At 42.8% G+C, this 72,089-nt stretch overlaps 1 long non-coding RNA gene across 2 annotated transcripts; it reads left to right on the forward strand.

Annotated features, from left to right (window-relative positions):
- The first annotated feature begins 14,099 nt into the window (after positions 1 to 14,099).
- On the forward strand, positions 14,100 to 57,500 carry LOC127569424 (uncharacterized). Of its 2 annotated transcripts, XR_007956199.1 has the most exons (4): positions 14,100 to 14,243; positions 47,993 to 48,060; positions 54,146 to 54,213; positions 56,787 to 57,500. It is a non-coding gene; the product is annotated as an uncharacterized LOC127569424 (long non-coding RNA). The 2 variants fall into 2 exon arrangements; XR_007956198.1 differs by lacking the exon at positions 54,146 to 54,213.
- The last annotated feature ends 14,589 nt before the right edge of the window (positions 57,501 to 72,089 follow it).

A 72,089-nucleotide genomic window follows, 5' to 3' on the forward strand; every position in this document is an offset into this window, starting at 1 on the left:
CCTTCCCCCTCCCCTGCCCCCACCTAGTTCCATCTGTCTAATGTTCCCTTACTTACCTGTTTCCACCTATCAACCACCACCCTCTATCTCTAAACTCTCCCTTTGCCCTCCCCCTTCCCCACTTCACTCCATCTGTCCATCTTTCACCCCCTTCTCTTCTGGTTCCACCTATCACCTACCAGCCCCTGTATTAACCCCTCCCTCTCACTGTCTTCCCTCTACACTCTCGGTCTTGATACAGGGTCTCGACCAGTTCCTTTCCAAACTCTGATCCATTGCCAGGATGGGAACGGTTTGTTTTTTGCTCCAGGTTCCAGCAGCTGCAGTCTCTTGCGCTGTAGGTTAAGCTAGTGATGGTTTCTGGGTAAGTCTGCACCAGCCGAGATGCTGGACTGGGTACTCCTATGCGCTGCTCGCATCAGCAGCCTCTTCTGCTTCTCTTTCTTACGGTCAATCAGTGAAGAGCAAATTGCTGGATATTTCCAACAGTTGACACCATCTGCAGGGTTAGAGCGTAAGACATAGGAGCAGAATTAGGCCATTCGGCCCATTGAGTCTGCTCTGTCAGTAGGTCGTGGCTGATTTATTTTTCCCTCTCGCCCCCATCTCCTGCTTTCTCCCAGTAACCTTTGATGCCCTCACTAATCAAGAACCTATCAACCTCTGCTTTAAATATACCCAATGACTTGGCCTCCACAGCCGTCTGTAGCAATGAATTCCATAGATTCACCACTCCCTAACTAAACCACCCACCTACTCACCAGCTTTTATTGATGCACTGTAGAAAGCATTCTATCTGGATGCATCATGACTTGGTATGGCAACTGGTCTACCCAGGACTGCAAGAAACTGCAGAGAGTTGTGGACACAGCCTAGTGCGTCATGGAAACCAGCCTCCCCTCCACGGACTCTGTCTATACCTCTCGCTGTCTTGGTGAAGCAGCCAGCATAATCAAAGACCCCACCCACTCAGGACATTCTCTCTTCTCCCCTCTCCCATCAGGCAGAAGACACAGGAGCCCGAGGGCACGAACCACCAGACTCAAGGACAGCTTCTATCCCATGGTGATAAGACTATTGAATGGTTCTCTTATACGATGAGATGGACTCTTGACCTCACGATCTACCTTGTTGTGACCTTGCACTTTATTGTCTACCCGCAGTGCACTTCCCTGTAGTTGTGACACTTTACTCTGTACTCTGTTATTGTTTTTACCTGTACTACCTCAATGCACTCTATACTAACTCAATGTATCTGCACTGTGTAATGAATTGATCTGTACGAACGGTATGCAAGACAAGTTTTTCACTGTACCTCAGTACAAGTGACAATAATAAACCAATACCAATACCAATAAAGATATTCCTCCTCATCTCTGTTCTAAAGGGACGTCCTTCTATTCTGAGGCTGTGCCCCTTGGTTCTAGACTCTCCCACAACTAGAAACATCCTCTCCATGTCCACTCTATCCAGGTAGACTTCAATGAGATTCCTCCCCTCATCCTTCTACTCTCCTATGAATACAGGCCCAGAGCCATCAAGCGCTCCCCATTCCCAGGATCATTCTTGTAAACCTCCTCTGGACCCTCTCCAATTCCATCACATCCTTCCTTAGATATGGGGCCAAAACTGCTCACAATACTCCAAATGTGGTCTGACCAATGCCTTATAAAGCCTCAGCATTACATCCTTGCTTTTACTTTCTAGTCCTCTCGAAATGAATGCTCACATTGCATTTGCCTTCCTTACTACTGACTCAACCTGCAAGTTAACCTTTAGGGAATCCTGCACCAGGACTCCCAAGTTCCTTTGCACCTCCAGTTTCTGAATTTGCTTCCTGTTTAGAAAATAGTGTACGCCTTTATTCCTTCCACCAAAGTGCATGACCATATACTTTCCTAAACTGTATTCCGTCGGCCACTTCTTTGCCCATTCTCCCAACCTGTCCAAGTCCTTCTGCAGACTCCCTGCTTCCTCAACACTACCTGCCCCTCCACCTATCTTTGTATCATCCACAAACTTGACCACAAAGCCCTCAATTCCATCATCCAGATCATTAACATGTAACTTGAAAAGTAATGGACCCAACACCAGCCCCTGCAGAATACCACTAGTCACTGGTAGCCAACCAGAAAAGGCCCCCTTTATTCCCACTCTTTGCCTTCTACCAGTCAGCCAATCTTCTATCCATGCTAGTACCTTCCCTGTAATGCCATGGGCTCCGATCTTGTTTAGCAGCCTCATGTGTGGCACCTCATCAAAGGTCTTCTGAAAATCCAAGTAAACAACATCCACTGACTCTCCTTTGTCTATCCTGCCTGTTACTTCCTCGAAGAATTCCAACAGATTTGTCAGGCACGATTTCCCCTTAAGGAAACCATGCTGACTTCGGCCTATTTTATCACATGCTTCCAAGTACCCTGAAACCCCATCCTTAATAATGGACTCCTACATCTTACCAACTACTAAAGTCAGACTAACTGGCCTATAATTACCTGTCTTTTGCCTCCCTCCCTTCTTAAAGAGTGGACTGACATTTTCAATTTTCCTGTGCTCCGGAACCATTCCCGACTCTAGTGATTCTTGAAAGATCACTACTAATGCCTCCACAATCTCTTCAGCTCCCTCTTTCAGATCCCAGGGTGTAGTCCATCTGGTCCAGGTGACTTATCTGCCTTCAGACCTTTCAGCTTCCCAAGCACCTTCTCCTTCGTAATAGTGACTACATTCACTTCTTCCTACTGACTCTCTCGAATTTCTGCAATATTGCTGGTGTCCTCCACAGTGAAGACTGATGCAAAATACTTATTCAGTTCATCTGCCATTTCTTTGTTCCCTATTACTACCTCCCCAGTGTCATTTTCCAGCGGCTCACGATTTTCTTCTTGTCTCTCTTTTACTCTTTATATATCTGAAAAAAAACTTCTGGTATCCTCTTTATTTTATGGCCTCTCTTTGCTTTTATGATGTCTTTGACTTCCCTTGTCAACCACGGTTGCCTCATCCTCCCTTTAGAATGCTTCTTCATTGGGATGAACTGATCCTGCATCTTCTGAATTACTCCCAGAAACTCCTGCCATTGCTGCTCTATTGTCATCCCTGCTAGAGTCCCCCTCCAATCCACTTTGCCAGCTCCTCTCTTCATGCCTCTGTAGTTACCTTTACTCACTGTAATACCGATACGTCCAATTTTAGCTTCTCCCTCTCAAACTGCAGGGGGAGTTCTATCATATTATGATCACTGCCTCCTAAGGGTTCCTTTACCGTAAGCTCCCTAATCAAATCTGGTTCATTGCACAACACCAAAATCCAGAATTGCCTTTTCCCTAGTGGGGCTCGACCACAAGCTGCTCTAAAAAAGCCACCTTGTGGGCACTCTACAAATTCCTTCTCTTGGAATCCAGTACCATCCTGATTTTCCAATCTACCTGCATATTGAAATCCCTCATGACTACTGTAACATTACCCTTTTTACATGCCTTTTCTATCTCCTATTGTAATTTGTACCCCACATCCTGGCTACTGTTCAGGAGGCCTGTATACAATTCCCATCAGGCTCTCTTTACCCTTGCAGTTTCTTAACTCTAACCCACAAGAATTCTACATCTTCTGATCCTATGTCACTTCTTGCTAAGGAGTTGATGTCATTTTTTACTAACAGAGCCACACCACCCTCTGCCTGTCTTTTCGATAGGATGTGTATTTGGATGTTTAGTTCCCAGCTGTGATCTTCTTTCAACCACAGTTCTGTGATGCCCACATACCTGCCAATCCTGAATCCTGTTGAATCCTGAAGGACAGGCCACTTTCTATGTCCCTAGCTTTGCACACCAACACCCGAGCACAGATACAATGGCAGCCATACAAGTTGAAAACACCACCGATGTTAAGAGATAAGAGTGCATTACTTGCCTCAGTTCAAGATAGTATACACCAACCGGACTTTGGTCTGCATGCTGCTTAGCAAAGAGAGAGGCTGCTGACAGAGAAAGAGCTCAGAGCCTGAATGCAGTAGCAGAGCCTGGAGATCAATTGGAGCAAAAGGAACAGGATGAAGAGGTCAGTCAGTGGGGAATATCCTTGTTCAACATCCACAGGAAGCAGACATTGTCCACACGGTATATACAGTAATGGGTTTCCTAATACAGAAATGATTTTCAAAGAAGATGCCTAGAAAATATTCCTAATGCAAACAGTGACACTCTCCATATTATAGTTCTTAATGCTAACATAGTGCACCAATAATCTGATGAAACATAAAATCCCCTCATGCACAGAGTAATGCAGGATATGCATTGAAAATAATAGACAATTTCTGCTTCAATTACTTGCTTAAAGAATTTGAGGGTTGCAGAAAATAAATTTTTTGTTGAGGACCTCCACTCTCCAAATATAAACAATAGTGTGTATTGGTATTGGTGTATTATTGTCACTTGTACTGTGGTACAGTGAAAAACTTGTCCTGCATACCATTCGTACAGATCAATTCATTAGTGCATTGAGGTAGTCCATCTTATCGTATAAGGGTACCGTTCAATAATCTTATAACAGTGGGATAGAAAACTGTCCTTGAGCCTGGTGGTATGTGCCCTCAGGCTCCTGTATCCTCCGCCTGGTGGAGAGGAGACAAGAAAGAATGACCCGGGTGGTGGGGTCTGTGGTTATGCTGGCTGCTTCACCAAGGGCAGTGAGAGGTATAGACAGAGTCCGTGTAAGGGAGGCTGGTTTCTACAATGTGCTGGGCTGTGTCCACAACTCTCTGCAGTTTCTTGCAGACCTGGGCAAAGCAGTTGCCATACCAAGCCATGATGCACCCAGATAGGATGCTTTCTATGGTGCATCGATAAAGTTGGTGAGTATCAAAGGGGGAGATGCCAAATTTCTTTAACCTCCTGAGGAAGGTAGAGACACTGTGAGCTTTCTTGGCTGTGGGTGTTATGTGGTTGGACCAGGATGTTGGTGTGGGTTATCTTGTCAGGATGATGCTTCATTGTGTTGGGATTTCTACTCCTGGAGAAGACTATAATAATCACTTCCTGCTGGGGTGAATTTGGCAGGTTTCCTCCCCAATCCCCAGCACAGGAGACACAAGAGACTGCAGATGCTGAAGCCTGGAGCAAAAAAGATACTGATGGAATAACTTGGTGGCTCAAACAGCATCAGTGGAGGCAGAGGGATGGTTGGCATTTCAGGTCATGACCTGAAATGTTGACCATCTCTTTGCCTCCACAGATGCTGCTTGACCCACTGAGTTCCTCAGCAGTTTGCTCCAGCAGGTAGACCCTTTTCCCTGATTGATTAAGACTGCATGTCCCTTTGAGTAATGTGGAAGCTGCTTCCCTCTCCCCTGCAACCCCTCTCTACTTCATGGCAGTCGAAATGCCTCTTGCTGGTACATGGCTGCTATGGGTGATGTGCCTCTGGAAGCTATGCCTGTCTCCAAATTATGTGCTACAAAGTGCTTGAAGATGCATAAGATTGTGTGAGGTACTGTGAAGAATCATGCAGCTTCCATTTCAGTTTTTGTATCTAAACCACCCAAATGCTATCTCAAACTGGACTTTATTCAATTTTACATTGAGTTTTTAGCATACCAGAAAGTGGTGCAATCAAAATGTTTTAAACTCAGTTTTGAAGTGTCTAGCTTCTTAAAATATTTTTGTCATTCAATTCTGTCTTAAAATCACAACAGTAATACAAAAAATATCCATCTCTAAGCATTCAAGTAACATTGCTCTGCCTGTTGACTTGTTTTCAGTGTTTTACCTCCATACGTTTATCAACCAAAGCGAAACAGTTGCATCCGTTTGGGTCTGTTTAAGAGCTTGCTTCCTGAGCAAGTCATTTTGCTAATTTAGCATTTTCCAACTCTGAACTTGTGATCTGGAGCAGATAAAGGAAAGCACAACACTTATTCTGACTATTAAAATCTCTGTTCATATGCCAGCATAAAGGGCCCATTGCAATTGTTTTCTGCCACTTATTTTTTTTTTGTCCAAGTCTAACCCTCTCCCAAGTTTTCCAGCTGAAGACACATTTTTATGGCACTGCTTACAGCTCGTCAAACTGGCCAAATATCTATTTGGATTATTTATGACTTTTACATCTCCCACACCAGTTGCCAGAGTAGGATTCATGGACCTGAATTCATCTCACATTTTACCTTTCTTCAGTGACAAACTTGCAAATTAAATGAAAATCATAACCAAAGCTATCTTCTATATCTGATTACCCAACCTAAAGAATCTTAAATTATTTTTCCCTATGGGACAATTACCTTTGCTAACTGCAGTCAACAAAAAAATAGATATTTACTTGCTTGTATCCTTTTGCATAGCACAATGGAACCTATTTTCTTGGTGCATATGTTAATATTTTTAACATAGAACAGTACAGCATAGAAACAGGCCCTTGACCCACAATATCTGTGCCATCATGATGCCAAATTAAACTATACCCATCTACCTGCACACGATCCATATCCCTTCACACTTACCTCTCCTGTGCAAAGCCTCCCCTTGTATCTCCTGTAGAGTCAGAGAGAGATGCATGCATACAGCATGGAAACAGACCCTTCAGCCCACTGAGTCTGTGCCGACCATCAACCACCCATTTACGCTAATCTTACATCATCCCATTTTACCCTCCCCACATTCTCATCAGCTCCCCCAGATTCTACCACTAACCTACGCATTAGGGGCAATTGACACAGTGGCCAATTAACCTGCATGTCTGTGGCACCTGGGAGGAAACTGAGGCACCCGGAGGAAACCCATGCAGTCACAGGGAGGATGTGCACATTCCACACAGACAGAACCCTCTCCCACGTATCTCCTCCCTTGTGCTCCCTTCCCTACCATGCACTTCCCCTACAATGAACCTCACCTTCTCCCACATCTCCTTATCCTGTATACTGACCCTGCCTTTTTCCCATGCACCTTTCCTCCCTTACACCTCCTTCTGCTGTGTATTTCCCCTTCCCATGTACATCCCTCTGATGCACCTTCTGACCCCCACTCAATGTCCACCATCCCCCATGTACCTCCAATGCCTCCCTCCCTTGTGTACCTCTGCCCCTTGATCACCACCTCCTCCAGGGCACTTTTCCACCCTGTTCCTCTTCCCCTCCAGTTCACCCCCCCCTTCCTGTTCACCACCCCTTCCTGTGTAACTGGCCCTTCTGTTAATGTGCTTCTCCTCTGCATCTTCCTCTCCCACATGCAAGGGCTATGCTGCTGGTGGTGCTGTTACTGGGCTGTAATCCAAAAACCCAAGTTCAAATCCCATCACGGCAGCTGCAGAGTTCAAATCTAATTAAGGGATCTGGAATTCTTTAAATAAAAGCAAGTCATTGGTTATGATGATCAACAAAACCACTAGATTGTTGTAAAAGGTTAACAGGTCCACGGATGCCTTTCAGCAGAGGAAATCCATACTTGTCTGGTCTGGGTACATGTGACTTAAGACACACTAATGTGGCAGATTCCTTTCAAAGAGGCTTTCTGAAATGGCCAGACATCAACTGAGTTCCAGGGCAATTAAAGATGAACAAAACCCAAAGGTCAGCACAACATCGTGGCTGAAGGGCCTGTATTATGCTGTACTGTTCTCTGTCTAATACACAGGTCTTTCTACGTCCCCCTCCTCCAACACATATTTAACCCGCTCCACTCCTGCCCACATTGTGTCCCCACTTATCACCCTCCAGCCTCCGTCTCCACCTTCATCGCCCCTCCTGGTTCCATCTGCCTTTTTTTTGCTTGTCTGCTTTCGTCTATCACCCTCTGCCTGCTGTATTCTCACTCCATCCCTCCCCCTCCACAACCAGGCTCCATTGGTCCATCATCCTCACTCACCAGTCCTCGGTCCACCTATCACCTGCTGGCCTCTGTCTCACCCCTCCCCCTCTCCTTTTTATACTGGCCATTTTTCCCTCTTCACTCTGAGTCCTGACGCAGGGGTCTTGACCCAAAATGATGACAACTTCTTTCCCCGCACAGATGTTGCTCGAGCAGATTGTTTGTTGCTGCAGTTCAAAATTACCTCACTAGTGTCCACTTTATGTAGTAAGTGCCCTGTCACTAGCACTAATGGAAGCCTGGAGTTTGAATTGCATGATAGTGTGACAGTTGGTGCTGTTGCCTCACACCTCCAGGAACCCAGGTTCGATCCTTACGTCAGCGTTGACCTTGGGGTTTCAATGTTGTCTTTGTGATGGTGTGGGGTTTTCCAATGGATGCTCTGGTTTCCTTCCACATCCTAAAGATGTGTTGGCAGGTAAATTACTTTAAATTGTTCATTGCGTATGAAAGAAAATTTAAAAAAGCAAAGCTGCTGGAAATCTGAAATAACAACAGAAAATGCTGGAAATACTCAACAGGTCAGGCAGCATCTGTGGAAAGAGGAACGGTTAATGTTTCACGCTCATTCTGATGAGGATTCCCAGAGCTGAAATGTTAACTGTTTCTCTTTCCACAGATGCTGCTTGACCTGCTGAGTACTTCCAGCATATTCTATTTTTCTATCACTTAGTATCAGTTGATGACAAAACAAATTGAAGACAGTGATGAACATATGTGAGAGAGAATATGTCACAGGAAGATAAGAAGAAAAGGAGGAGGGGAATGGAATTAATGAGACTGCTTCCTTGGGAGCCATCATGGACGTCATGGGCTGAATGGCCGCCTTCTGTGTTGTTAAAAGATTGGCATGTAATTTTAACTGGTACATCCCTCCCACCACTGGAAGCATCTCCATGAGGTGCTGCCTCAAGAAGGCAATGTCTATCATCAAAGATCCCCACCATCCGGGTCATGCCATCTTCTCGTAGCTACCAGCAGGCGGGATGTTCAGAAGACTGAAGTCCCACCCCACCAGGTTCAAAACCAGCTACTTCCCTTCAACCATTCGGTTCTTGAACCAACCTGCATAACCCTAATCGCTACCTCAGTATAGCAACACTGTGACCACTTTGCACTACAATGGACTTTGCTTTTTTTGTTCCAATTGTGTCCTTTCTTGTATAATTTATGTTCAATTTATACAAAGTTATGTTTTTCTTGTGAATGTTATGTCTAATGCTATGTGCCTGTAATGCTGTTGCAAGTAAGTTTTTCATTGCACCTGTGCACTCATGTACTTGTGTGTATGACAATAACTCAACCTTGACTTGTGGATATTCCTGTAATCTTCAATTTCAGTCAAGAACTTGTATTGTGATAATCTAAGCATAATTATTTTTAACTACTGATTCCTCCCTTCCAGCCAGAGCTCCACCCTTCTGTTGGGTAAAACACTTCCTATGAGTTGGGTTAAATTGGAATGTCCCTGGTATGGAATGAGTGAGCCCTAAGGAAATACACATTAATTATTAGTCCAGATGTCTGAATGAATTATTCTCAGAACATGATTGTTAACCGTCTCTATTACAGAAATTCACTGCTAGTTCCTTCTCTCCAGGATAAGATTTTTTTTGCAGATGAGCAATGTAATGAGGTTAGTGCTAACGTGTCATTCATACACTCAAACACAAAACAAAACTGCTTTTGATCAGTATTAGCTCTAAGAAACATCATGGCTTAAATTTTTCAGCGATACAAAGGAGAGCTGCTTGCATCAGTCCCAAAAGAAAACTGCCCATAATGACTCAGCTGGCTTTGCAGTGTGCATTTTTCTTTTCTTATGGTGACTAGCCATGTAATGCTAATTATTGCCAACCAACCTGTCTGACAACAGCGATGTTACAATTAGAATCTCAATTGGACCAAAGCAAAATAGTTTACGTTTTTTTATGTAGAGTAGCAGAGTTATACAGCATGGAAGCAGGCCCTTCAGCCCAATTCATCCATGCTGACCAAATTGCCTACCTGAGCTAATCCCATTTGCCTGCATTTGGGCCTATATACTTCCAAACCTTTCCTATCCCTGTACCTGTCCAAATGTCTTTCGAACATTGTAATTGTACCTGCCTCAACCACTTCCTCTGGCAGCTCATTCCATATACCTGCTATCCTCTGGGTGAAAAATTTTCCCCTCACTTCCCCCTTAAATCTTTCCCCTCTCACCTTAATTCTATGCCCTCTAGTTTTAGACTTGCCTACACTGGGACAAAGACTGTGACCATTCGCCTTATCTGCACTGCTCATGATTTTATAAACCTCTATAAGGTCACTCCTCAGTCTCCTACACTTCAGGAGAAAAAAGCCCCAGCCTATCCAGTCTCTCATAACTCAAGTCCTCCAGTCCCAGTAACATCCTTGTGAATCTTTCCTGCACCTGTTCCAGTTTGATGACATACTTCCTAAAACTAGGTGACCAGAACTGCACACATTCTGCATTCTGTTTGCTTCTCACTACGTCAATGTAATGATGTATGGCATGACCTGTCTGGATGGCAGGCAAAACAAAACCTTTTCACTGTATCCTGATACATGTGACAATGATATACCAATACCACAATACTCCAAGTGTGGCCTCACCAATGTCTTTTACATTTGTAACATGACAGCCCAACTCTTGTGCTCAATCCCCGGACCGATGAAGGCAAGTGTGTCAAATGCCTTCTTCACCACCCTGTCTAACTGTGTCACTATTTGGACATAGAACAGTACAGCATAGGAACAGGCCCTTCGGCCCACAATGTTGTACCAAGCTAATTAAACTAGTAATTAAATGCCTAACTAAACTACTCCCTTCTTCCTACACATGGTCCATATCACTCCATTCTCTGCATATTCATGTATCTATCTCAGAGCCTCTTAAACACCTTATCATCTTTGCCTCCACTAGCACCTATGGCAGCGCATTCCAGGCACCCACCATTTTCTGTGTGAAAAGAACTTGGCCCATACATCCCCTTTGAATTTGCAACCTCTCATCTTAAATGCATGGCTTCTGGTTATAGAATTATTCTGCAAAAATGGTTGGAAAACTTTTGAACATATCTGCTTGGAAACGCATTCCGAGTCAGTAGTACTAGAAACTCTATGTAGCTGAGTCAGGGCATTGCACTCCGTGTCTAAATTCATCCCATTGACGTCAATGGAATATATGTTAGAAGCAGAGTACATGCACCAGTGTGACTATGTATTTCCTCCTACTGACCAGGGGTGAATTTGAAGGCAAATAAATCAGTGGTTTGGTAATGCAGCATTGGGAGGATCATAGTATCATTGGTAACAAGTTCAAGATTTCACTACGAAACTACACGTGCCAACACTAGTTGCTGCCAATTTCACAGAGAAATGACAGTGAAGGCTAATATTTTCACTGTCATTCTGCCACAAATTCTGGACCCATGAAAGCAAACACAAAAACTGAGGCCATATTTTTACTTCTGGAGAACTTCCAATATTCTCACAGGAGTCTTAATGTTTTTCCTGTGAACTCAGAAACCACATCCTGTGCTTTAATTCACTTAAACATGGAAATCCCATGATGTGAGTTTCACCATTTTTGTTGTCAGTCTGCTGCCATTCAAAAGATCATGGATGACTTTTTTAAACTCCATGCCACTTTCCTGCACCAATCTCATATCCTTTGATCCCCTATCATCCATAAAAGGATATGTATCACAGGATCCCTGTTGAGAATATACCCAGCAACTGAGTATAGAATGGGTTGTAAGCACGAACTACCAGGCTCAAGGACAGCTTCTGTCCTGTAGTTATAGGACGATTGTATGATTACATGGACTCTTGACCTCACAATCTACCTCGTCAAGGCCTTGCACCTTATTGTCTGCCTGCACTGCACTTTCTCAGAATCAGAATCAGGATCAGGTTTATTATCACTGTCTTATATGATGTGAAGTTTGTTGTTTTGCAGCAGCAGTACAGTGCAAAGCCATAAAATTACTATAAATTACAAAATAAATAAATAGTGCAAATAAGAGGAATAATGAGTTAGTGTTTATGGTTTCATGGATCATTCAGACATCTAATGGCAGAGGGGAAGAAGCTGTTTCTGAATTATTGAGTGTGGGTCTTCAGGCTCCCTTACCTCCTCCCTGACAGTATAACCAGAAGAGGGCATGTCCCGGATGGCGAGGGTCCTTGGTGATGGACGCCACCTTCTTGAGGCACCACCTCTTGAAGATGTCCTCGATGGTGAGGAGGGTTGTGCCCGTGATGGAGCTGGCTGAGTCTACAACCCTCTGCAGCCTCTTGAAATCCTATGCACTGGAGCCTCCATACCAGGCTGTGATGCAACCAGTCAGAATGCTCTCCACTGTACATCTATAGAAATTTGAAAGGGTCTTTGGTGACATACCAAATCTCCTCAAACTCATAATGAAGTAGAGTCACTGGCTTGTCTTCCTCATGATCGCATCAATGTGTTGGGCCCAGGATAAATCCTTGGAGATACTGACACCCAGGAACTTGAAGCCGCTCACCATTTCCACTGCTGACCCCTCAATGAGGACTGGTGTGTGTTCTCCTGACTTCCCCTTCCTAAAGCCCACAATCAATTCCTTGGTCTTGGTGATGTCGAGTGCGAAGTTGTTGTTGCGACACCACTCAACCAGCTGATCTATCTCACTCCTGTTGCCATCTGAGATTTTACCAACAACAGTTGTGTCATCTGTGAATTTATAAATGACATTTGAGCTGTGCTTAGCCACACAGTCATGAGTGTAGAGTGAGTAGAGCAGTGGGCTAAACATGCATCCTTGAGGTGCGCCTGTGTTGATTGTCCCCAAGGAGGAGATGTTATCATTGATCCGTACTGTCTGTGGTCTCCTGATGAGGAAGTTGAGGATCCAGTTGCAGAAAGGCCCAGATTTAGGAGCTTGGTGATTAAAACTGAAGGGATGATTGTATTGAACGCTGAGCCGTAATTGATAAACAGCAGCCTGATGTGTGTTTTTGCTGTTGTCTAGTTGCTCCAGACTCTGTAATTGTGACACTTTATTGTGCATTCTGTTATTGCTTTTCCGTTGTACTACCTCATTGTACTGATGTGATGAAATGATCTGTATGGATGGCATGCAAAACAAAGTTTTTCCACTGTGTCTCAGTACATGTGACATTAATAAACCAATTTACCTAAAACTCTAAGGATTCCCAACCCCCAGTTGAAAACATTTCTTTACTTCCATTTTCTGAATGGCAGACCGCTAATTTTGAAACTGAGCCCTGGTTCTAGACACTCCAGCCAGGAGAAACATCAGTTCCACATCCATCCCCTTAAGAAAAACACAAAAGTGACAAAAGTAAACACACCAAAATGAATGATGAACATTGCACACCAGCTGGAGACAATGCAGCTCCATGTACTTAGTAGTTGCTCCAAATCTCTGTGGGATTTGATTGGACTTCCCATGCCCATCTGCATTCTTACCTTGCTTTTAATGGTGGGAATTTGGGCTTAAAAGTGTGACAAACTATTATTCTCATTGAGTATTAGCAGATGTTGAAAGAAATCGTGCATAATACTCCGCTGTTTTCCAGATGATAATAGAAGTGGAAGGGTTTCCCTAGTCCTCTTGCATTTTTGCCAGATTTAAATCCTTATCCAAATCCAACTCCATGTGCTCCTCCAGGTTAAAATTGTGTGTTAAGTCTTGTTTTTCCCACTGTAAACATTGCAGTGATGAGTAAAACCACCATTTTTTTGTTTCCACTTTGGATTTCTGCAATTTTTTTTGCCTATTACACCTAATATAACAGCGTTTAACATTTCAGGCCTCATCCCAGCAAGACAAAATCCACTAAACCCATTAGTCTCTACAGCAGTAAGTTGGTAGAATTGAACTTTTGACTTCACAGTTGATGTGGTTTCCTCTTTTATTTGCTCTTTTGTTGTGTTTCCTACACCAGAGGCTTCTCCAGAAGAATCTTTTGGTTGTATCACATCCAGACCATTAATCTATCTTTCTTCTCCTGGTGCCATTGACGTGCTGAGCATTTCCTACACTTTGTCTTCATTATAAACTGGGGTTGGTGCCAGAGAAGAACTATCATGAGTCAAACATTAACCATTCCACATCCCTTACACAAACATTACACCATAACCTCTGTTTGAAAAGCAAGATTAGGAGAGTAAGGACTAACAACAACAAATTCTATTTGTTAAAGGGACATTACTTACAAGGGAATGAGATGGTCAAGTCTTTTCATGATTCCTGAAACCATAGAATCACATAGTACAGACACCATTCGAGTTCAAAAACATGATGATGCTGGAGGAACTCAGCAGGCCAGGCAGCATCCGTGGAGAAAAGCAGACAGTCAACGTTTCAGGTCAGGACCCTTCTTCAGGACTGAAAATAGGAAAAGGGGAAGCCCAACAGATAGGGGGGAAAAGCAGAGCAGTGATAGGTGGACAAAAGAGGGGAGGCAGGGTGGGCACGAGGTGGTGATAGGTAGATGAAAGTAAGAGAATGATAGGCAGGTGTGGGGGAGGGGAGAGCAGAACCACTGGGGGATGGGTCAAAGGTAAGGAGAGAAAGGAAAAAAACGGTAGAAAAAAGAGGCTAGGAAAAGGAAGAAGTGAAGAAGCATGGTGGGGGGGGGGGTGGGGAGGACTTTGTGGGGAAAGGGGGTGTGGATTACTTAAAGTGGGAAAATTCCCACTTTGGGTTGTTGTACAGGTCCAATGACATTAGTTCTATTCCTTTGCTCCTTCCCAACAGTTTACAATTGTATTGTTTCCGAGCATCTATACAATTCTCTTGGAATTGTTACTGAAAGTTTATCCACATTTATTTCGGACAGGGCATTCCAAATCTTACGAAGTCACTGTAGAAAGTACTAGTCTTTAAAACTTTATAAAACTTTATTTACAGCATGGTAACAGGCTCTTCTGGCCCAACGAGTCCGTGCCGCCCAATTAAACTCATGTTAACCTACCCATACGTCTTTGCTAATGACAACAATTTCTCTCTAGTTATTCCAATCAAAACACTTCTTAATTTCAGACACCGGTACCAAATTTCCCCTCAAAGCATCTCCAGGCTGAAGAGAACAATCCAGTTAACTAAAATCCCATTTGAAGGAAATTCCCAGCTTGAGGTCAAGGGAGCTTATTATTTCAGAGTATTTTGTAAACATTAATGTGGAAAACAATATAAAATTCCAAAATTCTCTCCTTTCCAAAGAAAATAAGAAAGGAAGCAGTGACCAGAAATTCATTTCTCTCAATGTGAATTAATGACCAAAAAGTAATGTTAGAATGCTCAATTTGTTCACCCAGTTTGCTGAAATAAATATCAGTATTAATAAAAGAAAACATTAATCTCCTGAAATTCTTGGCAACATTCATATGGTAGAACAAGGAAATGTTTATGTAAATCTTTTCATGACCTCTGAACATCCCAAAGCACTTTAGAGCCAATTAAATATTTTGAAGTGCATCATAAGATAGTGCTACGGGGTTAAAATATTGGCACTAGGAATCCACACACCTGGCCAAGAACATTCCAAATAAAAAGTTCAAGCCTCTCAGAACTGATAAAAGGTCATTACTGTATGGACATTGTGATTCCTTTAAAATATGTCATCGCTCTAAAGTGATTTGGGATGGTCAGAGGTCTACATAAACGTTTCCTTGTACTACAGTATGAATGTTACCAAGGGTTTTAGGTGATTAATGTTTTCTTTTACTATAAATGATATTTCATTATGGCTATGCAATGCTGAAATTACAGTCATTCTTGTTTGAGTTTCATTATTGGTTTGATATTAGAGTCACAGAGTCATAGAACAATACATGGAAATTGGGTCAGTATGGAAACAGGTCCTTCAGCCCAATTTATCTATGCAGACCAAAATGCCCATTTGAGCTAGTCCCATTTGCCTGTGTTTGGCCCATATCCTTTCCCATCCATGTACCTGCCCCAGTGTTTTTTAAATGTTGTTATTGTACCTGCCTCAACCACTTCCTCTGGCAGCTCGTCCCATCTATGCGCCACCCTCTTTGTGAAAAAGGTGCCTCTGAAGTCCCTTTTAAATCTTTCCCTTCTCACCTTAAACCTATGTCCTGTCGTTCTTGATTCCCTTTCCCTGGGGAAAAAACTGTGTATTCATCCTGTCTATGTCCCCATGATTATATACACCTCTAAGCAGTCAGCCCTCAGTTCCCTACGCTCTAATGAATAAAGTCTTAGCCTGCCCATCTTCTCCTTATAACTCAGGCCCTCGAGTCCTGGCAACATTCTTGTAAATCTTCTTTGTGTAATAAAACAAAGCCATCTCAAATTAGTGTTAGCAGGAACCTTAATACTGGAGATAATTCCAAACATTTCTCCTGGAATGCTCATAGATAGCTATATTGACATTTATGTACATGTGGTGCAGCCTGATTCTCATTGTCTCTAGCTCCCCACTTTAATCTTTGCCACTCTGTCCTGTGTTTAAGAACATAGAACATAGAACAGTGCAGCACAGGAAGAGGCTCTTCAGCCCACAATGTCTGTGGCAAACATGATGCTAAATCAAACTGAATCTTTTTGGCTTGCACATGATCCGTATCCCTCCATTCCCTGCATATTCATGTGTCTGTCTAAAAGCCTCTGAAACACCACTATCATATCTGCTCCCACCAAAAGCCCTGGCACACCGTTCCAGGTACCTATCATTCTCTGTGTACAAAAACCTTGCCCTGTACATCTCCTTTAAACTTTCCCCCTCTCACCTTAAATGCACGTCCTATAATATTTGATATTTCTACCCTAGGAAAAAAACTCTGACTGTTGACCCTATTCTCATAATTTTATAAACTTCTGTCAGGTCTCCCCTCAGCCTCTGCGCTCCAGAGTAAACAACCCAAGTTTTTCCAACCTTTCCTTATAGCTCATACCCTTTAATCCAAAACAGCATCTTGGTAAATCTCTTCTGTACCATTTCCAAAGCTTCCACATCCTTCCTATTAAGGGGTGGCTAGAACTGCACACAATATTCCAGGTGTGGCCTAATCAAAGTTTAATATAGCTGCAACATGGCTTCCTCACTCTTATACTCAATACTCCAACCAATGAAGGCAAGCATGCCTTGTGCCTTCTTTACCACCCTTTACCACTTTCGGGGAGTTATGGACTTGGACCCCAAGATCCCTCTGTACATCAATGCTGTTGAGGAACATGCCATTAACTGTAAACTTTCCCCTTACATTTGACCTTCCAAAGTGCAACACCTCACATTTGCCCAGATTAACCTCCATCCCCCATTTCTCCTCCGCTTGATGCGAAGATGGTAAGAAGAGCCATTTCACTTCCTACGATCTCTCTTTACCCTCCTCTGCTTTTTTACTCACCTGCCACTGTTTCTCATACTTGAGAAACAAAGGACTGCAGATGCTGGAATCTAGAATTCCCTCATACTTGAATTGTCCTTGCATCTCCCCATTGCTACCAATCTCTCCAGGCATTTACTGAAAGGCCTTTCATGGCTCCTTTTCTGCAAATAGCATCTGGATCTACCTCACCCTATTCTTTCAATGAGCCATGTATCCTTATGAAGTTCTTCTTGGCAGCCTCCTTGCTGCCCTATTAAAGTGGTCCACTGAACAGTATATCATCATTGTATGCTCTCATTTTCCTGAAGAATATTTTTGAGTTCAGTACCAAGACCCATAAGACCATAAGATATAGAAGCAGAATTAGGCCATTCAAGCCCATTGAATCTGCTCCGTCATTCAATCCTGGCCTGCTTTTTTTTTCAACCCGCATTCTCTCACCTCCCCTTAACCTCCTTACCAGTCAAGAACCAATGAATTTCTGACCTGAATACATCCATTGACTTGGCCTCCACCACCCTCTGTGGCAACAAATCCCACAGATTCACCACCCTCTGGCTGAAGAAATTCCTCCTCATCTCAGTTTTAAAGGGACATCCCTTTATTCTGAGGCTGCGCCCTCAGATCCTAGACTCTCCTACTAATGGAAACATCCTCTCCACGTCCACTCCATCCAGGCCTTTCAGTATTCTGTTGTGCCTAGTTTTATTGTGCGAGATTGAAATGACATCAGGAAAAGGGATCATAGCTCCCAGCTTCTTTTCTGCATTGTCAACCGTTATCCTGATTCCCATGTCTTCTGTGCTCTCTACCATCACCAGATTCAAGGGGCTCATGGATGTTTTTATCATTAAGATTGAGTCTAACTGCTTGGTGGAATTTGCTGCTCCATCCCTTTCCTCATGCTCATCAAACCAAAGCACCTCACCCCCTCCACACTTCCCACTACCCTTCACCATTTCTCCTCAGCACTTCCCCTAAATTACTCTCCTGTTTCCCTTCTATGAGGGCAGGAACCTCAGATACCCCTGTTACTCAAATCCTTGTGGATGATGTTGAATGAAGATGGACCCAAGAGACAGCTTTCTTACTTACCATGCACAGAAAACACAATGACTGCTTTGAGGTGATCTTGGCTAGAGAAACTGCAGATGCTGGAATCTAGATGAAAAACACTATGATGCGGGAGGGTCTTTGGCTGTTTCCTCTGTGGAGCTCTATTGATCAATAATAGATCTTTGACAAAGTGAAACAAATTCTAGCATGCATGCAAATGTTTTATCCCTGTAAGACTGAGCAAACTACCTTATTGAATGACTAGAATCCTAACTGAAAATGCCAAAACAGATTTGTTCAAAATATACCCATGATAGTCAAATCGAATTGCAACTTTTTAATCTGTTTAGCTCTTTTGTTAGCAGACAGACTTTGAGTCACAAGTCAAACATCTCTGCAGTTTGGAGGAAGAAGGGGAAGGTTGGGGACTTTAGATTTAGTTGATTGTATTGATAACTATAATCAGAGTTGGAGGAGTGTGATTCCTGTTGAAAGAAACTCTCATTTTGAATCATATTTTAATTCTGACTTTGCTAATGTGACAAATAATGTAAAATCCCCAAATTCTCCCTGTGCAACAGGAACAAGCAGGTTAGTCTTTTTTCAGAAAGCTACCTCAAAAAGAATTTACCAAATAATCTTTATGTCATTTAAAATTTTACTTTATAAGCTCTGTCAATATCTTGCCTCAGTAAAGATTTCAACGTCTTCAAATTACACAACTCCTTATACGTGAAAGGAAAAAAAGAAAGTCCAAAATATTACTTTCAAATATAGTTTGCTTTTAGACATTCAATCTTACATCCAGAGCTTGGGAAGGAGAGGAAAGAAGAGGAAAATATGAGCAGCCACTTGAAATACCCAAAGAACAGAGAGTGGTGACTCCAACCGAAATTAAATAATGATATATAATTCTGCGGGAGGTCCAATAAAGTTTGGACATATACCATGAATGGTAGTGGCCTGGGGATTAGTGAGGTACAAAAGGCACCTTGGTGTACAAGTCCAAAGGTTCCTGAAGGTGGCAGCACAGGTAGGTAAGGTAATGAAGAAAGGCAAATGGGTTACTTAGCCAGGACATAAGAGTATAAGAACCAGGATGTCTTGATACAAATTTATAAAAACTTTGGTAAGGCCGCAGCTGGAATATTGTGTGCAGTTCTGGTCATTACGGTATAGGAAGGATGTGATTACACTGGACAGGATGCAGAAGAGATTCACCAGGATAAACTACTTCATACCTGGGATGAAATATTTCAGTTATAAGGAGAGTCTGGACAGGAGGTGCAGATAGGGTAGACAGTTCGAAACGTTTCCCATGGCAGATGTGTCTCAGAGAGTTTAGGTTCATGATGAGGAGCAAAAGGTTTAGAGAGGATCTGAGGAAGTATCTTTTCAAATACACTGCCTGAGATGGTGAAGAGGCAGGTACTCTCACAACATTTTGAAGTATCTGGACGAGTACTTGAATTGCAAGGCACAGTAGGCTACAGATCAAGTACAGGTAAATGGTATTTGTATTAGATAGGACTTGATGGTCAGTATGGTCATGGTGAAATGAAGGGCCTGTTGACTCTATGACTATGAAAGCTGATGATCCAGGCAACCCATCGGCAGTCAATGGCCTGAAGTAATCCCATGGACCTTGAATACCTGCTGAGAGTGATGAAGGATCAGAATGGATACACCATGGTTATCTGGTAGAGGTCCTGTAGGGTATGAAAATTTAAAAACTACTGATACCAGAAATCTGAAACACAATAGAAAGTGCAGGAAACACTCCAGCAGCACAGGCAGCATTGCTAACCTGTTTCTCTTCTCTTCGCACAGAGGCTGCCTGACCTGTGTGTAGAGTCTTACTGTCGAACATGGGGGTTACTTTTTCTCAGCTTCACAATGTATACTTGAACCCAGAGTCCCATAACTTTGCTGGCCTCACTATGTCCATTATTGCCGCATGCCTCATAGCCAATAAAGCATTTTGATTCCGATAGGTCTCTGAGCATGTGATTAGAAGAATAGATAAGAATGAACCAGAGGATGTGGTGAACTTAGTCATTCAGAAGACTTACAATAAGGTTCCACACAGAAGATTGGTCAGATATTAGAGCACATAGAGTCATACAGCACAGAAACAAGTCATATATACCATAGAACATAGAAAATTACAGCACAGTACAGGCCCTTCAGCCCACAATGTTGTGCCGACATTTTATCCTGCTCTAAGATCTATCTAACCCTTCCCTCCCACATAGTCCTCCATTTCTCTATCATTCATGTGTCTATCTAAGAGTCTCTTAAGTGTCCCTAATGTATCTACCCCCACAACCTCTGCCGGCAGTGTGTTCCACGCACCCACCACTCTCTGTGTAAAAAACTTACCTCTGACATCCCCTTTATACCTTCCTCCAATCAGCTTAAAATTATGCTGCCTCCTGTTAGCCATTGTCGCCCTGGGAAAAAGTCTCTGACTGTCCACTCGATTTATGCCTCTTATCATCTTGTACACCTCTATCAAGTCACCTCTCATCCTCCTTCTCTCCAAAGAGAAAAGCCCTAGCTCATTCAACCTATCCTCATAAGACATGCTCTCCAATCCAGGCAGCATCCTGGTAAATCTCCACTGCACCCTCTCTAAAGCTTCCACATCCTTCCTATAATGAGGCCACCAGAACTGAACACAGTACTCTATGTATGGTCTAACCAGAGTTCTATAGAGCTGCAACATTACCTCGTGGCCCTTGAACTCAATACCCTGACTAGTGAAGGCCAACACACCATACGCCTTCTTAACAACCCTACCAACTTGCACGACAACACTGAGGGATCTATGGACGTGGACCCCAAGATCTCTCTGTTCCTCCACACTGCTAAGAGTCCTGCCATTAACCCTGTATTCTGCCTTCAAATTTGATCTTCCAAAGTGTATCACTTCACACTTTTCTGGGTTGAACTCTATCTGCCACTCCTCAGTCCAGCTCTGCATCCTATCAGTGTCCTGTTGCAATCTACAGCAACCTTCTGCACTATCCACAACACCACCAACCTTTGTATCATCACCATCCTTCCACATCCTCATCCAAGTCATTTATAAAAATCACGAAGAGCTGGGGTCCCAGAACAGATCCCTGCAGAACACCACTGGTCACCAACCTCCAGGCAGAATACACTCCATCTACCACCACCCTCTGACTTCTATGAGCAAGCCAATTCTGAATCCACACAGCCAAGTTTCCCTGGATCCCAAGCCTCCTGACTCAAAGCCCTTCAGCAAATGAATACATGCTGACCATCAAGCACGCATTTACACTAATCTTGCACTAATTCCATTTTATACTCTCCACTTAATATTAACTACCCTCTCCCCACCAACACACTCTAGCATACTAGCACGCACATTCTACCACTCACTTGCAGACTTTGGCACATCTGCACCTGGGGGCAATTTACATTAGCCAATTAAGCTATCGACCTGCATATCTTTGGATGTGGAAGGAAACGAAGCTCCCAGAGGAAACCCAAACCAATGTGGTCACAGGGAGAACATGTAAGCTGCAGACAGACAGCATAGGAGGTCAGGATTGAACCCAGGTCATTGGTGCTGTGTGGCAGCAGCTCAGCTCTGGGAGGCACAGATTGAGAACTAGTTAGTGGACAGAAAGCAGAGTGGGAATAAACTGGTGTTTCTTAGGTTGGCAAACTGTGATGAGTGGGGGATTGGTACTTGGGCTCCAGCTATTTATAAATAAACTGTGAAAATTTGGCTGAGAAAAGCCAAATATCATATTTCCAAGTTTGCTAATGATACACAACTAAGTGGGATTGTGAGCAGGGATAAGGGTGTAAACAGGATTCAAGGGGATATAGACAAGCAACATGAACAGCTGAGAACATGGCAAATGCAATATAATGTGGAAGAATGTGAGGTCATCCACTTTGATTAATAAAACAGAGGGGTATTTTTAGATTGCAAACTGTTGACATTCAAAGGGATCTGTTGTGTCTTTGTATGCAATTCACTGTAAGTTAACATGCAAGCAATTTGGAAGGCAAATAGTGTGTTGGTCTTTATTGTGAGAGTACAAGAGTAAAGAACATTCATTGGATTGGTTCCAGAAATGGCAGGTTTACCACATGATGGGAGATTGAGTAGACTAGGCCTATATTCTCTATTTTCAAAACCAAAACAGATGATATCATTTTTGAAATTTACAAAATTCTCAATAAGGTGGATGCAGAGAGAGTGTCTTTGCTAATGAAACTGTACATGGCTTTATCCTACAAGGTGAGAATAAACAGACTAGGCCAATGCTTACTAGAGTTTAGAAGAATGATTAGTGATTTAAATAAATTAGTAAATAACAACAGGTATTTACATGCAATTTCAACAGTTACAAAGACATAGTTTAATATTTTGGGTGCAGACAAATGGTTAGATATTTACAAAGGGAGCACATCTTAGCTGACAAGATACCTTGGACTATTCAAAACATCTTTGTTAGGATAAAGTAATTCACATGGATGGTACAAAAGCTCCTGAGGACACAAACTCCAGACACCCAAAATTAGTGCTGTGACGGTGGACTCTCTGGGTAGACAAATATCCCAATTATTGACAGACCAAATATGCTTATGACCATGTTTGTTCTACTAAGTGGCAAAATAAGTCTGGTCTGGAACCCTTCCTTGATCTTTGTCACATTAGTGCAAAATAACTGAGTTGAAAATTACTGCACCTGCAGTCTCTTTTGTCTCTGAAGATGTTTGATGCCTGTCTTGATGTAACCCAATTAACAGAGCCCCTCTTATGTTTGGCTGATGGATAAGAGAATGTCTCATGGTCATGTTAGTTTACAAACCATATCTCTCCAGAGTCCTCCTGCTGCCAGTGGCCTGTGCTCTGTAGATAGTACTGATTGTTTACACAGCTGTCCTTTTAACTACAAAACTGATTACTGTTGCACAGGTTTTTTGAAGACTGGTTCTCGTTTGTATTTATGCTTGCTACCTCCATAATTCTTGAAGGATGTCCTATATCTAACAATTTCTGGGTTATTTAGAAGCCAGGTTCAGAGACTGAAAATTAGGGCTTGGCCATTTAGTAATGAAGCAACAGGAAATCTCTTCACCAGAGGGTGGTGGATCTTTGGAATTCTCCACCCAAGGGGGATGCAGAGGGTCATTTTCTATGTATGTTCAAGGAAGAACTATCAATATTTTGGATATTAAGGGAGTCAAAGGGATATGGGGTTAAAACAAAGTAATGTTGAGGAAAGGGATCAGCCATCATCTTATGAGATGGTGGAGTAGGCATGAGGGGTCGATTACTTTTCCAGCAATTCCTTCTGTTTTTATGTTGTTAAAACATCTTCTGGTTCAACAATGTCCTCCTTTACGAGAAGGAAATCCATAAGACCAGAAGACGTAGGAGCTGAATTAGGCCATTCGGCCCATTGAGTCTGCTCCGCCATTCTATCATGGTTGATTTATTTTTCCCTCTCAACCCCATTCTCCTGCCTTCTCCCTGTAACCTTCATGCCCTTACTAATCAAAAACCTATCAACCTCTGCTTTAAATATACCCGATGACTTGGCCTCCACAGCCGTCTGTGGCAATGAATTCCACAGATTCACCACCCTCTGGCTGAAGAAATTCCTCCTCATCTCTGTACTAAAAGGACGTTTTTCTATTCTGAAGCTGTGCCCTCTGGTCTGACACTCTCCCACTACTGGAAACATCCTCCCCACGTCCAGTCTATCCAAACCCTTCAATATTCGGTAAGTTTCAATGAGATCCTCATCATCCTTCTAAACTCCAGCGAGTACAGGCCCAGAGTCATCAAACACTGAATTCTCCAACCTTAAGCAATCCCCACACCCCCCCCACCACCCCCACACCCCCACACCCCACACTCACACCCAACCATGCCTCTTCTTTTCTTCCCTTTCCTAGCGTCCCTCTCTTCTTTCCACCCCTTTTTTTACCTCCTTACCTTTGACCCATCCCCCAGTGGATCTGCTCTCCCTTCCTCCCCCCCACCTGCCTATCATTATCTCTTACTTGCATCTGCCTATCACCTCCTTGTACCCACCCCACCTCCCCTCTTTTGTCCACCTATCACTGCTCTGTTTTTCCATCCGATATATTGGGCTTCCCCTTTTCTTATCTTCAGTTTTGAAGAAGGGTCCTGATCCGAAACGTTGACCGCCTGCTTTTCTCCACCGATGCTGCCTGGCCTGCTGTGTTCCTCCAGCATCATACTGTTTTTCATCCAGATTCCAGCATCTGCAGTCCTTTGTTTCTCTATCAAGTGCTCCTCGTACATTAACCCTTACATTCTCGGGATCATTCTTGTAAACCTGCTCTGGACCCTCTCCAATTCCAGCTCATTCTTCCTTAGATATGGAACCCAAAACTGCTCACAATATTCCAAAGATGGTCTGACCAATGCTTTATAAACCCTCAGCATTACATCCTTGCATTTATATTCTAGTCCTCTTGAAATGAATGCTAACATTGCATTTGTCTTCCTTACGACTGACTCAACCTGCAAGTTAACCTTTAGGGAATCCTGCACGAGGACTCCCAAGTCCCTTTACACCTCCGATTTCTGAATTTGCTCCCCATTTATAAAATAGTGTACACCTTTATTCCTTCTACCAAAATGCATGACCGTACACTTCCCTACGCTGTATGCCATCGGCCACTTCTTTGCCCATTCTTCCAACCTGTCCAAGTCCTTCTGCAGACTCCCTGCTTCCTCAACACTACCTGCCCCTCCACCTATCTTTGTTTCATCCGCAGACTTGGCCACAAAGCCCTCAATTCTGTCATCCAGATCATTATCATATAACGTGAAAAGTAGCGAACCCAACACCGACCCCTGTGGAACACCACTAATCACTGGCAGCCAACCAGAAAAGGCCCCCTTTATTCCCACTCTTTGCCTTCTGCCAGTCAGCCAATCTTCTATCCATGCTGGTACCTTTCCTGTGATACCATTGGCTCCATGGAATCAATTCAAGAGTAGAGATGAGGCCAGAATCCACCGGTGTCAGTGGGCATTGCAGGAAGCCTATGTGTGTGGATGTCAGTTAAGGATAAAATGGAGTTGGATTTTGATATTTTACCTGCATAAAATCAAAACCTGTAACCACAGTGAACAAATGTATAGGAGTGTTGTTGCTTGCATGCAAATTTCTTGTGTGGCTGGAAATTTCTTCTGTAAATAAAATCCAGTGCTAATTAAGTGGTAAACATGTATTTGTACCAGTGGGATGATGGAAAGTGAAACAAACTGCTTTGATGGTAGCTTTTGAAAAAGCAGGTTATATATTTTGTGTTTATTCATTTTTATCTGAGTACAGGAATATTGAGAGACCAAACATCTGCAGCTAGGCTTGCCAGTAAGTCGGGTTTACATCGATTATTGTGACCCTTCTGCAATGCCCACATTGTATTACACTTCGACTAAGCTGTAGATCTTCTGGGAAAGTATTCAGATAAATATCAAGAGAGTTGATCGTTTGACCCATATTTTACTTGAGATATCTATATGAAAGAACGGTATATAGAATTGTGGTGTAATTGATAACCGTGCCCCATTTGGCAGCACAAAGTAACTGATAACAATCCCCATTGCTCACCTTTCCCCTTTATTCAAAGAGTGATAGAGTTATATGTCACGGAAACAAACCCCTTGAACTAACTCTTCCATGCCGACCAAGTTGTCTACCTGAACTAATCGCATTTGGCTGTGTTTGGCCCCTATCCTTCTAAACCTTTCCTATCCATGTACCTGTCCAAATGTCTTTTAAACGTTGTAATTGTACCTGCCTCTACCACTTCCTCTGGCAGCTTGTTCCATATACCCACCATGCTCTGCATGGAAAGAAAAGCCCCTCAGTTCCAAATTAGACTCCCCTACTCAGGGAAAAAGACTGTAACCATTCACTTATCTATGCCCCTCATGATTTTATATACCTCTGTAAGGTCACCAATCTGTGTTCCAGGGAAAACAGCCTCTCAAGCCCTCCAGTCCCAGTTACATCCTTGTGAATCTTTTCTGCACCTTTTCCACTTTATGACATCTCTCCTAAAGCCAGTTAACTAGAGCTGCACACAATATTTCAAGTGTCGTCTCACCAACGTCCTCTACAGTTATAACATGATGTTTCAACTCTTGTACTCAGTACCCTGACTGATGAAGTCAAGCATGTTAAACACCTTCTGCACCACCCTGTCTAGTTGTGTCACCACTTTCAGGGAACTTTGTAACTTCTTTCATGCATTCGACCTGCTGCATGCTGGAATCACCTATCCCTGGATCCATCATTGTGTGATAGATTCTTGTGTGCATCCTCATCATTAGCTAAGTATCTTTATAATAATTTACTGAACCTCTTCTTTTGAAGGATGCATGAAATCAGTGATGAGCTGCGTGCATTTTCAATATAAGCATTTTTTTTCTAGTATTGGTATTGGTTTATTATTGTCACTTGTACCGAGGTACAGTGAAAAACTTGTCTTGCATATTGATCATACAGATCAATTCATTACACGGTGCAGTTACATTGGGTTAGTACAGAGAGCATTGATGTAGTACATGTAAAAACAATAACAGTGCAGAGTAAAGTGTCACAGCTACAGAGAAAGTGCAGTGTTATAAGGTGCAACAAGGTAGATCGTGAGGCTATAGTCCATCTCATCCTATAAGGGAACCATTCAACAGTCTTATCACAGTGGGGTAGAAGCTGTCCTTAAGTCTGGTGGTACGTGCCCTTAGGCTCCTGTATCTTCTACCTGATGGAAGAGGAGAGAAGAGAGAATGACCCGGGTGGGTGGGGTCTTTGATTATGCTGGCTGCTTCACCAAGACAGCAAGAGGTAAAGACAGAGTCCAAGGAGGGGAGGCTGGTGTCTGTGATGCACTTGGCTGTGTCTACAACTCTCTGCAGTTTCTTGCAGTCCTGGCCAGAGCAGTTTCCATACCAAGCCATGATACATCCAGATAGGATGCTTTCTATGGTGCATCAATAAAAGTTGGTGAGTGTCAAAGGGGATAAACCGAATTCCTTTAGCCTCCTGGGGAAGTAGAGGTGCTGGCGAACTTTCTTGGCCGTGGCATCTACGTGATCTGACCAGGACAGGCTGTTGGTGATGTTCACTCCCAGGAACTTGAAGCTCTCAACTGTCTCGACCTCAGCACCGTTGATGTAGACAGGTGTATGTAAACCGCCCCCTTCCCTGAAGTCAATGACCAGCTCTTTTGTTTTATTGACACTGAGGGAAAGGTTGTTGTCATGACACCATTCCACTAAGCTCTCTATCTCCTTCCTGTACTCTGACTCATCGCCGTTTGAGATACGGCCTGCTACGGGGGTACCACCTGCAAACTTGCAGATGGAGTTAAAGCAGAATCTGGCTACACAGTTATGAGTGTATAGGGAGTAGAGTAGAGGGCTGAGGATGCAGCCTTGTGGGGCACCAGTGTTGAGAATAATCATGCCGGAGGTATTGCTGCCTATCTTCACTGATTGAGGTCGTTGGTTAGAAAGTCAAGGATCCAGTTACAGAGGGAGGTGTTGAGTCCTAGGTCTTGGAGTTTGGTGACAAGTTTGCTTGGAGTTATTGTATTGAAGGCAGAGCTGTAGTCAATAAACAATAGTCTAACGTAGGTGTCTTTACTGTCCAGATGCTCCAGAGCTGAGTGTAGGGCCAAGGAGATGGCATCCACTGTAGAATTGTTTCGGCGATAGGCAAATTGCAGTGGGTCGAAATTGTCTGGGAGGCTGGGGTTGATGCATGCCATAACCAGCCTCTCAAAGCACTTCATGATAGTGGATGTCAGATCCACTGGTCGGTAGTCATTGAGGCATGTTACCTTGCTTTTCTTCAATAACGGGATGATAGTGGTCTTCTTAAAACAGGTGGGAACCTGAGATTGAAGCAGGGAGAGGTTAAATATGTCCACAAATACTTCTGCCAGCTGATCAGCACAAGATCTGAGCACACGGCCAGGGAGACCATCTGGGCCAGATGCTTTCCTCGTGTTTACTCTCCGGAAGACGGATCTTACGTCCTCAACGGTGACCATGGGTTCAGTTACATTGGAGGCTGTCAGGGTGGGTGGTGACAATCCACTTCCCTTCTGTTTAAAATGCGCATAGAATGCATTAAACTCATCAGGAAGGGATGCGCTGTTGTTAGCTATGCAGCCCAACTTTGTCTTGTAGCCTATTATGGCATGTACGTTCTGCCATAACTGATGGCTGGTCTGGGACTCTATTTTGAGTCGGTATTGCCTCTTGACATCCCTGATAGCTTTCAGAAGGTTATATCTCATTTTCTTGTACAGATCAGGATCACCAGATTTGTGTGCAGCAGTCCTCGACTTCAGTAGGGAGTGGATCTCCCATTTCATCCATGGTTTCCTGTTGGGAACACCCGTATTGTCCTCTTGGGTACACAGTCCTCAACACACTTGCTGATAAAGTCTGTGATGGTTGTGGCATACTCATTTAGGCTGGCAGCTGAGTCTTTGAACATGGACCACCTTTGTGAATTCTACGGCTGCAGAGTTCAATGTTCAATGCTCTTTACAATGTTTGCAGCTCTGTTGTAACCAGGTGATTCAACAACGCTGTGACAGGTGGGCACTTGTAATTTGTCTGCATTTGAAAACCATTTTTAATGCTGTTGTAAATTCACTCGGGGTAATTTTAGCTTCAGATAATGGCATTAAGCAAATAAAGTGAGCTGGGCCAGCTAAAAATGTCTTTCTGTTGAAGACCATGTTTATGGGAAGTCTGGCTAACAATGAATGCTTTATGCAGTGGTCTTAAATCCAAAATTATGTGCAATATCTTGGTCAGACCAATTCATTCCTCCCACTTCCAGGAAGCTTTCAAAGCAACCTGTCCTCAAGGGCAGAGATCTGTTAAATGATACAAAACCTGTCATCATCTGTTAAGCTCTTAATATCTGCCTTTAAAAGCCGAGGAGGTTGGATTTCCTCAGGATTTTTTTCGAAGCAACAATTTCTTGTAATAGGAAGTAGGACAGAGAAAAGGAATGTTGGTAACAATGTTAGGTCTAGACAGCTGTAGCAAGAAGTTAATTTGTTTATTGAGCTATCCGGTTTCTGGGTACAAGGGGATGTCCATTGTAAATATACTCATTTCCATTTGTTCACATCTCTTAAGGACAAATATCTGGCAATTGTTGTGGGTTTGAATAGTTTACCATCAAACATAAACTGTTTCTGTTTCTTCTATTTGTCTGCTTTGCGTTTATGGTGAAGTACAAGGTGTTTGGACAAGTAAAACTTGTAAGGTTCTTGATTTGTCTGCTTGACATCATAAAATACATTCTTATATTCTCCATCAGACAAGGTAAGAAGAGTCGCCTTGAAGGATTTTTGATGCATGGGTGTATAACTTTTTTTGTGGGGAGGGGCAGATTTGTTATGCAAATCACTTTGGAGACCACTCATGGGAAACCTATTTTATTACCAATACAAAACTGGATATTAATATTTTTAATTATGTATAAAGACAGAAATGCCATAGTTCTCACTGTTTCCACACTGTTTCCTCACTGTTCTGCTCGTTGCCTCCTTGTTGCTCCTTCCTGCTCCGTTGCCTTTTTGCTTTCACTCTGGGTGCCTCTTTGATACCTCCTTGCAGACCCTTGATGCTCCAGTTACTGCCCCAATACTGGTCCACTCATTACATTTGAGGTACTCCTGATGACCAGTACTCTTTCTTCCTTTCCTGTGCCCTTGTGTTATGCACTGACTGGCCTATGCCCACCAGTACTTTATACAGCAACAGGCCAATGGCCATCATATCTTATAGTGACTGACATGTGCCCTCCAGCAATGTGTCTACTTTATGGTGACAGACTCATGTCCATCAATAAAGTACACCCGGATCTAGAACTGGATACACACCTGGAACCAGATTCGAGTTCAGAAGATCAGACCAGCCTGACACGGTCCCTGGATTATTCATAGTTAGGCATTTCATCAATGGAACTCAGTTTCCAAGACCTCTCGAGTTTCTGGTCCCAGGGTGGCACAGTGGCACTGCAAGGATGGCACAGTGGTACTGCATATAGCTGCAGCAACCCAGGTTTGATCCTGATCTCCGGTGCTGTCTATGTGGAGTTTGCATCCTTTCCCTGTGCCCATGTTGATCTCGCCTGGGTGCTCCAGTTTCCTCCCATATCCAAAAGACGTGCTGGTTGATGGGGGGGTGTGGCAGGTATGGTAGTGTAGCAGTTAGCGTAATGCTATTACAACGCCAGCGACGCAGGTTCAATTCCAGCCACTGTCTATAAGGAGTGTGTACATTCTCCCTGTGTCTGCGTGGGTTTCCTCCAGGTGCTCCGGTTTCCTCCCACGCTCCAAAGATGTACGCGTTAGGAAGCTGTGGGCATGTTATGTTGTCGCCGGAAGTATGGCGACACTTGTGGGCTGCTCCCAGAACACTCTATGCAAAAGATGTATTTCACTGTGTGTTTTGATGTACATGTGACTAATAAAGATATCTTATCTTATAACTAGCTACTGAAAATTTCTCCCACTGTAGGTGGCTGGTAGGAGAATCAAAGCAGTTTTAATGGTCATCTGTTAAAGAATAGATTACAGGGAAGGGAAATAAGCAGGGCTATGGTATTGATAGGATTGCTTTGAAAGCTGATAGATTTGACAGGCTGAATGTCCGCTGTGTCATAAAAAAGTATGAAAAATATGAGATCCCATGTGCCATGCTCCATTGGCTCCCTGATCTGGTAAGGTCTTTGGCCTGACATGGGCACATACCTGGAATCAGGAGAGCCCTGAGATCCGGTGTGGAAAGCACCCCAAGGCCTGGCTTCAGGAAGAACCCAGGAACTGCATCAGCTGGGCTCCAGGGACTGCAAGGATAGCAGGGAAACCAGTGCAGCAAGAAGGGTGGTGTAAGGTACTGACAAGTATGCAAAAGGGAAATACGGCTGATGCTGGAAATCCAAAATAAAAATTGAAGACACTGGAAGCATTCAGCAGGACATACAGACCCATTTTATGCACATCTTTAATTAAATGGTGACTTGGAAAAATATGCTCCACTAAATTCAGGAAAGACAAAAAAATTATATGCACAGTATATCCTTCATCCATGCTGCAATAGGATCTCAGTCCTTTGTACGTCTGGATAAGGGTCCCTAATGCAGTTCATGATCATATCCCCAAAATTAATTTGTCCAAAAACAGTCTGTGCTAAACATGCCATCCTTATGCCCACATTCATTTATCCAGAGCCCTTAAACCTCCAAAGCCCACTTACTGTGACTTCCAAGTACCCATTCCCAGCTCATAAGCCTGAAGTCCACTTATCTTACAACTCAGGTAGCAGCAGGAAATTATCTAATGAGCTTGTACCTCACTCTTCAAGCACATAGAATTACTCTGTATCTGCATTTCAGGGACTGGATTTTATGGTGTGCTAGATCACCACACCCTGATACCCAGAAGTCAATCAGTTGTTTACGAGAGAAGCATTGTCCATAGCGGCCCCAAGAGGAAGTGGGAAGGGATTGGAGAGAAGATGAACCTTTCTAGCTCTGGCCACACTCAATGATTCAGAAACAGTTTCTTCCCCTCCGCCATCAGATTTCTGAATGGTCCATTAACCCATGAACACTACCTCGTTATTCCTTTTTTGTTTGGACCATTTAATTTTTGTGTAACTTATAGTAATTTTATGTCCTTGCACTGTACTGCTGCTGCAAAACAACAAATTTCATGTCATATAAGTCTGTGATAATAAATTGGAATTGGTTTATTATTGTCACTTGTACCGTGGTTCAGTAAAAAAATTGTCTTGCAGATCGTTCATACAGATCAATTCATTACACAGTGCATTGAGGTAGTACAAGGTAAAACAATACAGGTATTGAGTAAAGTGTCACAGCTACAGAGAAAGTGCAGTGCAGGTAGACAATAAGGTGCAAAGTCATAACGAGGTAGATTGTGAGGTCAAGAGTCCATCTCATCGTACTGGGAAACCATTCAATAGGCTTATAACAGTGGGGTAGAAGCTGTCCTTGAGCCTGGTGGTACATGCTTTCAGGTTCTTCTATCTTCTGCCTGATGGGAGAGGGGAGAAGAGAGAATGTCCTAGATGGGTAGGGTCTTTGATTATGCTGGCTGCTTTACCGAGGCAGCGAGAAGTATAGACAGAGCCCATGGAGAGCTGGGCAGAGCAGTTGCCATACCAAGCCGTGATGCATCCAGATAGGATGCTTTCTATGGTGCATTGGTAAAAGTTGGTGAGTGTCAAGGGGGACATGCCAAATTTCTTTAGCCTCCTGAGGAAGTAGAGGTGCTGGTGAGCTTTCTTGGCCATGGCATCTATGTGGTTGGACCAGGACAGGCTATTAGTGATGTTCACTCCTAGGAACTTGAAGCTCTCAACCCGCTCGACCTCAGCACCATTGATGTAGACAGGTGCACGCGCACCTGATTCTGATTCAATATTGACATGTGACACATACAGGTCCTCGAATGCCCAACTTATGTACAGTCGGTATTTATAAATGAGCATTTGGGAAACTAACAGGATGGATTTGCCAGCTGCTGCTGGGCTGCAAACATCCACTGCCGTCTGGGAATTCAGTTTGCAGCTGCATTTCTGACTTGCGAAATGTTCGGATTAAGAACAGTTCACAGGAAGGGAACTCCACTGTAACCTGGGAGGATCTATTATCAAGAAGTAGAGGAAATGGAACAAATTGTCAATTATCATCAATAACCACAAAACTGATTCAGTTTGTGAGATACTCATTGTTTTTAGATGCACTAAAACTTTTGCCAATTTGTCAGTCTTGGGTCAGAATTTGTTTAAATTTTGGCTCAAGTCCAGTTTTCAAAATGTTTCTGTACCATGTATTCTTGATAAGATCACTTATATTCAACCATACTGTCTTCGATTGTTTTTAATTAAGCCACTAATTAGGCATTGACTGCTTGAGTTCTGATCTTGCCCTTGACTGCCTTGATTCTTGCCCTTGACTGCCAAACAAATGCTTAGACACAAAAGGGCTCCTAACCAATCTCGTGATTTATTTTTAAAAAGAAAGGTGATCATTAAAGTTATGTTCTGGTTTACCAACTGTCTGAGGCTGAACCAAACTGTTGATGTGGACTCTGACCTCACGATCTTGTTGTGACCTTGCACCTTATTGCACTGCACTTTCTCTGTAGCTGTGATACTTTACTCTGTACTGTTATTGTTTTTACCTGTACTACATCAATGCATTCTGTACTACCTCAATGTAACTGCACTGTGTAATGAATTGACCTGTATGATCGGTATGCAAGACAAGTTTTTCACTGTACCTCTGTACAAGTGACAATAATAAACCAATATCAATACCAACACCAATACGAAGACCTTGAAGTGGGCCTTCGTAACATCATGAGGATTACCTTTTTATGCACACAATGCTACAAAAGTCAGCCCACCCGTTAATCTGCAGTTAGAACCTTATGCATGATTTGTTATCGCAGAATCGACCGTGGCCAGGAGTACCCAATAGAGTTTCCTATTTTTAATTGTTCTTGTGTTTAAGATCATCCAAACTCTGCTGCCTGTACCCAATTTGTTGCAGGTCCCCTTCAAACATCATGACAGCATTTGCTGTCTTGTATTGGCTCCTGACTGAGCCTCATCTCAGTTTAAACATGTTCAACCTCTGTTTCAAATCCCATTGTTTCAGCCCTCCCTTTTTATCAATAGCTTCCTTGACTCCTACAACCCTTTGAGATATGCTCAGTTTTTCAGTGCTGGGCTTCTGTCTACCCTCACTTTTAACTGGCTACTGTCCCTTTAGCAACCAAACTCTGCAATGCTCTGCCTTTCACCTCTTTCATTCTCTGTCTGCCTTTAAAATACTTAAGCCTTCCCTTGTGATTAAGCTTTGAATAAATCTCTTTGTGATTGATGATTGATGATTTTCCCGTGAAACACCTTGGAATGTTTTGAAATGCAAAAGGTGAAATACAAATGCAATTTGCTGTTTTTGCAGTATGTGCCCAGTCTTAGGATCAAATAGTTTCAAACAGAGTATGGCATAATTAGAATGAAAATCAAAAAACTGCAGATGCTGGAATTCAGAAATAAATAGACAGAAGATGCTGGAAACAATGAAAAGATCAAGCAGCATCTATGGAGAGAAAAACAGATTTAAGGTTTCAGGTTGAAGTCCCTTCATCAGAAATGGGAAAGAGAGATTAAATAGCTACTTTAAATTGCAGAAGTGAACAAGAGGGATTATATAGGGCAAAAGGAATATCTGTGATAGAATGAGGCCAGTCTTGTCCTGGGGATGAGTTGCAGAGGTTGTCCAGTGAAATAGATTAATGAGGGAGCTAGGGCTTTTCTCTTTGGAGAGGAGGAGGATGAGAGGTGACTTGATAGAGGTGTACAAGATGATAAGAGGCATAGATTGAGTGGACAGTCAGAGACATTTTCCCAGGGCAACAATGGCTAACACAAGGGGACATAATTTTAAAGTGATTGGAGGAAGGTATAAGGGGGACGTCAGGGGTAGGTTTTTTACACAGAGAGTGGTGGGTGTGTGGAACGCACTGCCGGCAGAGGTTGTGGGGGCAGATACATTAGGGACATTTAAGAGACTCTTAGATAGACACATGAATGATAGAAAAATAGGGGGCTATGTGGGAGGGAAGGGTTAGATAGATCTTAGAGCAGGATAAAATGTCGGCACAACATTGTGGGCTGAAGGGTCTGTACTGTGCTGTAGTGTTCTATGTTCTATGAGGGCAGTTAGAGAGTGAAAATACAAACAAAGAAGGTAATAGCAGGGCAGTGGAACATGCCTGGAAAAGAGAGATAAACTGAGTCAAAATCACAGGTGGATGACTTGAAGCATAAATGACCTGTTCTGATACAGACAGAGAAAGCAATTGGTATTAGTTTATTATTGTCACTTGTACCAAGTAACAGTGAAAAACTTGTCTTCCTTACCGATCGTACAGGTCAATTCATTACACAGTGCAGTTACATTGAGTCAGTACAGAGTGCATTGAGGTAGTACAGGTAAAAACAATAACATTACAGAGTAAAGTGTCACAGCTACAGAGAAAGTGCAGTGCAATAAGGTGCAAGGTCACACAAGGTAGATTGTGAGGTCAGAGTCCATCTCATCGTATAAGGGAACCGTTCAATAGTCTTATCACGGTGGGGTAGAAGCTGTCCTTGAGCCTGGTGGTATGTGCCCTCAGGCTCCTGTGTCTTCTGCCTGATGGGAGAGGAGAGAAGAGAGAATGACCCGGTTGGCTGGGGTCTTTGGTTATGCTGGCTGCTTCAGCAAGGCAGCGAGAGGTAAAGACAGAGTCCATGGGGGGGAGGCTGGTTTCCGTAACACACTGGGCTGTGTCCACAACTCTCTGCAGTTTCTTGCAGTCCTGAGCAGAGCAGTTGCCATACCAAGCCGTGATGCATCCAGATAGGACGCTTTCTATGGTGCATCAATAAAAGTTGATGAGTGTCAAAGGGGACATACCGAATTTCTTTAGCCACCTGAGGAAGTAGAGGCGCTGGTGAGCTTTCTTGGCCGTGGCATCAAGTTACCTTTGGAGAAGTTGGAGAATTCAGTGTTGAGTCCAGAAGGCTTCAACATGCCCAGATAAGATAAGATGTTTATTTATTAGTCACATGTACATTGAAACAGACAGTGAAAACTGTCTTTTTGTGTTACTGAGCATGTGCTGGGGGCAGCCCGCAAGCGTCGCCACTCTTCCGGCGCCAACATAGCATGCCCACAACTCCTAACCTATCCATCTTTGGAATGTGGGAGGAAACCCACACAGACACAGGGAGAACATACAAACTCCTTACAGACAGCAGCAGGAATTGAACCCGGGTTGGTGGCACTGTCATTGCATTAAGCTAACCACTACACTACCGTGCCACCTTATGGAAGATGAGGTGTTGTTCCTCATACTGGCATTGGGCCTTTTTGTAATTGTGTAGGCAGTTATGTTAAAGTGGGAATGGGATGGACAATTAACATGGCTGGCAAACAGAGGCTCAGGGTGACTTCTGCAGAATGAATGCATGTGCTCCACAAAGGGATACCCAATCTGTGTTTTGCTTCTTTAATATAGGAGAGACCACAGCATAATTAGATTTTAGCATTGCCTAATCAATGCAGCTTGACACCCCAAATCTTAGATCGCTGGCTGCATGCATTTAGACATTTTCAATTTCTCCAGATGGTCACTCAGTTTGGTATGGTAGCTTGTACCCATGAGAAACCATCCTTAGCTTACAAGATCCACAGAAGTTTCGCCAACTTATGTGAAACAGTTTAACTAGGCAATGCCCAACTGGAGATTGTGAGATCCTAATATCTACAAATAATTGCCCTGTTCCCTCACAACGCAGAAATGATAATACTTCAGAAATACAGGAACTCTAAAGTGATTATTGACACCCTGAGGATATGAAAACAATGACATAATAGATCTTCCTTTCTTTTGTCGATGGTTCCAGTTGGTTCTGATTAGCTTGTGTAATCTTCAGCCATTTCTGTTTTATGGTAGAAGCTGGAGAATTTCTGTATTATTATTGGTCTGCTGAGATAATAATTTATGAATGGTTGAAATTATTCCTTTTAGGAAGAGGAAGTGAATTACTTGTTCTTTGATAATGAGTCAGATTTTAGTTCTACAAAAAGGATGCAAGGCTAAATTATGTTTGAAAATATACTAACAATGAGTTGGATTATACTCCTCTTCAGCTGGCACTTCAGGTAGAAAGGCTGACTAATAACGTTGTTCTAGACAGCACACTCCTGAATTCATTGCTTGGGAATTGAGGTGCGGAAGTGCAGGACATCCTGGAGATCAGATGCCAAAGCGTCTGATCTCCCACCCCATCACTGTACATAGCACTGATTCCCGGGGCAGATTTCAGTCAGAAACCCATCACATCTGGTAGCTGAACTTCATGCTCATCAAGGCTGGCGTATCTGGCACAGCCCCATTCAAATGAATGGGGCTGTAAACCTGGAGGGAAGTGCAAGTGAGGGCAAGTAGTTATCTTTTCCTTTAATTAATATAATTTTAAAAATATGTATTAATTATGTTTTTAAATACATTATTTTGATATCTTTTCTGTTAGTTAAATGTAGAGTACGACAGCCTAGAAACAGGCCCTTCGGCCCATCTAGTCCATGCCGACCTGATCTTCTGCCTAGTCCCATCTATCTGCACCCAGACCATATCCCTCCAAACCCCTCCCATCCATGTACCTATCCAAACTTCTCTTAAATGTTACAATTGAACCCACATCTACCACTTCCATTGGCAGCTCGTTCCACACTTGCACCTCCCTCTGAGTGAAGAAGTTCCCCCTCAGATTCCCCTTAATTATTTCACCTTTCACCTTAAGCCTATGACCTCTAGTTCTAGTCTCACCCAATCTGAAGGGGAAAAGCCTGTATGCATTCACCCTATCTATACCCCTCATAATTTTGTATACCTCTGTAAGATCTCCCCTCATACTCCTGCAGTCCAGGGAATAAAGTCCTAACCTATTCAACCTTTCCCTATAACTCAGGTCCTCAAGTCCCGGAAACATCCTTGTAAATTTTATCTACATCCTTTCAAGCTTATTGATATCTTTTCTGTAGGTAGGTGATCAGAACTGCACACAATACTCTAAGTTTGGCCTCACCAACATATTGTACAGCATCAACATAACATCCCAACTCCTGTACTCAATGCCCTGATTTATGAAGGCCATCGTGACAGAAGCTCTCTTTATGACCCTATCTACCTGCGATGTCACTTTCAGGGAACTATGGATCTGGGTTCCCAGGTCCCTTTGTTCTACCACACACCTCAGTCCCCTACCATTCACCGTGGGTTGCCTGCATTAAATTCCATCTGCCATTTTTCTCCACTGCCAGGAGAATTCCAAGCGCAAACAGGAGGAATAGCACCTCGTTTTCCATCTTGGAACCTTGCAGCCTAACGTCATGGACATTGAATTCTCCCACTTTAAGTAATCCCCACCCCACTTCCCCACAATCCCACCCCCCCCCCCCCACCACCATGCTTCTTCTCCTCTTCGCTTTCCAAGCCTCTTTTTTCAACCTTTTTTTTCCTCTCCCTCCTTACCTTTGACCCATCCTCCAGTGGATCTGCTCTCCCCTCCTCCCCCACACCTGCCTATCACTGTCTCTTACCTGCATTTACCTATCACTACCTTGTGCCCACCCCACCTCCCCTCTTTTGTCCACCTATCACTGCTCTGCTTCCCCCCCCCCTATATATTGAGCTTCCCCTTTTCCTGTCTTTAGCCCTGAAGAAGAGTCCTGACCCGAAACATTGACCGCCTGCTTTTCTCCACAGATGCTGCCTGACCTGCTGGCTTTGTGTTTTTCGTCTAGATTCCAGCATCTGCAGTGTTTTGTTTCTTGAGTTCTTCCAACAGTTTATCTTTAGCTCCAGCCTCAGGAATTAATCAGGGTGAGGGGTGGATTTGGTGTTTGAGGAACTGTGTGTGTAGCAGAATACTTTAGCCTTCCCTTTATGTACTTGCAAATTCTGCATAAAAGCACATTGACATTCTTGAGACAGTGAGAGAGAATTTAAGATAGAAAAGAGAGAAACAGAAGTTTAAATCTGCCGAAAATTTTAATGTCCTGAGGAAAATTGTTTCTAATTGACTTCGGGAGTCATTTTTTGGAAGCCAGTTCCAACTGAGATTTGCCCAGAAGAAAGCACCCACAATCAGACAGCCATTTTTCATATGCTCAGTCATAGAGTATTAAAAGCCAGAAGAACATAAGAAGAATTGGAACAGGTGTAAACTATATGACCCATCCAATCTCTTTTGCAATTCAACAAGATCATGTTTAAGCTATTCCATCAACCTCATTTTATTGCCTCATCTCCAGATCCTTTGACACAGTGCCTAAAAATCTGTTGATCACAGACTTGATCATCACTTGATTATCAACTGAGCATCTGTATCTCTCTGGAACAGAGAATTACAAACATTCATCCCACCTCTAAGTAATGAAATTTCTTCTCACCTCAGTCTTAAATGGACACCCTTTCATTCTGAGACCATAACCCAGAGCTCTTGATTGTCCAACCAGGGGAAACAGACATTGAGCATCTTCAATGTCAATTCTCCAATAATTTTATATGTTTCAATATAATGATCTCTTAATCTTCTAAACTTGAGGAAGCATATACCTCTTCTTACAGATCAACTCAGGAATCAGTCTAATAAACATGTGTTGCTCCCCTTGTTAGGCAGGTAAGTATACTTTAAAAGGACCTATAAGCTTGTTGCAAGGGATGCCAAGCATTTCCACTGTAGGCCCACAACAGCAAACATCAGTAGCACCTGAGGTCCATGCCATTCCCATTAATTTCTCTGATACATTTCTTCAGTAAGTTTATATTTGTTTCATATTCTCAATAGTTCCTTAATTCCCATTATTTTTAGTCTGTTCTCTGTGTCTTTTGCTGTGAAGGTAATCGCAGGGCTTTTCTCTTTGGAGAGAAGGAGGATGAGAGGTGACTTGATAGAGGTGTACAAGATGATAAAAGGCATAGATCAAGTGGACAGTCAGAGACTTTTTCCCAGGGTGACAATGGCTAACACAAGGGGACATAATTTTAAGGTGATTGGAGGAAGGTATAAGGGGGATATCAGGAGTAGGTTTTTTACACAGAGAGTGGTGGGTGCATGGAAAACACTGCCTGCAGAGGTTGTGGGGGCAGATACATTAGGGACATTTAAGAGACTCTTAGATAGACACATGAATGATAGAGAATGGGGGGTCTATGTGAGGGAAGGGTTAGATAGATCTTAGAGCAGGATAAAATGTCAGCACAACATTGTGGGCCGAAGGGCCTGTACTGCAGTATAGTGTTCTATTTTCTATAAAGTACTTGTTTAGTATCTCAGCCAGTGTTTCAATTAGAGAATGAGGGCATCCCATTATATTTTTTCTTTCTTATCATCTAAGAACCCATGTTTAGTTTTGTTGAATTCAGCTCATCTTTTTTTTATAACGTAAAATCCTTTCAATGTCTTTCCTTGTTTTTTTTGCTTGTTCATGTTCATTTTCTATGCCATCACACTTTATCAATGCATTGATTATCCTTCACGAATGTTTAAAATAACCTCATTCTAAGGTTGCTTTTGCTTTTGGCAAAATAGTAAACTTTTTTTGGTTTATCAACCAGTTCCTTCATTGTCACTCTCAAAGTTAACCTTGAATTTTACCACATTAATATTGTTCTTCTTTGTCATATAAAACAGACTTGAAAGCTGGTGTGGCCTGCTCTTGCTCATTTTTATGCAAGATTAATTTTTTGGGTATTCAATTCAGAGAATGATTTGTATTTAAAAACTAAGTAGAAATGTTGATGGTACAGAATGCATGGGTTGAGGAAGACTATAAAACATAATCTTCTGAAATGCTGGAGAAAATCTAAGCCCCTCTACTGCTGGTGACCTTATGACAGGAGTATGGCACTGAAAGATCAAAAGAGATTGAACTGGTAGTCGTCAGTATTATAAGACTGATAAATAATCCTGAATCATCATCCAACAATGGATCTAAAATGGTAAATTTCTTGCATCACATTTTTGAGCATTTCACACTTATAAAAGAAAAGAAAAATCAGGGACTTCAGGTGACTTGCATAAAGTCTGTAATTTTCATTCCACTGTCTCTGTAGATGCTCTGTCTCTGTCCTCACATGCTGATACACTGAGGAGCTTGGATTTGCCTCTCCCGCAGCTCTGATTGCTCTATCTACCTCGGGCAAAATCTGGGTCTATGTCCGGACTTATCTGATTTCCTTTATCCCCTCTGTAAAGGCAAAGTGTGGAAAGAAAGGCCTTTCCTACTGTAAATCCAAGTGTATGATACTCTAAGATAAGATAAAATAAGATAAGATATCTTTATTAGTCACATGTACATCAAAACACACAGTGAAATGCATCTTTTGCGTCGAGTGTTTTGGGGGCAGCCTGCAAGTGTCGCCACGCTTCTGGCGTCAATATAGCATGTCCACAACTTTCTAACCTCTACATCTTTGGAATGTGGGAGGAAAACAGAGCACCCAGAGGAAACCCACGCAGACACGGGGAAAACATACAAACTCCTTACAGATAGTGGCAGGAATTGAACCCGGGTCACTGGCACTGTAATAGCTTTACACTAACCGCTACATTACCGTGCCTGCCCTACCCTGGTGCACTGCTGAGTTTTCCAGCAGGAACCCCTTGCACAGAACGTTTACCACTCCACCATGCATTGACAATGTAACACATCTTTCCTGGATTTCTTGGCATCTGTTTTTTAGTCAGTTCTTGGATGTGAACCAAATCTAATCTACTCTCATATCTAAGGAGGGTGTCCTTTCCTTCAGCCAGAGACCTGATAACTATAAACTTCGCAATTACATGCATACATTTTCTTAGAAAATAGAAAGTAGGTAAAAATAATTTATTCAGATATAAATATGGACAACAGTAACATCAATTCCTATACACAATATAAAAAATATTTTCACATTATCATTTAAAACATAAACCACTGGAGTAACTCCTTACAACAAGAGTGACATAATAAATAAATAAATACTATATCATTTTTAATTATTGCATTCCTTTGAAACAAGATCCTAAATTATTCAATAAATCTCATTCATTAATTTGGAAATATCATACGCATTTATATTGATTCCAATCAAATCACTGATTAATTAACGTTGGCAGCTTTTCCCTTTCAAGGATTGTCAGTCTGACCAAAGTCCAATGTTATTTTGGGCTTAAGTGCCTTCTGCCCCGGCTGTTTCTGTTAATGACTTGTAAAAGGTTAGTGAACCTTGTCAGGAATTCTCTTGACCTCACTTTCACCAGTTGAGGCTGCTGGCAGTCTATCCTCCTTGACTAAAATGTATTAAAATGTATTGTTAGTGAAAAGAAAATTCAAAACGGTGTTTCTGAAAGCAGATACTCTGAAGAAACATGTAACATACCGAGTTTCCCTTTTCTATTTCTAAGTTTGACAGGATACGTTCCATAACAAGGCCGAGTTCACTGTGACTGTCACTGGACGTGTTGACTTTCTTCAATCCTTCATGAAACTTGCCAAGAACTTGATTACTACATCCAATATCCTATTGGGAAAAATAACAGTGAATTGGTTTTAACACACTGATTATTTACCTTTGTCAACCAGATTTCCGCTGTAAGTCATCTGTTTGTGATATTGGCTTAATTATTCTCTCTCCATTAGCACAGTCTGACAAAGTAGGCACAACCCTGCATTTTGCAATATTTAACATTTCTTTGTATTATCCCCCTCCAACTGCCCCCTTACTTTGTTGACCAGAGGACTTCTGCAGATCACCATGGCGATCCTGGTCTCATCACAGATATTCCCTTTGTCTCACCCATCCCACCACTTTCTATACAACTTTAAACTTACTTCTCTTTCTCTCTTTCTGATGAAGAGCCTTTGACCCGAAACGTTAACTCTGTCCCTCTTTCCACAGATGCTGCCTGACCAGTGGAGTGCTTCCAGAATTTTCTACTTTTCAGCTTTCCAGCATCTTCAGAATTTTGTTTTATTTCCATCTTTTGCTTTGTGTTTGTTTTCTAATCATGCTTTCTGGATGTTTTTCTATGTGAATGGTGCTATAAAATGTAGATTAATTTTAATGGAATCCAGCATATACAGTGGTGTAGTAGTTGTGATATTGAAAGACCATCTCAGAATCATCACTTTTAAAATCAGAACAGATTAAGTGTAAGATTAGAGACTTAGAGACTGGATAAAACCTCCATTCTATATTAAATGGAGAACTTTTAATACACTGTGAATCAAACATTACAGGAAGGATGTGCAGACATTGGAGATGGTCTCAAAAAGATTTATCAGAATGGTTTCTGGGATGAGAGATGAAAGTTATTAAAGAAGATCAGAGAGGCTGCGACTGTTTTCATTAGAAGGCTGACAGCAGACCTGATAGAAATATATGAAAGGAGGAGGGGTCTTGCCAGAGTAGATAGTGGGAGGCTTTTCCCTTTGGTGGAGGGCTCAAGGACAAGAACTCACATGTATAAAACAAAGGGGAAGAGATTTAAGAGGGCAACGTATGGTTGGAATCTGGAATGCACTACCTGCAGATGTGTGGAGCCAGGTTTTATTGAGGTCTTCACAAAGGCACTAGATAAGTATATCGTGGACAAAAAGATAAAGGCCACAAAGAAAGGGCTGCTGGAGGAGTTGGGGTGGAACTAGAGACTGGCAGAGAGCGGACTGGACATGATGAGATGAATGGCCTCCTTCTGTGCTGGAACCAGTCAATAATTCTATCATTCCATGATAGAGCAAGGAAGGCAACAGGCCAATTTTGGAAGCTCCATCTCCCTGAAAATGCTTTGCCCTCTCTTTCCTCGTGGCCTGAACCTTTTTCCTTATTAGGCTTTATTCCAATTTGCTTCCGTAACTTATTATTGAATCTACTTCCATCACCCTTTCAGACAGAGAACTCCAATTAACAATAGCAACATTTTTTCTCTCACTCCACCTTTTTTTTCAATTATTTTAAGTCTCTGCTTCTAATTACTGAGGCTCCTGACTAAGTTGTCATTTAGTGGCTGAGGTATGTGCTTGATATTGGAGTGGCTAAAAATGAAGGCCCAGTACCCTTTTCTTAAATTATAGTCCTCAGTGCAAAGAAATCCTTGCAAAGTTAGAAAACTTGATTCCTTACCTGGTTAATCCTTGGTGTGTCCATATTTCTTGGTAAGGCCTAAAAGGAATGAGACTTATTTATATTTATGTCTTACAAAGGAGACTGAAAATATAATAAATGCAGCAGAAGTTTAGGCACCTCTTAATCTTCATGAAGCATTAGGTATCATAGGAGAAGGTGGGTCAGACCTCCAAGGCACTGTGACCATGTGGTCAGCTGCAGTTTTTCAGCTAAGGGTGGAGTTCCTAATCACAGCTGTCAATATGTGGGGAGGTACAGAGTGAAAGCCAGACACTCCCTCTTAGGAAAGGAGGCAAAAACCAGAATACCAACTCACTAAGTCTGCTTTTGCAAAAACTCTAATGTTGGCATGGGAGTGGAACCCCAGGTAGAGACTGCAGGCTGTATCTTCAACCTGATCTCCTGACTAAAGATTTACTCTCACCAGTGACAAACTCAGGGTGGAAGCAATTACATAAACTGCTATAAATATACTTATCACAATATCTGGATAATTTTCCAGCTTTTAAACAAAAAAAAACAGTCAGTAGGAACTGAACTTACCTTTAAAATCTTATCTTCGTTGGCTCTAATGTCCTGTAAAATTTCTGTAATCCTTGAAGAAGCATTGCCACCATCGTTACAATAACCAAACAAAAGCAGTACGTATAGACAGATCATCTTGCCACAATGTTCAAAAGATGCTGGATAAGTACTTGTTTTACACAGCTGTTATGGTTCATATACACATTTGTAATTCAATTTATATACAAAATCCAGGAATAGTACTATTGCCTTGCTGTGGATGCAGTGGGTGGAGAATGTCACTTGCGGTTATAAAGTGTTTTCATTTCTCATAGCCATTGCAACCCTGTTTGCGTGCTCTGTTTCCGCTGAGAAAAAAATGCTTACTCTGGGGAACACAGGACTTTCTGATACAGAGTAGTTCCTAATTTTGTTGACTCTAAAGTTCCTGCTCTCACGGCATTACCAAGGTTACCACTGGCATTGGTATCTGTTGTGATTTATCTCCCATGCATATTTCCATGAGCTCTCTGCTGCACCCTGCTGCTTCTCGGCCCATCTCAGTGCACACACCAATTTCTCTGATGCATTCTGTATAGAGGTGATGTTTGTTTAAGCAAGGTGCCTCTCATTGGGAAATAAAAATCACTGATGTTATAAGGGATCATTGACTGAAGTGTTACATTCAGTGCAGGCAGATATGAGGGTGGTTTACACAATTTCACCTCTCCTTTCTGATTATTGGTTTGCAAATTTGCTGTTGATTGTACTGTGGAGAGGTTCACTTTGGCTGGATTCATGGCTTTGATTTAGCAGTCTCCATTTGAATACCACCTCTCTGCCAGGATGTTGCATATTGACCATACAGACAATGCCTCCCTCCTCCAGATGTTGGTGTTCTTCCAGAATGTTCCCCTGGTAGCCTTCCTCTTAGTCCTGCTGCTCTGCAGCCTGCACCTGCTCTCCCTCAGTCTCCAGAACTGCACACTGTTCTTCTTCTAACACTGCGAAATGCCTTTGGATTGCAAGAATGTAAAGCCTGCAGTACACAATGAAGTCTCTGCACCTGGCTGCAGTATACCACAGGTTGTCCCAGTCTGACACAGGTAGCAGTATCTCATTTTCTAAAGGAAAATGGCATTTCCCACACCAATCTGATTCAGCAGCAGTGGTAGGCATGTGAATTAATGAGGAGCCAGCAGCATGGATGGTTGTCTTTGTTCTCCAGGATCTAGTCCTCCAATGCTGAGCAGAGAAAATGTCTGGCAGTGTGTTCTCCCTGAGGATGAAGACATCATGCTTCCAGAACCAAGGCTTTTATCATCATGATGATCCAGACCCACCTGCACATTTAGGAATTGGAAAGCCTTTCTGTTAAGGAAAAGCTCTGAATCTCTAAGGGGAGAACTTAGCATTGTCATTCGTGGGAAACCAGCAATGCTGGCAAACGTCAGTGCACAACATCTCACCTGCTCCTCTCCAAATCAAAGCTCGTTGTGTAGGATATGAGTGAAATGTGGGCAAGTGGGACTAACTTAGATGGGCATCTTGTTCGGCATGGATGAATTGGGCCAGAGGGCCTGTTTTCGTGCTGTATGACTTTATGACTGATGATATCATATCTTTACTAATATAGTGACCAAATGGCCTCTCTGATGCTATTGTGTACAGCATAATGAGGGGACTGGTAGCCTTCCTCTGGGTTGTCTCGACCTGAAATGTCAACTGTCCATCTCCCTCCGTAGATGCTGCCTGACCTGCTGAGTTCCTTCAGCTTTTTGTGTGTTGCTCCAGATTCCAGCATCTGCAGTCTCTTGTGTCTCCAGTGAGCAGACTGAGGGCTGGGCAACTCACAAGGCCTCAAGGAGTCCACTAATGTAGCACAGTGGAAGCCACAGTACAGGCAGCTGAGTGGATTGCTGGCTTAGGTTCATGTCAGCTGTGGACGCCACAACTTCTGGAGAGAAAAGCACCTAAGTCCCAGAGTTAGCACTGATGCCATGGCAGAAGATAGAACATAGAACAGTACAGCATAGTATGGGCCCTTCAGTCCGCGATGTTGTGCTGACCTATATAAACACTTACTCCTTGATCAATCTAACCCTTTCCTCCTACCAGCCCACAATCCACCATTTTTCTTACATCCATGTGCCTATCTAAGACTCTTTTAAATCCACCTATTGTATCTGTGTCCTCTGCTGAGCTTTCAGCCATTGGAAACAGTACCTTCTTTTTCACTTATGTATAGAGATGCAAGTAGTTAAACATCTCATGGAGAAAGATGATCTGTGAATACCTGGTAACATGAATGAATAATTGCAACTTGTGAATAAGAAATAATTTTCACTTATGTAGTGCTTTTCACATCATCAGAACACCATGAAATAATCCAAGCCAATAATTCAGTTTTGAAGTGCAAATACTGTTCTTTCGGGAAACTGGACCAAGCAAATTCCAAAAAGGAGCAATGAGATAAATGGCTGGTTAATCAATTTTCATTGTGTTGGTTGAGGAAGAATGGTCTCTGGAAAGCAATCTCTCGTTTCAATGTTGCCCTGAAAACTGTCATGAAAACAGAACCTCAGATGAATGCCTTATCCAAAAAAACAGCATAGCTGATGATATACTACAGGAGAGTTTGAGAAAACATTGTCCAAATCGACAGACAAGAGTCACCAAATGACTCTCAAGGTGCTAACCAACTTCCTGCTTTCCTTTTTTGAAGATATGAGCAATGCTGCCAGTGATGTCATTTATTGTCCATACTTAGCTACTGTTGGGATGCGGAGGTGCATTTGTACCACTGAGACCTTCTGGGGTGATGATGTCAGGCTGGGATTTCCATCGTAATCATAAAATTTTTTGGATGGAAATGGAAGGGTCCCAAGAATGGAAAATGTTAGCAAAGCATCATACCACAGGCAAACGTTTCATTTTGAAATGTCTACCGCAGCTTCACCTTTTAACATTCAACAAGGTGTATGTGCGATACGTTTGTTAGTCGATGTGACTTTAGCTTTTTATCATGAATGTAATTGAATTGAAAAAAATTGAGGTGAGGAGGCTCTAAATAAACTAATTCTGAATCTGTGACTTGATTGGTCAAAGTTAGTCCATGACATTACAGCACACAGGTAAGATTTTTTAACAAGATATCTTTAATAAATAAGTGATTGTATAAAGTATGTAACAAATATTATAATCCATAAATGAAACAATATCTCTCCCAATTCTTAAAATGAACAAAGCAAAATTGATATTAAATCTCATCCAGTGATTCTCCAATGCAATACAGTTTTTGGTGGTAGTTACATTCATTTGATGATGGGAATTATGAATAATTGTGGCTGTCTATTTTCAGAAGCAGTTTGTCTTCAGTGTGATGTTCCAGTGACAGAAGATATCTTTCTCGGAACCTTTTTCAGAAAGGTACTAAACTTTTCCATGAATTGAAGTTTGTCCACGTGTTCAGTTTCTTTGCATTTAGAGTCTTCCCTCTATAGAAGAGACATCAGTCAAGAGATAATTGTCCAGACACTGAATTGCATAACCAATATTTTACTTAGCATTTTGCAATCTAAAATCAAATCAACCCACCCAGAGTAAATTGTGTTAGCAAACATTTCCAGAATTGGAATGGCCATTATCCAGTGGGGATCCATGGAAACTTTCATGTATTCCCAGTGTCATACACACGAATAATGTCAGTCATCAAGCAATACACATCTGAAGCCTTCACAAAATAAACTGGAACTCCCAGGTCCAGAAAATGACTGCTATTAAGCAGCCACAAAAATACAAGGAACATAACTCATTAAGTTCTAGTTTAGACCCATATTAAAGTTCTCTCTAACAACCCCAAAGCATATTGGAGACTATTCACATCTCCAGTGTTCACACTGAAACTTCTTCTGTAGCTTGGTGAAGCATTGTGCCCAGAAAGGACCACTCTCACTTAGGTGACCTTCTTCCTAGTCCTGGTGGTTTTTGCCTCACTGGAGAATATGAAACAATAACTTTATTTTAATTATGTTTGATCTTTGAGTGGGAAATTGTGGTGGGAGTGGGACAGCGTCTTGCGGGACAAGAATGCGTATGGAGTGTTGGCCTTCATTAGTTGGAGTATTGAGTTCAAGAGCTGCGAGGTGATGTTGCAGCTCTATAGAATGCTGGTCAGACCACACTTGGAGTATTGTGTTCAGTTCTGGTCACCTCATTATAGAAAGGATGTGGAAGCTTTAGAGAGGGTGCAGAAGAGATTTACCAGGATGTTGCCTGAATTGGAGACCATGTCTTATGAGGATAGGTTGAGCAAGCTAGGGCTTTTCTCTTTGGAGAGAAGGAGGATGAGAGGTGACTTGATAGAGGTGTACAAGATGATAAGAGGCATAGATCGAGTGGACAGTCAGATACTTTTTCCCAGGGCGACAATGGTTAACACGAGGGGCATAATTTTAAGGTGATTGGAGGAAAGTATAAGGGGGATGTCAGGGATAAGTTTTTTACACAGAGAGTGGTGGGTGCATGGAAAGCATTGCCGGCAGAGGTTGTGGGGGCAGATACATTAGGGACATTTAAGAGACTCTTAGATAGACACATGAATGATAGAAAAATAGGGGCAATGTGGGAGAGAAGGGTTAGATAGATCTTAGAGCAGGATAAAATGTCGGCACAACATTGTGGGCTGAAGGGCCTGTACTGTGCTGTAGTGTTCTATGTTCTATGTTCTAAATAACAATCTATGTGGATGTGTGAAACGTAGAATGGGGTGTCAATGTCTATAAGTTTGTTTGTGTGTGTTTACTTGCATGAACATATGTGTCTGTATGTTCATGTTTGTATGTGTATGTGGATGAATGTGTGGGTGTGTCAGCATTAAAGAGCACTAATAGAAGTCTGCTGAGGCCTTGATTATTTTATAGAGTTATAGCGTTATACAGCATAGAAAGAGGTCCTTGGCCCAACTTGTCCATGCCAAACTAGCTGCCTACCTAAGTTGGTCCTGCATTTTGCCCATATCCCTCTAAATCTTTCCTATCCCTTTACCTGTCCAAATGTCTTTAAAAGACTGTAATCGTACCTGCCTTTACCACTTCCTCTGGCTCGTTCCATATACCCATCATCTTCTGTGTGAAAAACTTTAAATCTTTCCCCTTTCACCTTAAACCTATGCCCTCCAGTCTTAGACACCCTTACCCTGGGGAAAATGACTGTGACTACCTGCCCAACCTATACCCCTCATGATCAGAATCAGAATCAGATTTATTATCACTGGCTTATATGATCAGTGGAGCAACACACACAAAATGCTGGAGGAACTCAGCAGGTCAGGCAGCATCTATGGAGGGAAATGAATAGTCGATGTTTCGGGCCAAGACCCTTCATCAGGACTGAAGAGGAGGAAAACTTCTTCAGGGTAGGCATACCTCGAAGAGACTTCTCAGTGGAGCAGCAAAATGGAGATACAGTACTGCCTGACCTGCTGAGTTCCTCCAGCATTTTGTGTGTGTTGCTCCAGATTTCCAGCATCTGCAGTCTCTCTTGTGTCTCCATGATGTGAAATTTGTTGTTTTGAAGCAGCAGTGCCATGCAAAGACATAAAAATTACTATAAATTACAAAATAAATAAATAGTGCAAAAAAAGGAATAATGGGGCAGTGTTCATGGGTTCACGGACCATACAGAAATCTGACGGCAGAAGGGAGGAAGCTGTTCCTCAATCGTTGAGTGTGGGTCACCCCTGACCCTTCTTCACTCCAGGGAAAACAGTCCCAATGTATCCATTCTCTCCTTTTAATTCAAGCCCTCTAGTCCTGGCAACATCCCTACAAACCTTGTTTGCGCCCTCTCGAACTTAATCACATCCTTCCTGAAGCACGGCACCCAGAAATGCACACATTACTCCAAATGAGGTCTCACCAATGTCTTGGACACCTGTAACATGATGTCCCATCTCCTGTCCTTAATGCTCTGACTGATGAAGGCAATTGTGCCAGACGCCTTCTTCACTACTTTGTCTACCAGTGTCGCCACTTCCAGTGAACTATGTATCATACCCCTAGGTGTCTCTGTTCTATGACATTCCCCAGGGCCTACCATTCACTGTGTATATCCTGCCCTGTTTACCTTCCCAAAATGCATCACTTTGCACTTGTCCAAGTTAAATTCCATCTTCCAGTCCTTTGTCAACTTTCCCAGTTATACAAGATCCTGTTGTAGCCTTGGACAACCTACTCCACTGTCCACTAACCCACCAATTTTGGTGTCACCCGCAAACGTACTAATCATGCGACCTGTATTCATATCCAGATCATTAATATAAATGACAAACAACAGGACACCCAGCACTGATCCCTATGGCACACCGCTGGTCACAGGCTTCCGATCTGAAAAACAACTCTCCATTACCACCTACCACCAAGCCAATTTTTTTTCCAATTGGCTAGCTCACCTTGGATCTCATGTGACCTAACCTTCCAGATCAGCCTACCTTTTGGGACCATGTCAAAAGTCTTGATAAAGTCCATATAGACAACATCAACCATCTTGCCCTTGTCAATCCTCTTGGTCACTTCTTCAAAAAACTGAATCTAATTCGTGAGATGTGATTTACCACCCACAAAGCCATGCTGACTCTCCCTAATCAGTTAACTGCACTGTGTAATGAATTGACCTGTACGATCGGTTTGTAAGACGAGCTTTTCAATGTACCTCGGTACAAGTGACAATAATAAACCAATACCAATACCAATAAAAAATGCAGATAAATTCTGCCTCTTAGAATCCCCTCCAGTAACTTTCCTACCACTGATAATCGCCTCACCAGCCTGTACATAGAACATAGAACAGTACAACACAGGAACAGGCCCTTTGGCTCACGATGTTGTGCTAACCCAATTAAAACTAGTAATTAAACACTTAACTGAACTAATCCCTTCTGCCTACCCAATGTCATATCCCTCCATTCCCTGCACATTCATGTACCTATCTAAGAGCCGAGCTATATTCCCTGATTTGTCCTTGCAGCCCTTCTTAAATAAAGTCACAACATCTTTCTTGCATTGTTTGTATTTTTTTCCCCTCCTGGCACTTATGTCATTCACCAGCTCTTCAATGTCTCCCACAAACAAGCTTGTTGCTCCCTCTGAACCCTCTTCAGTCTCACTCTGTTCCATGACAGCCATTACAGATGATGGTGTTCCTTTAAGACTGGCATCCTTCTCCATTTGCTGTCTCACAAAGTTGCAGGAGCATAAATTGGCAGTACTCCCGTTGGAAATCACAATTTGATAAATCTTCTTCGGGGAATCTACACTAATGCTCCTGCATGTTTATTTTTCAGCCTGTTGTGCTGGAGAGAGTGCAGAGGATATTGCCCGGGTTGAAGCATTTCATTTATAAGGATATTGGACAGGTTGGGTTTGTTTTCCCATGGAGGAGGAGGCTGAGATGTGTAATCTGATAGAGATTTACAAAATCATGAGTGGGATAGATAGAACAGTCCTTTTACTATGGTGGGGGTGTAAAAGACAAGAGCCCATGGGTTTAAGGTGAGAGGTGAGAGGTTCAATGGGCTGGAGTCTGAAATGCACTCTCTAAAGAGGTAGTGGAGGCAGATATTCTTACCACATTTAAGAAGCATCTGGTCAATTACTTGAATTTCCAAGGCCTGGAAGGCCAAGGACCTAATGCAGGTAAATGGGATTGATGCAGGTTGGTACAACGGGCAGTATGGACACAGTGGGCTAAAGATCTTGTTTCTGTGCTGTACGACGCTAATTGTGCACTTTTGGAGAGCCCCATTTAGGCTCTAACGTGGCATATAACATTGCTTAAGCACAACAGAAAAAGGTGAAATTCGATTACTAGGCACATTCCTTCCATAGTCAAATGTTTAATTACAATTGAAGGATTATGCCAAGTACTTACTTTACTCATCTTCAATCTCCCTAAGTTTGCGAGTATGATATCTTTAACATCCTTGAAGCTTTTCCGCTTTATTTTGCGTATGGCATCAGAAAACATGTCGATTGATGTATTCATGCACCTGTTAGGCTGGAGGTGATGGATAAATAAAATGCTTCTGTTAGCAAACTATCAATTAAGCTTTCTTCTGCTTTATGGGAATGGCTCAAGTTATTCAACTATACAAACAAACAAGATATTTCATCAAGAATTACAAAAGAAAATGCTGGAAATCCTCAGTAGTTCAGGCACCATTTGCAGGAAGAGAAACAGAGTTAATGTTTCTGTTCAAAGGCCCTTCATTAGAAGTAGCAAAGAGAGAAAAGACACTCGTTAATCTGTGGGAGGGGTGGGGAGAACCTTATGTTTTTTGCAGGGTAAAACTGAGGTGGCCATGGAGAAGGTTATCTGTAGCAACAAACAAGATGCTAGAGGAACTCAACGGGTCAGGAAGCATCTGTGGAGGGAGGTAGGCAGTCGACGATTCGGATCAAGTGCTTTCATCTGGACTGAAAGAGTAGAGGGGAGAGTGGGGCCAGTATAAAAAGGTGAAGGGAAGGGGTGGAGAAAGAGCTAGCTAGTGATATGTGGATCCAGGTGAGGAGGGGTGATCGGCAGATGGAGGAGGGGAGAGTCAAAATCATGATGGAGGCTGGGAGGTGATAAGTGGAGGCAACATAGAGCTCAAGATGATGGAATCTGATGGGAGAGGAAGGTGGAGCATGGAACCATACAAGGGAGGTGGGAAGGGAAGATGGGGAAAATGGAAGGAGGGGAGCCAGTGGTAGGAATTTGTGGGTGATGGACAGATGGAGTTGGTGGAGGGGTGATGGGACAGGGGACTGGGGTGAGTGCAGGATGAACTGGGTAGATCAAGAGGAGAGAGATAAAAGGGACAGAGGGAGAGCAGTTTACCTGAAATTGGAGAATTCAATGTTCACGCCATGGGGTTGTAGACTACCCAGGCCAAACATGAGGTGCTGTTCCCCTAGTTTGCATTTAGCCACACCCTGGCAGTGGAGAAGACCAAGGAGAGACATCAGTGTGGGAATAGGGAGGGGAGTTAAAATGTCTAGTAACCGGGAGCTCCCGATGGCCATGCCGGATGGAATGCAGGTGTTCTGCAAAGTGGCATCTACTTTGCGCTTGGTCTCACCGACGTGGAGGAGGTCACATCGGGAGCGTCGGTCACATCGGGAGCGTCGGATGCAATAAACAAGGCCGGAGAAGATGCATGTCTGCCTCACCTGGAAGGGCTGTTTAAGGCCCGGGATGGTGGTGAGGGAGGTGGTGTATCGACAGGTGTTACACGTTCTATGGTTAAAGGAGAAAGTGCCTGGGGAGGGAGGGGGAATGGGTGGTGTGGGATGAGTGTACCAGGAAGCCATGAAGAGAGTGATCCTTGCAGAAAGGGATGGGAAAGGAAAGATGTGCTGGTGGGATCAGGCTGGTGAAAGTTGCGAAGAATGATGTGTTGGATGCGTAGGCTGGTGGGGTGATTGGTGAGGACCAAGGGAACTCTATATCCCTGTTCTCTTTGTTACAACAGAGGCTGGGAGGTGATAGGTGCAGGCGACAAAGGGCTGACTCCAAAAGGAAGGCGGAGCATGGAATCAGGTAAGAGAGGTGCAGAGAGCAGATGGGAACAGTTCCACTCTTCCCTCCTCCATCTCCTATCACCCCTCCTCACCTGGATCCCCCTATCACTTGCCAGCTCTTTCTCCACCCATTGCCTTCACTTTTTTATACTGGCTATCTCCTCTCTATCTTCCAGATGAAAGGGCTTGAGCTCGACTGTCCATTTCCCTCCACAGATGCTGCCTGACCCGTTGAGTTCCTCCAGCACCTTGTTTGTTGCTCCACATTCCAGAGTCTGCCACCTCTTGTGTCTCCAAACAATGTTATCTTTTCAATGGTTGAAAGGAGACTGAAGACACACACCCCACGATTCAGAAACAGCTTCTTCCCCTCCACCATCAGATTTCTGAATGGTCCATGAACCCATGAACACTACCTTATTATTCCTTCTTTCTTCATATATTTATTTATTTTTGTAATTTATAGTAATTTAATGTCTTTGCACTCTACAGGTGCCACAAAACAACAAATTTCATGTCATATAAGTCAGTGATAATAAATCTGATTCTCATTCTGAGAACGTAGATAAAAATTGTAGAAGTGGCAAACTGTAGCACAGAAAGACATGCTTGGCAGGACAGGTTGGGCATATCCTCCAAATCCAGAGGGAAAAAAAGGACAAAAAAGGAAATGAGCTGAATCAATGTTAACTGTTTCCTTTCCCACAGATGCAGCCTGACCTGCTGAGTATTTTCAGCATTTTTTCATTTTCAAGCCATCTCATCAATATCCTGTGAAAAGCAAAAGTCAGTGTATGTTGTACGTCTGAAATAAAATCAGTAACTTCTGGGGATGCAAGACAGTTTTTATGGAGAGTGAAAGTTAATGTTTCCAGTTGATGTCCTTTCATTGGAAAAGTGAGAAAACAAGTGTGTGTTAAGCGAAAATCAAAAAAAGTGCAGATGCTGGAAATCAAAAATAAAAACAGAAAATGTTGTTTTAAGCTGTAGAGAAAGGGAAGGGCGCCTCTCTGCTGGAAAGGGCATCATTTATTACCTGCCCCTAATTCCCTCTTGGACAGAAGGCCATTTCTGAGGCTAGATGGATCCTAGCTTTTTAAAATCAAACCTATTGTGAAGAACTGAACCAATCATGTCTTTCACATCCCATTCCTATTCACATTCTCTAACCCTTAGTTCTACCTCTTCCTTTATTGGCACTTTAGTATTTCTTTTTGCACTACCTCAGTTTGCACTACAACCTTTGCACCATTCTGATGTTTTGTGCTATTCGCTGCATTTATTGGCGTTTGCTTCATTATTACTGTGTAAACTCTGAGCTTCACACAAGCTAGGAATTTCATTGCACCCTGGTGTATATGACAATAATCTAATCTGATTTGATCTGATTAGTGAACAAGATGAATATTTGTGATGGGTAGCTTTTTTAAAATCAAACATATTGATTAACTGAATGTATATTCCCCACCTGCCACCGTGGGATTCATATTCGTTCCTCCAGATCAATTGTCCACATTTCAGGATAGTAGCCCAGTAACTGAGCACCTATACTCTTGCATTCTGTGTGAAAATGACAGCAAAGCTATCTGGTTGAAGTTGCAAGACTAATCAGTTTACTGATATCCTCAAGGGAAATATACTAGTAAACTGAATCCTGCCTGACCTCTATGTGACCAATGTGGTTAATTTTAACTGCTTGTTGAAATGCAATAGAATCCAACTCAGTTGCCTCAAATTGCTGCAAAAAGAAATGGATTCAAATGCAACAGAAGCTCTTGCCATCCCCAATATAAAGTGATTTCAGTTCCTCCTATGCAATTTCACATTATCTTGATTTCAAAATAAATGTGTCATAAAATATTATAATCAAAAAACATGAATTCATTCAATAATTAGTTACAATTTTTTTACAAGACGAGGAATCCATATGAATGAAATAGTACAATTCCGATAATTCAGCATCCTAGGGATTTCTGCAGTGTGGACGAGCAGATTTTCTGGACCATTGGATGTACTCCTATCCCAAACACACTTTTATTGGTGCTATTTTTACTTGTTACACAGTAGTATAGTAAATTTACAAGTGAACACAGTGAGTTTAAAGGCAGCATGAAATATATCAGTGTTCTGGACCCTGACTAGGGTTCTGGCTACATTTCCTTCTTGCATTCCAGACCCTGGCTCACACTCTGGACTAATGAGTGAGCAAGGTGTCATGCTGGATTATCGGAGTTTTAACTGAATTGAGAAAACAGTACATACAAAAAATAATATTGTATTTACAAATAAAGAGGACTTACATGTAATCCTTTTGGTATTTGCAAGGGAACTTTCAAACCCTGGAAAAAGAGAAAATATTTAGTCGCTGATGGAAAAGATTAGTTTTAGCTATTTAAAGAGAAGCTGATTCCATTGTCAGCTGGTTGAAACTAATTCTGTTGTCAGCTCAGCTTGTTGCCTATTGCCTCTGAGTCAGAAGGAACTTAATTTAAGTCACTTTCTGAAAAATTAAGCACAATAATCTAGGCTGGAGCTATGGAAAGTGCCTTTTTCCAGGCGTCATGGTAAACTGGTTTTTATTTTCTTTAACAGGTGGATTTAAAACATCCCATGCTGGTTTTTTGAAGAACAGCAGGATATTATTCCTGGGATCCTGGCCAAATCTCATCCTTCATTTTGCATTATTGGAAAGTTATATGTCAACACTGTTATGCTCTGTTTGAGAGATTGATGTATTGTCTGCCACAATTCCTATATCCTAAAATGCTTCAAAAATAACTAAATTGCTGTAAAGCATTTCAAAACATCATGAAAGGGAGTTAAAAAAACATTATACATCAATGCAGATTTTACTTTTCCATCCTTCAAAATATTAACACCAAATCTGGCAAACAAAATCAAAAACTTGCAGATGCAAGAAATCTGAAATAAAAACACAAGTTACATAAGTTAATGTTTCAGGGCAAAGAACAAGCATTTTCTGTTTTTATATTGGTATACACATTTAAAAAATAAATATAATTGATAGAAATTAAACTTACAGCCAAGATTTCTGTCTTATGTTCATGAATCACTTTTAAAATTTCTTTAGCACTATTGTTAGCTTGGCAGCCAAGAGCACAGCAGGTTAATAAGATAACGCCGATGTAGAACATTTTCTTTAAAGTGATGGAGGAGTATTTCTTCCACGCCATCTCTTGTTATCATAACATAGGTTCAATCTTTTTATACCTTCACATCGGAAATGTACCTGTCACTTTAAAATTTATCTGTGAGTGTTGCAAAAAAATAAACCATCATCTTTTCTGGGTAATTTTTTTTATGACTGGATACACGCCTTTAACCACGTCACACTATGCTTGCTGCTGCATATCTATGTGGTTAACTTTGCATTTTTTTACTTACTTGTTCACAGCATGTGGGCATCACCTACATTGCTAGCAGTTATTATCCATCGCTACCCTACTGTGGGGAGGCAACGTCTCAATCACCAAAGTCAAAGAGGCGATTGGTGCATCTCCTCACAATGGACATAATATACCAAAACACTCCGCTCTGACTAATTAATGTGTATGTTTTGCCCCTGCAGAGTGAGCGGCTGGCTGTCCTCTGCTGCTGCTGATGTCCCAGCTGGCCGTTCTGGCCGTGGACTTCAACTGCATTAGCGAAGCGGCTGGATGATTGGGCAGTGATGATAACAGACCGGAAGGCACTTCTAGACTCCTGATAGAAGTGGTAAAAGATGCAAGGTTGTGCGATGCCTGCAGCAATCCTGCAGGTGGAACACAGTAGTAATCCACCTGGTTGAGACTGAATGGCTCAGTTCGGAGTTGGATAGACTTCCTCTTTGTGTTGAAGGCAGTTACGGTCAGATCCACTATTGTCACCCTGGTAGTCTTCTCTGACCATTCCCTCCTTCAGGACAACTTTTACCTGCAGGAAGACCGGAAGGCAGGCAGGGAGGCGCGGATTATAAATATATGGCTGCTGTCCCAAGAGTAGATTGAGGAATGAAAGAGGGGCAACACAGTTTGGAGAACCATGAAGTCCCTCTTTGACTCCATGATACATTGAAGAGAAGAAGAGCATCAAAAGGTTCTCCGCCCTTAAAGGGGTTCAGAAACTAGACAGATTCAGAGGGAATTATGTCAACCCCACACAAACTTGAAGAATCCTCCTTCTGCAGTCAGGGAGGGTGGATGAGAGGGAGGAACTCCGAGCCTTGCTCTTTGCCCTGGAATCCAGAGTTTGCTCCATGGAACAGGATGATATGTGCTCGTGCTTCAAAAGGTCCACGGGGGAGCTTTGTGATCCACAGCCTTAAGGAAGAGGATGGCTCAACAACATCCTCGCAGGGGAGCGTAGAGTCACAGGGTCATACAGCATGAAAGCAGGCCCTTCAGCCCAACTTATCCATGCCAAATGTGTTACCCAGCGAGCTAGTCCCAACTGCCCATGTTTGTCCCATCAGCTCTCCTATCCATATCGAGGATCTATAAATCCTTCTATGCCCATCTGTATAACAGAAAGGCAGCAAACAGCAGCGCTCTTGGAACTTCCAGTCCTCTATCACGGAGGTTGCCCACTCTCCCTTGTCTTGTTTGTTTATTGCATAGAACCCTTTGCTAAATCCATCAGGAAGGATGATGGAATAGGAGGGGTTATGATGCCAGGCAGTCGGGGCATTCAGATCAGAACTTCCCAGTCTGAGTTGGCATCAGGGGCCAGAATCAACATCAGGAAGACCGAGGCAACTGCCCTGACCGGTCCACCATCCCCTTTACCGTCAAGTCGGACTACCTGAAGGTGCTGGGCTTTTGATTTGGAGGGGATGAGGCCTGGAATAAAAACTGACCAGAGGGGATAGACAAGATTAAAGTAAAAAGAAAAACTGGGACTGTGGGAGCCACATTCCTTCTCAAAGTTGGGCAAGAACCTGGTCATAAGATAAGATAAGATATCTTTATTAGTCCCATGTATATCGAAACACACAGTGAAATGCATCTTTTGTGTATAGTCTTCTGGGGGCAGCCCACAAGTGTCACCATGCTTCCGGTGCCAACATAGCATGCCCACAACTTCCTAACCCATACGTCTTTGGAATATGGAAGGAAACCGGAGCACCCAGAGAAAACCCACACAGACACAGGGAGAATGTACAAACTCCTTACAGACAGTGGCAGGAATTGAACCCGGGTCGCTGGAGCTGTAATAGTGTTATGCAAACCGCTACACTACTGTGCAGGTGTACTCGGTGTTGCTGTACTTAGAACATAGAACACTACAGCACAGTACAGGCCCTTTGGCCCACAATGTTGTGCCAACATTTTATCCTGCTCTAAGATCTATCTAACCTTTCCCTCCCACATAGCCCCCTATTTTTCTACTTGGTGTTGGTATTGGTATTGGTTTATTATTGTCACTTGTACTGAGGTACAATGAAAACTTGTCTTGCATAGCGATCGTACTTGATGTAGGCATGGCCCATACCCCGTTCCCCTCCCCTTGCAGTCAACTGAGCCATTTTCTTTTTCACCTGGGGATCTAAGATGGAACATGTCCGTCAGGTCATGATGTAGGAGTCCCCAGATAGCATGGGGAAAAGCACACCCAGCATCGCCCATGTCCTGATAACCAGTGTTGTTTGTGGCTGCATCAAGCTGTGTGTCGAACCGAAGTATGCAAATGCCAAGTGTCACCATGTGCTGAGATTCTAAATCATTGGGAGAGTTTAAACTAGAATTGTTGGGGGGTGGGATCCATACTGGAGAGACTGGGGAAGAGGTGTATGGCTCTCAAATAGAGGAGGCTAGGAGTAAGTACCATAGGAAGGTGATAGAGAAGGGACATATTCAGACAGGCTCGAGATGTGTCTATTTTAACGCAAGGAGTGTTGTGAACAAGGCGGATGAGCTTAGAGCTTGGATCGATACTTGGAGCTATCGATACTTGGTGGCCATTACGGAGACTTGGATGGCTCCAGGACTGGAATGGTTGATTCAAGTGCCGGGTTTTAGATGTTTCAGGAAGGACAGGGAGGGAGGCAAGAGAGGTGGGGGAGTGGCACTGTTGATCAGAGATAGTGTCACGGCTGCGGAAAAGGTGGATGTTGTGGAGGGATTGTCTACGAAGTCTCTGTGGGTGGAGGTTAGGAACAGGAAGGGGTCGATAACAGTGCTGGGTGTTTTTTTATAGGCCGCCCAATAGTGACAGGGTTATTGAGGAACAGATAGGGAAGCAGATCCTAGAAAGGTGTGAGAATAACAGAGTTGTTGTGATGGAGGATTTTACTTTCCCAAACATCGATTGGCATCTCCAGACAGTGAGGGGTTTAGATGGGGTGGAGTTTGCTGGGTGTGTTCAGGAAGGGTTCTTGACACAGTATGTAGATAGACCTACAAGAGGAGAGGCTGTGCTTGATTTGATATTGGGAAATGAACCAGGTCAGGTGTCAGATCTCTCAGTGGGCGAACATTTTGGTGATAGTGATCATAATTCTATCTCCTTTACGTTAGCACTGGAGAGGAGTAGGAACAGACAGACTTAGAAAGGTGTTTACTTGGAGTAAAGGGAATTATGAGGCTCTCAGGCAGGAAATTGGAAGATTAAATTGGGAACAGATGTTCTCTGGGAAAAGTACGGAAGATATGTGGCAAATATTCAGGGGGTATTTGTGTGGAGCTCTGCGTAGACATGTTCCGATGAGACAGGGGAGTCATGAGAGGATACAGGAACCATGGTGTAAGAAGGCTATAATAACTCTAGTCAAAAGGAAAAGAAAAGCATACAAAAGGTACAGAGAGCTAGGTAATGTTAGAGATCTGGAGGAGTACAAGGCTAAAAGGAAGGAACTTAAGAAAGAGATTAGGAGAGCCAGAAGGGGACATGAGAAGGCCTTGGCAGGCAGAATTAAGGAAATCCCCAAGGCGTTCTACAAGTATGTGAAGAGTAAGAAGATGAGATGTGAAAGGACGAGCCTATCAAGTGCAGCAGTGGGAAAGTGTGTATGGATCCGGAAGAAATAGCGGAGGTACTTAATGAATATTTTACGTCAGTTTCCACCACGGCAAAAGATCTGGGGGATTGTAGTGGGGACTTGCAGTGGCCTGAAAAGCTTGAGCATGTAGATATTAGAAAAGAGGTGATGCTGAAACTTTTGGAAAGCATCAAGTTAGATAAGTTGCCAGGACCAGATGAGATGTACCCCAGGTTGATGTGGGAGGCGAGGGAGGAGATTGCGGAGCCTCTGACGATGATCTTTGCGTCGTCAATGGAGACGGGAGAGTTTCTGGAAGATTGGAGGGTTGCGGATGTTGTTCCCTTATTCAAGAAGGGGAGTAAGGTTAGCCCAGGGAATTATAGACCGGTGGGTCTTACCTCAGTGGTTGGTAAGCTGATGAAAAAAGATCCTGAGAGGCAGGATTTATGAATATTTGGAGAGGTATAATAAGATTAGGAATAGTCGGTATGGCTTTGTCAAGGGCAGGTCCTGTCTTACGAGCCTGATCGAATTTTTTGAGGATGTGACTAAGCACATCGATGAAGGGAGAGCAGTAGATGTAGTGTATATGGATTTCAGCAAGGCGTTTGATAAGGTACCCCATGCGAGGCTTATGGAGAAGGTGAGGAGACATGGGATCCAAGGGGACATTGCAGTGTGGATCCAGAACTGGCAGGCCCACAGAAGGCAAAGAGTGGTTGTTGAAATGTCGTATTCTGAGTGGAGGTCGGTGACCAGTGGTGTACCTCAGGGATCTGTACCCTTACTCTTTGTGATTTTTATAAACGACCTGGATGAGGAAGTGGAGGGGTGGGTTAGTAAGTTTGCAGATGACACGAAGGTTGGGGGTGTTGTGGATAGTTTGGAGGGCTGTCAGAGGTTACAGAGGGACATAGATAGGATGCAGAGTTGGGCTGAGAAGTGGCAGATGCAGTTCAACCCAGCTAAGTGTGAAGTGGTTCATTTTGGTAGGTCAAATATGCTGGCGGAATTTAGACTTAATAGTAGGACTCTTGGCAGTGTGGAGGATCAGAGGGATCTTGGGGTCTGAGTCCATAGGACACTCAAAGCGGCTGTGCAGGTTGACTCTGTGGTTAAGAAGGCATATGGTGTATTGTCCTTCATCAATCGGGGAATTGAATTTAGGAGCCGAGAGGTATCATTGCAGCTATATAGGTCCCTGGTCAGACCCCACTTGGAGTATTGTGCTCAGTTCTGGTCGCCTCACTACAGGAAAGATGTGGAAGCCATAGAGAGGGTGCAGAAGAGATTTACAAGGATGCTGCCTGGAATGTGGAGCATGCCTTATGAAAACAGGTTGAGGGAACTCGGCCTTTTCTCCTTGGAGAGACGGAGGATGAGGGGGACCTGATAGAGGTGTATAAGATGATGAGAGGTATTGATAGGGTAGATAGTCAGAGGCTTTTCCCCAGGGCTGAATTGGTGGCCACAAGAGGACACAGGTTTAAGGTGCTGGGGAGTAGATATAGAGGAGATATCAGGGGTAAGTTTTTTTACTCAGAGAGTGGTGAGTGCATGGAATGGGCTGCCGGAAATGGTGGTGGAGGCAGATACGATAGGGTCTTTCAAGAGACTGTTAGATAGGTACATGGAGCTGAGTAAAATAGAGGGCTATGGGTAAGCCTAGTAATTTCTAGGACAGGGACATGTTTGGCACAGCTTTGTGGGCCGAAGGGCATGAATTGTGCTGTAGTTTTTCTATGTTCTGCCCTGGTGTTGCAAAGGATGGGCCTGACCTCGCTGCTGCACAATGTTCTATTCAGTTGGACATTAACGCACTACCTGTCCTTTGTGGAAAGTCCATCAGTTAGTGGTCAGCACAGAACGTTCTGTAGTCACGGTGGGAGAAGGACATGATGGATCCTATGAGGTGGTTTCCTGAGCAGACTGTCAAAACCACTTGGCGGAATGCCTCTATGCCAGAACTCACCAACAAGCACCAGGACCTCGCTTGGCTAGCAGTGAGAGCAGTCCTTCTCTGTCAGATCCTTCCTGCATGGTTGAGTCTCACTATCAATGCACGCTGCACTCAGGATGGCAGCGACGAGATGATCGGCCACCTCTTTGTAGACTGTGCATTTTGCAAAGAAGGGCTGGAAAAGGATGCAAAAGTCCTTGTTGAGGTTTATCCTGAGCAGCTGTCCAACGAAGGACTCTCTGATCTATGGGCTGTTTCCCGGGATGCATACCAAGACAAACATCAAGTGCTGCTGGTACATCAACTCAGTGAAAGGTGCACTTTGGTCTGCCTGAAAATTGTTTGTCTTCCAGCATCACAAGATGCTATCCCCTCTGGTCATAATCAAAGACCCCACCCACCCAGGTCATTCTCTGTTCTCTCCTCTCCCATCAGGCAGAAGATACAAGAGCCTGAGGGCACATACCTTATACGATGAGATGGACTCTTGACCTCACAATCTACCTTGTTGTGACCTTGCACCTTATTGTCTACCTGCAATGCACTTCCTCTGTAGCTGTGACACTTTACTCTACTGTTATTGTTTTTACGTGTACTACCTCAATGCACTCTGTACTAACTCAATGTAACTGCACTGTGTAATGAATTGATCTGTACGATCGGTATGCAAGACAAGTTTTTCACTGTACTTCTGTACAAGTGACAATAATAAACCAATATCAATGTCCGTAAGGGAATGCTGCTGATTGGCACATTCCAGTCTGCTGGAGCAAGTGCTGAGGGATGCACCGAAGGCAAATCAAAGGCTTTGTGGGGAAGGACTACAGTCCTTCTACCACTAGGCACTGAGCGGCTAAGCTCTGTGTGGAAGCCTCTCAAACACTTGAAGTTTGTATTGTCCCAGGAGGACACATGAGTGGCAATGGTCCTCTGTAAACAGAATGTGCTAACACTACAAATGTATTGAACCAATAACACTGTGAATGTATAGACTGAACACAACCATGAATGTAAAGAAAGTCATGCACTGTTTTTGTTTCATATTTCTTGTATATATTTTTATGAATAAAGTGTTATTTTGAAATTCATAAAGATTATTCATCCCTATTTTCCCTTGAACCAAGGAGGGACCATGTTGGTGGGACTGGAGTCACACATTGGGTAGACTGGGCAAGGAGGCAGCTATCTTTTTGAGAAGGAAGGAGCACAGTGAAGCAGACGGATTTTCACAGTGCTCCAGTACTTTCATGGCTATTTTTACCAAGACTAACGTTTTTTTGCATTCTAGATTTATTTAATGATTAAAACATCATCAATATTGACTGTCATTGACACTGCTTGTGTCGATCTTTGTTGGTGGATGGAAGAGGGAAGCGGATGGGGGTATCAGTCAAAACAGATCTATGGAGAAGAAGAGAGGGGATTTGTTACTGTTAAAGTCAATAAATTAACTGGAAAATGGGTGCTGGTCATGTTTAGGAGCTGCAGTCATTACTAATGCAATAAGTATTCTTACAGTACTACCACTGCTTGACAAGAGAAAGGAGATTTATTTTGGAAAGTGTTAGAACTCAGGCAATTCATTGCAGAAACATGTTCAAATTTCTGTGATATTCCAGTCTTCAGATTATTTAAATAGTCAGCATAAATTGTTGAAATAGACATGCCATGAAGTGCCTGTGTGTGTGGTTGATGGTGGGTTGTGAAAAACGTATGTAAGAGTACATATAGACCAGTCACACGAGAGTCGTGTTAACATTTGCAAAACTGTTTGCGGGAAGCTTATTGCTTCAAAATTCAAAATGTGAATTCAAATGGGAAGACAAGATCTTCTGGAAAATTTATACTTATCAACTGTTACCAGAATATGTATGATCACTTTTTTAAAAAGGATGATCTCACTGTGAGAGTTAGAAGGAACAATGCACTTTGGTCCATGACTGTTAGATGCCACAGATAATGGACAGATCGTGCTGATGGATAGCTGGTGGTGTCTTGAGTCAAGAGGCCTACAGTAATGATCTGAGCTGAGAGTTGGATACACCTCTCATCTGATACCTCAGCTTTACATCAACCACAGCTGCTGCATCTAAAGAAGTAACCCTCATTCAAAGTGGTGGCAAGCGGTTTGTTTTCTATAACTTTAATTAACATTGATAGGAGATCAATGGCACCGGAGCGTGGCGACTCGTTGTAAGCTGCTCTCTGCAGATCTATTCATTACTTCCATTATAATCATTCCACTCTTTTAATTCTAAATTCTATGACTCTAAGACGGCCTTGCACCTTATTGTCTGCCTGTACTGCATTTCGTCTGCAACTGTAACACTTTATTCTGCATTCTGTTATTGCTTTCCCTTGTACTACCTCAGTGCACTGTTGTAATGAAATGATCTGTATGGATGTCATGCATAACAAAGATTTTTCATTGTACCTCAGTACAATAATAAACCAATTTCCCAATTTACCATGGCTGCCATGCTGCATTTGAATTCATGCCTCTTAATCGATGGTCCAAGGTTTTGGTAACTAGTCCATTAAAATATCCACTATATTAACATACCCTAACATGTGTTTGTATGAGTATGTTGACAGGTGTTACAATGGTGGTACACTAATTTAGCCAGGAAAGTTGCTGCATCACAGCTCCCCCAACCCAGGTTCAATCCTGCCTGTGTGAAGTTAAGCATATTCTCGCTATGACCATATGGGTTTCCCCTGGGTGCTCTAGGATCCCTTTTCATCCCAAAGGTGTGCTGTTAATTTAAATTGTCTGCAGTAAATTGTCCCTGGTGTAGGTGGATGGCAGGGGAATCATGAGGGAGTTGATGAGCATATAGAAAAGGTACATTACAGAAAAATAAGTGGGGGAATGAGACTGATGGGATTGCTGTAAGAGCTAGCATAGACTTGAAGGGCTGAATGGTCTCCTTCTTTGTCATGATGAAATATAATACATCTGTGCAATTGTGTATGTTACGATGTGTGTGTATCACTGAGTACATATGATGTTTCGGTGTGTATGCATGCATGCAACTGAGAGCATACATATCTTTTAGTTATATCTGCTAAACTGATCTGAACTAACCCCCTCAGTATTCGATATTGACATCAATGCAATCCAAGATTTGTTACAATATGTGTGTTTCTGGCAAGGCTAGCATTTCAGCCCTTCCCTTGTTGTACTTTTGGACAATGAAGAGGGAGAAGGTCTTTGAACTGTTGTATTCAGAGAAATTAAAGTCCTTACTCAATGCTCTCGTGTTTCAGAACTTTGATCTACTGATGATAACATACAAGCATAAGTCAGGACAATGTGTCTGACAAAGAAAGAAACTTGGAGATTCCCATGCATCTGCCGCTTTGAAATAACATAAATAATAAAAGAAGAGATTGTTAGCAATGTTTACTGTTTGGGATTCTTAGGCGTGGGAGAACTTTCAGGAGTTATGGGATAGGGGTAGCAGCCATTTAATACAAACAAGAACCAGTCTTTAAAAAAACCTAAGCACAGTGTAACGTCCATTGATACTCCAAGGACATTGAAACTAGCCATTGGGCAAGGAATATATTGATTTTGCACCATTGTAACTACACAGAGAAGACAACAAATGAACATTTACATTAATGGGACAGGCACGGTAGTGTAGCGGTTAGCATAATACTTTATAGTGCCAGTGACCCGGGTTCAAATCTGGCCACTGTCTGTAAGGAGTTTGTACGTTCTCCCCGTGTCCGCGTGGGTTTTCTCTGGGTGCTCCGGTTTCCTCCCACACTCCAAAAACATACAGGTTAGGAGGTTGTGGGCATGATACGTTGGCGCTGGAAACGTGGCGACACTTGTGGGCTGCCCCCAGAACACTACACAAATAGATGTATTTCATTGTGTTTTGAGGTACTGTGACTAATAAAGGTATCTTATCTTATCTTGAAGCTCTCAGGATGAGATCAAGGAAGGTATGAGGTGGCTATCTCCTGTATCAACACATAACTAAAGACATATTCCTGCCACTTAACACATAGTTCAAGACATTTGTTTTGTCAATTAATATTCTGGGTGTTTGTATATTTAGGGAGCCATCTTTCAACACTAATAATATTTTGTGTGTCTGGAGTTTTGTACTTTAATGTCTTGACAGTTTGAATGTGCTCCAATTGTAAATCTGAAATCCTACAAAACTACATGTCTACACCTAACATATTGAAGTAGGTTAATATAACCATTGAAACTGTATTTAATTACTTGTTATCTTTGTGTTTTATAGAGTATAAAACATCATTGAGTTTCCCCAGAGTGTCTCCAAGAGAGATAGATTCTCCAGAGTGCCTTCTTGTCGTGCTGAATACAGACCTTTTACATCTACAGCTCCTGACATGGGAGGCCAAATCACAATGGTATGAACGTTGAATTTTCCAATTTCAGGTAACCCATTCTCCCTGTGTTCCTTTCCCACTCCCACCAGTTCACCCAGGGTGCCTCTTGCATTGTTCACTATTTTCATCCCTCTCCATTACCAGGACTTTAGTCCCCCATTTCCTTCCCCATCTGGTTCCATCTGCCCGTCAACCACACATCTATCACCTACCAGACTCTGCCTCTGCCTTTTCCTCTCCCACAGAGGCATAGCTGAGCTTTCGGTCCTACTTGTCCATCCAACCAAGGTGTCTTCCTGAGCTAATCCCATTTGTCTGCCTTTGGCCCATATCCCTTTGAAGCTTTCCTATCCATGTATCAGTCAATATGGCTTTTAAATGCTGTAATTGTACCCATGTCTACCACTTCTTCAGGCAGCTCGTTCCATATACCCACCACCCTCTTGCCTCTAAAGTCACTTTTAAATTTTTACCATCTCACCTTAAACCTATGCCCTCTAGTTTTAGATTCCCCAACCCTGGGAAAAAGACTGACAATCCAACTTTTCTATGCCCCTCATGATTTTATAAACTCTATAATGTCACCCCTCAACCTCTTTCGCTCCAGGGAAAACTGTCCCAGGCTATCCAGTCTCCCCTCATAACTCACGCCCTCCAGTCCTGGCAGCATCCTTGTGAATCGTTTCTGCACCCTCTTTCACTTAATCACATCCTTGCCAGAGCATGGTGACCAGAACTGCAGACCATTTTCCAGGTGTGGTCTCACCAACATTTGTACAGCTGTAACATAACATCCCAACTCTTGTATTCAATGCCCCTTTTGATGAAGGCAAGCATGCCATATACCTTCTTCACCACCTTGTCCACCTGTGTTACCACTTTCAGGAAGCTATAGTTATTTATTTATTAGTCACATGTACATCGAAACACACAGTGAAATGCATCTTTTTGCATTATTGAGAAGGTGCTGGGGGGCAGCCTGCAAGTGTCGCCACTCTTCCAGCACCAACATAGCATGCCAGGAAAGCATCTGGAGGAAACTCACACAGACACGGGGAGAATGTACAAACTCCTTATGGACAGTGGCAGAATTGAACCCGGGTCGCTGGCACTGTAATAACGTTACACTGAACGCTATACTACCGTGCCCCTAGGTCTCAGTGTTCTACAACACTCCCCACAGCCCTGCCATTCACTGTGCATGTCCTATCCTGGTTTAACTTCCCAAAATGTATCAAGTCACACCTGCCCGAGTGAAGTTCCATCTGCCATTTCTTGGCCCACTTTCCCAGTTGATCTAAATCCTGTTGTGGCCTTACACAACCTTCTTCAGTGTCCACCACACCACCAATTTTGGTCTCATCCACAAACTTACGAATCATGCCACCGATGACAAACAAAAGTGGACCCATCACCAATCCCTATGGCACACCACTGGTCACAGGCCTCCAATCTGAAAAACAACCCTCAACTACCACCCTCGTGATGTTATAAACTCTATAAGATCACCCCTCAACCTCTTTTACTCCAGGGAAAACAGTCCCAGGATACCAAGTCTCCCCTGATAACTCAAACCCTCCAATCCTTTCAGCATCATTGTGAAAGGTTTCTGTACTCTGTTTAGCTTAATCAGTCTTCCACCAAGCTAATTTTGTAACAATTGACTAGCTCACCTTGGATTCCATGTGACCTAACCTTCCAAACCAACATACCTTGTGGGACTAATGAAAAGCCTTGGTAAAGTCCATGTAGACAAAGTCTACCACCTGCCCCCATCAATCCTCTTGGTTAGCTCTTCAAAATATTCAATCAAATTCATGAGACATGATTTCCCATGCACAAAGTTATGCTGACTATCCCTAATCAGTCCTTGACTTTCCAAAATCAAATAAATTCTGTCTCTCAGAATCCCTCCTGTAACTTTCCCACTGCTGGTGTTAGGCTCACTGGCACATAGTTCCCAGGCTTGCCCTTGCACCCTTCTTAAATAAAGACACACATAAGCTACTGTCCAGTCTTCTGTGGCTAAGCAAGATACAAAAATCTCTGCCAGGAGCCCTGCAACTTCTTCCTTTGCTTCCTACAATGTGTTAGGTCAGGCCCCAGGGACTTAACCACCTTAGCGTGCCTCAACCTCTCCAGCACCTCCTGTTTCAGCACATCACTGATTTCTTTCCTGAATTCCCCAGTTTCCATAGCCTTCTCCACGGTAAATACAGATGAATAGAATTCATTTAAGACCTTGCCCATCTCTCGTAGCTCCACACATACATGACAACTCTGATTCTTAGGGTACCTATTTTTTTCCCTAGTTATCCTTTTGCTCTTAAAATACTTATAGAATCTCTCGGGCTTCTCCTTTACCTTATCTGCAAAGGATCTCTCATGTCCCCCTTTTGCCCTCCTTATTTCCTTCTTAAGTGTACTCTGACATACCTTATACTCCACAAGAAATTCCCAACTGCCTTTGCCTGACATATGCCTCCTTTTTATTCCTGACCAAAGGCTCAATATTCCTCGTCAGCTAGGGTTGCCTAATCCTGTCAGCCTTGCCTTTCACTCCAGCAGGAATATATTGGCCCTGAGCTCTCCCTATCTCACTTTTAAAAGCCTCTCAATTGCCAGATGTCACTTTACCAGCCAACAGCCTGTCAAAATCAGCCTTTACAAGGTCCTGTCCAATGTCATCAAATTTAGCCTTGCCTCTGTTTGGGACTTTACCTTGTGGACCAGTCCAATCTTTTCCCACTACTGTTTCAAAACTTCAATGAGTTATAGTAATAGGTCCCAAAGTGCTCCCCCACTGACACCTCAGGCACTTACCCAGCCTCAATTCCCAGCAGGAGGTCTGGTGTTGCCCCTTCTCAAGTAGGGCCATCTCCATAATGTTTGAGAAAACTTTCCTGCACACACTTAACACAGGTGAGAAGTGGATTAGGGGGGGGGGGGGGGATTAGAACAATATAGACCAATTAGTCAGGGACCAGGATGGTCTGAAAGTTAAATGGGGTGGGGCCCTTCAAGTGGGTGCTCGCTGGGTAGAAGTCATGGGAATGGCCAAGGAGAAAGATGATGAGGGAAATTGGAGACATTGGCCAAGGAAGTTGACAAGTGGGAACATAAAAACAAACAGGAGAAGTTATTGCCAGCACTACCTGTTGGGACGGCACCTATTGAGGTCGGATAGTGGCAGGCTCAGAACACTGATGACCCCTGCCAGCCCCTCACATTGATCACCACCATCCATAAACACTTCACCCCACAAGGGGAGCAGAGCATTCTGACTGAGCAACTGACCTTTCCCCCACAGATGCTGCTTGAGCCACTGAGTTCGTCCAGCAGATTGAGTAACTGGTTAAAGGATAGCCTATTAGTCTAGTCACTGCAGGAAATTCCCTTGGTCTTCTTTGAAACTGTGCCATGGATTTTGTTTACGTCCATCTAATACTGACTAATCTCAACACAAGAGAACACTCACCTATAACGCATTTTCCTTTTCAGCCTTTTAACTAGTATTTCAACAACTAATCTTGTGATGAATGAGTTGTCACTGAGTCACGGAGACGTTGCACATTGTAATCCAAAAATACACTGTTTTCACTGATATTTTCTTTGATAGTGGAATATACCAATTTATTTGCAGACATGTCATTGAAATAGAGTAAATTTGAAACTAATCCTCATATTAAAGTACTTTGGCCCAAAGGGATGAGGTGTTGAGTCACTTCCACCATTACACCTGCTCAATCAGCAATGAAGACACTCTTGCATGAGATCCCCTTAAAGTAATTGTTCCCATTGGTGCCACTAACATCATAAACATCAGTGGATGGAGTTAAAATTCATTGTCAATGATGATTACATTTCCAACACCAATGAAATGGATATCTTGGGAGAACAAGGATCCCTGGGAACCAGATTTCTATTGTACTATTACACTCACATAACAGGGAAAGACATTGCAAGGGTTTTTTTCCTTACATTGACTCCGTCAACATTTCCCGCTGCCTTGGGAGAGCAGCCAACATAATCTAGGACCTCTCCCATTCGGAAGATTCTCTCTTCTATCAGGCAGAAGATACAAAAGCTTGAGAGCATATACCACCAGGCTCAAGGCAGCTTCTATCCTGCTGTTATCAGACTCTTGAATGGACCTCATATGCTGAAAGATGAATTCTTGATCTTCCAATCTACCTCATTTACCTACTAGTCTAGTCATTGCAGGAAATTCCCTTGGTCTTCTTTGAAACTGTGCCATGGATTTTGTTTACATCCATCTAATACTGACTAATCTCCACAGAAGAGAACACTCACCTATAATGCATTTTCCTTTTCACAGTCACAGTGTCCTTTTCCTGAGTCACAGTGAACTCAGAAAAAGGAGATTAGTCAGTATTAGATGGATGTAAACAAAATCCATGGCACAGTTTCAAAGAAAAGTTCAAGGGTAGTTTTGGATTACAATACCCTTGAACTTTATTTGTTACCTGCACTGCACTTTCTCTGTAGCTGTAACACTATGTCCTGCATTCTGTTTTTCTTTTTGCTACTTTGATGTACTTACATAGGGCATGATCTGTCT

This window comes from Pristis pectinata, chromosome 4 (assembly GCF_009764475.1).
Source record: "Pristis pectinata isolate sPriPec2 chromosome 4, sPriPec2.1.pri, whole genome shotgun sequence".
NCBI classification, from domain to species: Eukaryota; Metazoa; Chordata; class Chondrichthyes; order Rhinopristiformes; family Pristidae; genus Pristis; species Pristis pectinata.